This window comes from Elgaria multicarinata, chromosome 15 (assembly GCF_023053635.1).
Source record: "Elgaria multicarinata webbii isolate HBS135686 ecotype San Diego chromosome 15, rElgMul1.1.pri, whole genome shotgun sequence".
Taxonomy (NCBI): domain Eukaryota; kingdom Metazoa; phylum Chordata; class Lepidosauria; order Squamata; family Anguidae; genus Elgaria; species Elgaria multicarinata.
This window is the reverse complement of record NC_086185.1, coordinates 22,955,728-23,024,884: the sequence shown is the minus strand read 5'-3', so window position 1 is coordinate 23,024,884 and position 69,157 is coordinate 22,955,728. Positions and strand designations below refer to the sequence as shown.

At 51.1% G+C, this 69,157-nt stretch overlaps 3 protein-coding genes across 4 annotated transcripts; 2 read left to right on the top strand and 1 right to left on the bottom strand.

Annotated features, from left to right (window-relative positions):
* Nucleotides 1–33,469: 33,469 nt before the first annotated feature.
* Nucleotides 33,470–39,293, bottom strand: DNAAF6 (dynein axonemal assembly factor 6). Its single transcript, XM_063141693.1, has 6 exons — nt 39,034–39,293; nt 37,869–37,938; nt 36,313–36,418; nt 35,065–35,161; nt 34,290–34,375; nt 33,470–34,038 (listed from the first exon to the last, which is right to left on the bottom strand). Exons 1-6 carry the CDS (start codon nt 39,277–39,279, stop codon nt 33,909–33,911), a joined length of 735 nt encoding a protein of 244 aa, XP_062997763.1. The 5' UTR covers nt 39,280–39,293; the 3' UTR covers nt 33,470–33,908.
* A 158-nt stretch (nt 39,294–39,451) lies between these two features.
* Nucleotides 39,452–52,718, top strand: NUP62CL (nucleoporin 62 C-terminal like). 2 transcript variants are annotated; one of them, XM_063141772.1, is made up of 13 exons: nt 39,452–39,549; nt 40,646–40,973; nt 42,043–42,434; nt 43,783–43,881; nt 44,702–44,845; nt 45,457–45,567; nt 46,619–46,721; nt 46,957–47,101; nt 47,504–47,553; nt 49,524–49,658; nt 50,369–50,480; nt 51,336–51,402; nt 52,558–52,718. In XM_063141772.1, the coding sequence occupies exons 2-13, from the start codon at nt 40,660–40,662 to the stop codon at nt 52,647–52,649; spliced, it is 1,764 nt and encodes a 587-aa protein (XP_062997842.1). In that variant the 5' UTR covers nt 39,452–39,549; nt 40,646–40,659; the 3' UTR covers nt 52,650–52,718. The 2 variants fall into 2 exon arrangements, with proteins under 2 accessions (XP_062997842.1, XP_062997841.1); XM_063141771.1 differs by having other exon boundaries at nt 42,043–42,455.
* A 1,606-nt stretch (nt 52,719–54,324) lies between these two features.
* RBM41 (RNA binding motif protein 41) lies at nt 54,325–64,601 on the top strand. The gene is made up of 7 exons (XM_063141560.1): nt 54,325–54,355; nt 57,994–58,107; nt 58,980–59,172; nt 60,681–60,885; nt 61,599–61,921; nt 63,190–63,337; nt 63,557–64,601. The coding sequence occupies exons 1-7, from the start codon at nt 54,348–54,350 to the stop codon at nt 63,706–63,708; spliced, it is 1,143 nt and encodes a 380-aa protein (XP_062997630.1). The 5' UTR covers nt 54,325–54,347; the 3' UTR covers nt 63,709–64,601.
* The last annotated feature ends 4,556 nt before the right edge of the window (nt 64,602–69,157 follow it).

The following is a 69,157-nucleotide window of genomic DNA, read 5'->3' as shown; positions in this document are numbered from 1 at the left end:
CCCGAAGGCCCACCTTCCCCAGGGGCCGTGATGCTCCAGGTATGAGTGAACGAGGAGAGAACTCAGGGCTCCCCGGCAAGATGGCTGCCACCTGCTCTCAGGCTCCACCTTTGGCGGACGGGCAGACAGAGCGCTGGGTCTGGTGGTTGGCAAAGGACGCCGCCCCTTCTTCAGCTCAGCCGGCTGAGGCCTGCCACCACCTTCTGCTGCTCAGGCCCTCCAAATCTGCCTTGCAGCGTCGGAGCCACGGCTCCACTCCCCAGTATCCTGCTCCCGGCACCCGCCAGCTAATGTCTCTGGAGAGCTCTCGAGTTTATTTATTTATTTATTTTATTACATTTATATACCGCCCCACAGCCGAAGCTCTCTGGGCGGTTTACAACAATTAAAAATGGTAAACATTAAAAGTATACAAAATTTAAAAACCATCAAAAACATTAAAAACAGTATAAAAACAACAGTATCCATTTAAAAACAACAGTTCTGGGGTCCGTTAGAAAACAAACTTAGCGTTGTTAAATGCTGTTAAAATGCCTGGGAGAAGAGAAAAGTCTTGACCTGGCGGCCGAAAAGATAACAACGTTGGTGCCAGGCGAGCCTCATCAGGGAGATCATTCCACAGTCAGAGGGCCACCACCGAAAAGGCCCTCTCCCTTGTTGCCATCCTCCGAGCTTCCCTCGGAGTAGGCACTCGGAGGAGGACCTTAGATGTTGAGCGCAGTGTATGGGTAGGTTCGTGTCGGGAGAGGCCAGGTATTGCGGTCCCAAGCCATGTAGACTGGTATAGATTGCCTCTCTCCCTACACCACAGCAGAGATGGGTAGTTGTGCAGGAAAGCGAGAAGAGGCTTCCCTGCCTCTGAGCACCGAGGTCCCAATGAACGGCGAAAGGGCCAGAACCTCCCCCCAACCTCCATCCATCCCCATTGCAGCGGGGTGGTGGGGGAGGAGGGCTTGGGTCAGTGCGGTTCCCCAGCCCCGCGGCTCCGAGCAGGCTGGCAGCTGCTGGTCTGCGCTGCACACGGGCAAGGACCGATGCTGTTGGACTACACCTCCCATCATCTCTGACCATTGGCTGGGAGATGGGAGTTGGAGTCCTCCGGGGGTGGCTGTTCCTCGTCCCGTGTGCTCAGCCCCCACCCCCTTTCGTCTCTACTGGCGGGGTCCGGGACGGGGAAGGCACGGCTGGGGGTTCTGGCCTCAGGTGCCCGAAGGCCCGGCCTGGCGCTGGGCGCTCTGGACCAGGGCGGGGAGGGCAGAGGGATCTGGAGGCGGAAGCGTCCCAGCAGCCGCAGGACACCGCCCTCGCCCTGCCGGCTCGTTTGGGTTCCTTCCCGGACGTGGGTGACTCCCCCCCCCTCTACCCCCATGGAACGGCCGTGTGAATTTGGGCTGATCCGGTGTGTGTGTGTGTGTGTGTGTGTGTGTGTGTGTGTGTGTGAACCCTCCACGCCCGCAAAGACGCTGCCTTCAAGCCGGCACTGCTCGATCCCCGCGTGGCGTTTTCCACGCTCTGGGAGAGCTGCGCGCCCCCCCCCCCCCCAGCTCCCGGGACAACACGGCTCGTCGATCGTGGCGGGGGCCGAGCCAGCGTGCCCGCGGACAAGAGGCAGAGCCTCGCCTCCGGCCGCCCTTCGGACACCGGCAGCTTCCAGGCCAAGAATGCAACCAACGGACCCGGACTTTCCGCCCCGCGCACGCTCCAAGCTCGCTCGCTGCAGACGGGAGACGGGCTAGGGCAGGCGAAAGGGCTGAAAGTCAAACCGCCGCTGACGCTGGTTTCCACCCAGCAACTGGACTTCTGGCGCTCTCTCCCTCCTTCCCCCCCCCTGCTCTTTGGCCCGGGTAGCCACGGATGCCTCCTGCCCATGGAGCGCAACACTTTGCGCATCTGAGCTTCCCAGCACACTCTGGCCTATGAATATTTCGGCCACAAAAATGTCTGCCTGTAAGGAGCCAGAAGAATCTCTGTGGTGTTTTGCTGCAACCGCCCCTACCTCTTTGGAAGGTTGGGTTCTTAATTGTCATTATTTCTCACCACCTACGTTGTTGTTGTTGTTGTTGTTGTTGTTGTCACTTACCACCACTATCCCGACTATAAGTGGCCCTAAGGCTCCTGGATCTCCCTGCTTAAGTCTCCTTCTCACTGTTGGCTGGGCATCTTTCATGGGAAAATGACGCACTCATAATTCATCATCCGTTGCTTATAATTAGTGTGGATGGATCAAGCCAGGTGTGTGTGTGAGAGAGAGAGTGAGAGAGAGAGAGAGACTGTGAGACCCACTTCCCTTTGTGCAGCAAAAGAAAAGGAGAGGCAGAGCCCATGGAGCAGGCCAGGTTGCCCAGGGAGTGAGGGACACAGCCCGAGACAGAAAACACTGGACTCTCAAGAGCTCCATCACACCTACTTTTTTTCCTGGTATGCATCTGTGATTTCCACCTCTGTTTCATTAGCGCGTCAAGTGCTGGTCACTTTCACGTGCATGCGTGGTTGCGCTATTTTGCCTTGTTTACCTTTCCAGCTGCGTCTGCTCACTCTTCCTGGTATCATCGCCCCACCCTGCCCCTTCTCCTTCCCCCTCCAGTTCATTGGTTCTTGTGGCTGATGGACATTCTGATGGACGTGGGCGCCTCCCCACCCCCACTCTGGTTTCCTTCTCTAAAGTTTAGCAATTTAGCATTTCATCAGCTGGGCACCTCATACAGCAGGCAAAAAGAAAAAAAAGAGGGAAGTTGAAACAGGTGGATGATAGAGCAATGAGAATGGGGTTGGAGCAGCGAAAGTCCATTTGGTCCCAACTCGGCGCGCTGGAAAAGAACCGCCCCCGCCCTCCTCTTTCGTCAGCAAGACTGCCCTTCAATGCACATGTCCCCAAGAAGGGACATTCTGTGACACAGCACGAGGGTGGCAATACATGGGGACGGAAGGATACAGCACTTTCCCCGCCCTAAAAAAGCATGGAAAACAGAGAGGAAGAGGTGAGATGTCTGCAGGATAGAGAGATAGTGACATGTGAAGGTTGCGGACCGACAAGGCAGGACAACAGTGTGATAAAATGCTGGTGTGACGGAGCTCTCAGAGATCTGGATGATCCTTCCAGCCCAGACTCAGCACAGCAATGAAACTAGGTAGAGAGTCTTGCCATGTTCCATTCACAAAGAGTCTGTCTCTCAGTCTCTCTCGTTTGCACACTAAGCTGATGCATTTAATTCATCCTGTTTCTATGGGGCTGTATATGCCACACCGTTTGGGAAGAGGAGATGGAACCAACCCTGTTTTCACAGAGGAAATGGACAATTTTCGCAGTGGGAGGAAATAAGCAATGCCCACACACCCCAACCTCACGATCTGTGGTGGTGGTGAAGTACTAAAAGTTATTCATAAATCTTTGGGAACCTAATGGGTGAGCAGTGAGAGGACTTCGTTTGCTAATGGCAAGTTATGGAGGATGGTTAAAACCGAAAAGGGGCAGCAAAGAGTTCCAGAAGGAACTCTCCAAACTGGGAGAACAGGCATAAAATGACGAGTGTGGTGCAAGTGTAAAGCGATGCATGTTTCGGGAGGAGTGGATGCTAACTTCACATATATGCTGAAGGGATCTGAGCTAGTCCCAGTAGCTGGTTGCTTGTGACTACTGGCCATGTTGGATAATTCAGTAAAAATGTCAACACAGCAGCAGTGGAACAGACAAATGTCGAGTGCTTTGTGAGAGCAAATACATTAGGGTGACCCTATGAAAAGGAGGACAGGGCTCCTGTATTTTTAACAGTTGTATTGAAAAGGGAGTTTCAGCAGGTGTCCTTTGTATATATGGAGAACTTGGTGAAATTCCCTCTTCATCACACCAGTTAAAGCTGCAGGTGCCCTGCCCTCTTTTAAGTCTGGTCGCTCTAGTATAGCTCCTGCACCTTTAACTGTAGTGATGAAGATGGAATTTCATCAGGTTCTCCATAGATACAAATGACACCTGTTGAAATTCCCTTTTCTATGCAGCTGTTAAGATACAGGAGCCCTGTCCTCCTTTTCATAGGGTCACCCTAAAATACATGGTTTGGGCATTTGGAGCTCTGAACCCAACTTCTGCCTTGTACACAGGTTTTGGGGCAAATTATTTCTTCTAGGTGCTGGTGGCAGCCATTTTGTAATTAGCACATCATCATCATCATCATCTTTCTTACCTGCCTCTCCATTTTGGTCGAGGTGGGGAACAACAGTAAGTATAAAATACATAAAATACTGATTAAAAACATAGTATACATTGTTAAAACATCCTAAAAAAAGCATCCTAACAGCATCCTAATGGCAGCCATTTTGTGTTGGTGCCCATGATGGTGTGTCCAATGTCAAAATGTGCCCACAAATCCAAAAGGCTGGGGGGAACCTGGCTTTCAATGCTCAATGCCCTAGCTGGGGCACATGGGGCCACCAACCACATTGCTGCCTTCATTCAGAGCTCCTGATTAGGCCTTGTGCAGGCCTAATCCCTTGTCCAGGTGAAAGGGTTCACACCGGAGCAGGGCGGCAGTGACTGCTGCCACGGCTTATGGACATCCTAGCCCCAGGCGGGCCCTGTTGGCTGCCGGCATTGATGAGTCCTCAGCTAAACCTGCAGCAGCTTTGCGTAAGCAGTGCTAAATCAAAATGAGATTCATGCCCTGGCAGGGAAAATATTGAGCGGGTGGCAACCAAGCACAGCGAAAACACCCAATCTCAATTTCCTTCCGGCATGGCCCACCCTCAGCAATGCTGAGGGGAGATTGATGGCCTCGAGGTGGTGGGGGTCAGAGAAGTAATAACAGCTGTTGGCAGGGAGGGGAGCAAGGGCAGGAGCAGAGCACTGCAAGGAAGGGTAAAATTAATCAATGATCAGGCAGGTGCCCAGATAAGAAAGAAGAAGAAACCCAGAGGCCATTAGACAGATGCTCCGTGTGGAGGATGAGAGAGAGAGAGAGAGGCGCCTCTACCGGCTGCTGCAAAGGAAGAGCCCTCTGTCTGCCTGACATGGAAATCCAGCCACACCTGCCTCCGGTTCAGCCCCAGCTCCAAATCCACCTTTTCTGGGAAGCCTTTAGCTGAACTGCTCCATCCTCATTTTCATTGTTACAAAGTACAGTGCCCAGCACAGGGCATGGATATAGCAGACCTGGTCAGGGCCTGCCACTGGGTGGCAGAATACCTGCTTTACATGCAAGAAGTCCTGGATGCAGTAAGCCTATATGCACCAGTAGCTGGGGAACATGGGTGGCAGGGTGCTATTGCACCGTGTCCTGCCTGTGGGTCCCTGGTCAACAGCTGGTTGTCCTCTGTGTGAACCAAGTGCTGGACTAGATGGACCCTTGGTCTGATCCAGCAGGGCTTTCTTTTTGTGTTCTCATGTTATCATAGAATCATAGAATAGCAGAGTTGGAAAGGGCCTACAAGGCCATCGAGTCCAACCCCCTGCTCAATGCAGGAACCCACCCTAAAGCATCCCTGACAGATGGTTGTCCAGCTGCCTCTTGAATGCCTCTAGTGTGGGAGGCATCTCCTCAACAGGGTGGTGACACAAATCAAGGGAGAAGTAGACTTTTAACCAGGCTCCAAACCAGCTCTTTAGGGGCCCGTCCATCCCGGGGCTCTTTTCTTTGCACCGTCAGCTGTGCAAATTGTGATCTGGTCTGAGGATGGCTAGGAAGCCCATACAATCATCCCAAGCAGGACCACAAGTTGACACAGCTGGAGGCTGGACTGAAGAGAATTGTGCAGTGGGGTGGCCTACACTTTCTCTTCCCTTGCCCAGAGAGGGAGGCTACCAACTTCTTGGGGAGCAGCAATGCATAGAAGCCAATCAACAAAAGTCTTTGCCAAGAAGAAAAGTATTCAGGTTCCAAAACAATGCCATGCCATTCTCAGGGTTGCCATAGTAGCACCATCAGTTTTTCTCCTGCCTGTCACAGCTTCTTGGAAGCTCTCCACTTGGTTGAACGTGTGTGTGTGTGTGTGTGTGTGTGTGTGTGTGTGTGTGTCGCTTGTAGCATCCTGACCATGAAAGCAAACAAGGTTCTAGGCTCTTGTTTCCTGCTTGTCTCTCAGCCCACAGATCTCAGTGTCTTTGCTGCAGAAACAACACCGGCCTAGACGGCCAGGCCCTGGAAAGAAGCCACCTTAGATGGATGTCAGCTCCTGAGCTCCCGGTGGTGATCACCTTTGCCTTGATGCCACCAATGCACCCCACCCCACCCTGGGAAAGAGCCCCTCGTAGGCTGCTGGTTTTGGGCAGGAAGAGCAAGGAAGCCACAAGGGCTACAACATTCCTGAAATGGGGAATGGGGTAGGTATCCTCTTCTTCTTCCCCATCATTTGTAGAACAGAGTGAGAGAGAGCCACGAAGACCGCTACAGCCTAAGAATGGGCCTGCAATTGTGCAGCTGCTTGTGTCCCCCAGTCTCTGCGCTGGCTAAGAAAGACTCTGTCGTTATGCTGTTGCCTTTTCTTGGAGGAAGCCCAGAAGTAGCACTAATTGGCTTTGGCTTCTGTTGGAGGGAGAGAGAGAGAGAGAGAGAGAGAGAGAGAGAGAGAGAGAGAGAGAGAGAGAGCACTTATTTACAGATACACTAGAAGAGTGTAGGTGGAGGCAAGCAACACCCCTCACCCCATGTGTACTAAATGGCAGCAGCAGCAGATATTGGGTCTCCCAAGAGAGGTACCCTGCACCCTAAGGTGCCTCAAGTCTAGGGCGACCCTATGAAAAGGAGGTCAGGGCACCTGTATCTTTGACAGTTGTATTGAAAAAGGAATTTATTTATTTATTTATTTATTTATTTATTTATTTTCTATGCCGCCCAATAGCCGAAGCTCTCTGGGCGGTTCACAAAAAATTAAACCGTGAAGAGCATAATAAAACAACCAACAATTTAAAAACACAAATACAAAACACAATATAAAAAGCACGACCAGGATAAAACCACACAGCAAAAATTGATATAGGTTAAAATATGAGATTAAAACAGCAGAGTTTAAATTTAAGTTAAATTTGGTGTTAAAATACTGAGAAAATAAAAAAGGTCTTCAGCTGGTGACGAAAGACCTATAATTTCAGCAGGTGTCATTTGTGTGTATGGAGAACCTGGTGAAATTCCCTCTTCATCACCACAGTTAAAGCTGCAGGAACTATACAAGAGTGAGCAGATTTAAAAGAGGGCAGGGCTCCTGCAGCTTTAACTCCGGCTATTGGGCGGTATAGAAATGTAATAAATAAATAAATAAACTGTTGTGATGAAGAGGAAATTTCACCAGGTTCCTCATATATATAAATGACACCTGCTGGAATTCCTTTTGCAATACAACTGTTAAAGGTACAGGAGCCTTGTCCTCCTTTTCATAGGGTCACCCTACTCAGGTCCATTGCTGGCTTTGAAAGAGGATTAGACAAATTCCTGGTGAGTGGGGGGGTGAGGAGAGTTTGTCCATTACAGGAATAGACAAGTCCGTCCGGGGGTCCTCAGATGGCCACACTATTTCCAGCCTAGCTAGGGAGAAATGAGCAAGTAGGCTCTTGAGCTCCAGAAGGTCATGCAAAAGCAAGCTGAGCGATGAATCCCCTGCCCCGACAGCCTCCTTCCCCTGGGACAGAACTGCAGGCGGATGACGTGAGAGGCACTCTTGCGGTCCCTGTGGCACCGCCTGCATTGCCCCAGAGCTGCCCCCCTCCTTCAGTTCTTTTCATTTGCTGTCACCCACAGAGGAGCTCCTTAATGAGAAAACAGGCCACTCCTCCCAGAGCCCCAGAAATAATCACCAAAGAAGGGGAAAAGGCAGATAAAATTAGAAAGTTCCATTAAGAAAAGCAAATTACTGCGGAGTGAAAATACCACTTCAAAGAACCACCTCCAGATGAGGCCTTGGGCCATTCCCCTTGTCTGCAAAGAAGATGTGTCATGGGTTGCTGCTGGGGGTGCTTCTGGATTGCGCACAATCAACGTGGCTCAAAGCGAGCTTTTAAATCCCATCCCCAAATCACCTTTGGGGCCAAGAGAGATCTGACTAGCCAGTCTACCTCTCTGCTTGGGATTTCTAGTCAGAATCATCATCGTCATCATCATCATCATCATCCCACCTTTCCCCCAAAACTGTACGCTCCCAGCTTCTTTCCTCAGCAATTTATGTATGTATTGCATTTCTTATACAATCAAATAGCCAAAGCTGTCTGGGTGGTTCACAACCATGAAACCCATAAAATACAACATGCTAAAATTAGGGTGACCATATGAAAAGGAGGACAGGGCTCCTGTATCTTTAACAGTTGCAGGACACGGAATAACAGGCTGAATTTACAGGAAGCCAGATTCCGGCTGGACATCAGGAAAAACTTTTTGACTGTTAGAGTAGTATGGCAATGGAACCAATTACCTAGGGAGGTTGTGGGCTCTTCCACACTAGAGGCATTCAAGAGGCAGCTGGACAGCCATCCGTCAGGTATGCTTTAGGGTGGATTCCTGCATTGAGCGAGGGGTTGGACTCAATGGCCTTTTAGGCCCCTTCCAACTCTACTGTTCTATGATTCTATGATAGAAAAGGGAATTTCAGCAGGTATCATTTGTATGTATGGAGAACCTGATGAAATTCCCTCTTCATCACCACAGTTAAAGCTGCAGGAGCTATACTAGAGTGATCAGATTTAAGAGAGGGCAGGGCTCCTGCAGCTTTAACTGTTGTGATGAAGAGGGAATTTCTCCAGGTTCCCCATATATACAAATGACACCTGCTGAAATTCCCTTTTCAATACAACTGTTAAAGATACAGGAGCCCTGTCCTCCTTTTCATATGGTCACCCTACTAAAATACAATGTAAAAGTTTAAAAGTACAGTATAAAACAAAAATAAAAAGCAAAATAAGCAGTGCAAAGATTTTAAACACAGTAACAGATTTAAAACAAGCGAAAATGCCAACTAAGCCTTCTGGAGGGGGGTGGGGTAGTTCACTGCTGGCCCACACTGCTGGAGGGGCGTGTGTGGGAGCATTAGCAGTAGCAATGTTAGAGTAGCCTTTTTTCTTTCTTTCTCTTTTGCAGAGGCCAGGTGCCAGGGACAGGTTGACCTGACAGCTGTTTTGCCATCTGCGTCCTTTGCATCAGCCAGATTGGCTCTTTGCAGCCAGAACTCGTGGGCTCTTTTTGCGACAGAGCCAAGGACTGCTTGGTGCAGCTCTCTGCACTGGTGATATCACAGCAACCAGCAACATCTACATTCACAAGGGAGGCTGAATGTGTCCTCTTACTGTGGCTAAGGAGACCGCCTTCAGTCTGGCCGTCTGAGGCATTGCACACAAGCAGGGCTGGCGCTGCCATAGAGGCCAGTCAGGTGGTCGCCTAGAGCACCAAGGTAAGGGGGGCACCGAACGCCACACCCAGAAGTCGACGTCCCACTCCTGGCCGAGTGAGGGCTGCTTCCGGGCGTGCCTTTCCGAAGCCGCCCTTCTGCCCCAAAGCCAAGCTGGGACACTGGGGGTGGGGTGGGGCGAACGGACGGCTCCACGTTCGCCCCCCCACCCCAGCGTCCCGGCTTGGCTTGCACTGGCCCACCCAGCCAAAGCCAAGCCGGGACACTGGGTGTGTGTGTATGAATGGACGGCTCCACGTTCTGGCGTCCGGGCACACCGGATGTCAGAACACGGAGCCGCCCGCCCCACCGCAGCGTCCCGCCCAGCCGAAGCCAAGCCGGGACGATTTCAGCCAAGGGAAAGGTAACGCGGCCTTCATCCCCGCCTGTCTCCGCCTACCTGGGGTGGGGTGGGGTACGCTGGTGGGTGGGTGGGGGGTGAAAGCAGCTCACCTTGTCTAGGGCGCAAAAAAAGCCTGACACCGGCCCTGCGCACAAGTGAACCCCAAATGGGTATTCCTTTGTTGGGCATTCCATTTCAATGACAGCCTGGTTTGAGCCTCCTGTGTGAAAACGCCTGCGCTGGCCAGGGCAGGGGAGACAGGCTTGCAGTTGACTCTGTGGTTGCTTGCATGGGAGGGTCCTCCATGGGCAGAAAGATGTGGAGCTGTACATGTCTTGACCCCACGGCATTCATGGAGCAACACCTCCCCTGCTGAGGTGTTTCTGATCCTGGCAGGGCAGGGGGCGCTTTGCTCTCCCTCTCTCCCTCTGTGTGTCTCAAACCTACCATGGCCACCTCTCTGCCCTGCCCTGGGCCTGGGCAACACTCTTGCCAGCCCCTGACTGTCCAGGGGAAGTGTGTGTGCCGAAGGCAGGCCCTCTTCAGCGCTACCTGCCCAAACAACTCCAAAGCCGTGTTGGGCCACAGATGTCAAATGAGACTCGGCATTTGTCAGCCAGCAGCCCTGGCTTCAGAAGGCAGCAGAGGAAGCTGCTCTTCCAGATGCTCATTTTGTTCTTTGCAGCGATGAATTAAACATATTTTAATATCAGAAATGAAAGATCAAGGGGCAGCGGCAATAATTCCCTGCCTCTCATTTTCCATATTAAGCTGGCACATACCCGGGGCAAGAGAAGTCTTCAGAGCTTGGGTGGATGGTGATTTATGTGCAGACGCTGCTACTCCCTCCCCTCTCTCCTTTCTTCCCTCTCTCCCTCTGCTTTATTAGTCCAGGATCCTGCGCTGTGCTACCCAAGGAGCAAGAAGGGACACAGCTGCAGCGTCCGCTCGGCAAACCTGTTTTAAAGGCAGGTCTTGGCAGTGGGCAGGCGGGGTGGGAGACATACACACTGCACCCAGCACCTCTGAGGATGCCAGATTGGAACTGTGTGCCAGGGACGCAGCGGTGCTCAGTGCGACCTCCTGGCAGTCTGGAGGCTACCCAGAGCTGCCTCTTCAGCCTTTCCCGGTTCCCTGCCTGCCTGTTGGCGAGGAGGGTGGGAGGTCACCTCTGGCTTCTCTCTCCTGCCTGGCGCTCTAGCAGCATGTATGGATTTGCAAGCTCCATCGCTCAACCGCAGAGCTCCTGCTTTTCAATAGGGGTGGGCACGGACCCCCCCCCGACCCTCTTCGCGCCTGATCCGCTAATTGCAGATCGGGCCTGCTCCGCCCCGCCTCGATCCCCCTAGGGGCCACTCCGCTCCGCTGCGGAGCTCCGGCTCCGAATTGGAGCTCCACAGTGGCGGGGAGTGGCACCAGGTAAGGCCCCCCTCCCTCCTCCCCCTTACCTGTGTCCGTCCTGGCCCATCGCAGCTTTACTAGAGCCCGCGGCTCAACCAGGAACTGTAGGCCCCGATTGCGGCCTACACTTCCTGGTTGAGCCGCGGGCTCTAGTGAAGCTGGGGTGGGCTGGGACGGACACAGGTAAGACCCCCCCTCCCCCTTGCCGCCTTACCTGGCTCTGCCGCCGTCGCCGCACGGGCGGCGGCGACGGCAGGGCCAGGTAACCCCCCCTCCCTTCTCTCCCTTACCTGCATCCGTCCACGGTCCCGCGGCTGCTTCAACTGAGCCCGAAGACTAGGCCGCAACTGCGGCCTAGTCTTCCTGGTTGAGTCCTCGGGCTCAGTTGAAGCAGCTGCAGGACCGTGGATGGATGCAGGTAAGACCCCCCTCCCCCTTGACCCCTTACCTGGCTCTGCCGCCGTCGCCGCATGGGCAGCAGTGACAGCGGCAGGGCCAAGTAAAAACTCCTTACCTTTTTTGCGGAGCTCCGGATTGAGGCGAAGGATCCGCCTTCACCTCGATCCGCTCCGCAACGCTCCGCGGCTCCCCCAATCCTCTTCGCCTCCGCCTTAATGGGAGGCGAAGCCCCCCGATCCGCTTCTGCTTCTCCGGTCCGAGGAGAAGCGGAGCACATCCCTACTTTTCAATGCAGGCCCAGGTTCAATCCCCAACGTATGCACACAGGTCTCCAGTCTAAAACCAGCAATTTGGCGTAAACGAGGGGAGCACAACCTTTTTCGCCGGGAGAACCAAATCTGGGGCCTGCTGATGGCTGCACAGACAAATGTAGTTCATATGGATTTTCACATTTTCCCAACGGGCATGCAAACTGTAACTCAGTTCTTTGCATGTCTACTCAGAAGTAAGCACCGGTGCGCCAGGTTTCGGGCATGCAAAGCACAGCAATCCAGATTGGGGTGGCGGTGGTGGAGAGACTTCCTTCTGGCTAAGCCCGTACCTTTAAAGGTCTTTAAAGAGCAGGGCACGTAAAGTTTAAATCCCTTTACATTTTTTTTCTTATCTCTGGTTAATAATCGGAGATAAGAAGGGGTTTTTCACTGCTTTGAGCTGAAGAAAGCCTCCTTTTTTCTCCTCCAGGGATCCTAATCTGTCTTGCTGTCCAAGTACTGCTCTTTGCATTATCATTTCTCTGCAGCCCAGGCAATGTGTTGGAACACAGGAGAAAGCGGACGGGGACTGGACAGCCCCCAGCTGAGGGCTGCTTGTGCAATCCCGTGGGCCATGGGTTGAGCACCTCTGGTGTAGACAATGTGAAGCCAAAGGTCTGACTAGGTACAAGGCAGCATTATTATTATTATTATTATTATTAGTAGTAGTAGTAGTAGTAGTAGTAGTATCCCTAATGCCTAATGCTGGGCCTCAAGGCGGCCTTACAAAGTTTAGAACATACATTGGGGGGAAAGAAAAAACAAACAAACACAAACGTTTAAAATACACAACAAAATTATAAGACATTAACATAGATGGAGGGCCAGACTATTCTCCAAAGGCCTGCTGGAACAAACAAGTTTTAGCCTGCTTCCGAAAGCCCATCAAGGAGGGAGCCAGCCAAGCTTCCCCAGGAAGAGAGTTCCAGAGCACCGGAGCAGCCACTGAGAAGGCCCTCTTCTCCCATGTTCCCACCAGGCGCGCCTGTGAAGATGGCGGGACTGAAAGAAGGGCTTCTCCAGAAGTTCTCAAAGCACGGGCAGGCTCATAAGGGAGAATACGGTCTTTCAAATAACCTGGACCTGAGCCATATAGGGCTTTATAGGTCATAACCAGCACTTTGAATTGTGCCTGGAAACAGACTGGAAGCCAGTGGAGCTGTTTTAACTGGGGAGTCGTGTGCTCCCTGTAACCAGCCCCGGTCAGCAATCTGGCTGCAGCTCTTTGAACCAGCTGGAGTTTCCGAACACTCTTCAAAGGCAGCCCCACGTAGAGCGCGTTACAGTAATCCAATTGGGATGTAACTAAGGCATGTGTCACCGTGGCCAGGTCCGCCATCTCTAGGAACGGGCGCAGCTGGCGTACCCACGCCACGTAGCATCCTTCGTTCACGGACATGGTATGTGGCGTGACTCGCTTGAGACCTCGCACAGCGTTGGAGGTGGAAGGCTGCAGAACCCCTTAGTCCTGACCAGCTCTTCAGCTCTTTCTGCTAGACCATCCTGCCTTGCACTGCCACTGACCAGCTCCCTGCCTCCCCTCGTCTCCACTGTCCCAGCAAGCTCAGCACGGCAGCAGCTTCCCATTCCTCCGTTGCCAGCCCTAGCTCCTCCTGTGTCCGGCTGCCTCTGCCTTCCCCGGGGGTCTCTTTTGGTGCTGGGGCTGGACCCAGGTCCCAGCGGGATCGGCTTCTGGGGACCACCTCTCGTTGGCAGTTGGGAAAGTGAGAGTTGCTGCCAGGAGTGCTCCGGAGACTCTCCCAGGAAGGGACGTGCCCGGCTGCTGCCCTGGCGAACTTCCAGCTCCATAATTGCATTCTGCCCACCTGAACGATCTCACTGCTGTGCACCCCGGGAGTCACTGTGGGAGGGCACTTTGGAAAAATGGTTTTGCTTTTTAATTAATGTTATCCATTCCCCCTGCAGTTGCAATCATCAGCTGCATCCCTCTTCGTCTGAATTGGTTCCACCGGGTTGCTTATGCAGTGGCCGGGCTGCCAGAGGACGGGATATTCCAGGGCAGGTGAGTGGCATCTGCTTCTCTCTCCGCCCCCACTACTTCAAGGTTTCCTTGCTGGGGTGCCAGGGAGCCGCCTTGCCATTTGTCTCTGGTGTGTCACTCTCATTAGGGAAGTTGCTGCTCCTGTGATCAGAAGCGACTCTGAAGCAGGCGGAGAATATCGTTGGCTTGATGAATCACCAAATGTGCCTGTATGACACCCTCCAACCCAGCAGAAGAGAGCAATTGCCTGGAATAAAATCCTGCTGATTCTTGAGCAAGCAACTGATCGGATTTCCTCAAGCAAGCAACTTCTCTCCCCACCCCCGCCTCCACCCAGTCACCTGACAGACCTCACTCAGTGGTCAAAAGTGCTCATGTGAAACAACATGAAGGCAAGTGGCAAAAATTCCTTCTCTGGGCAAAGTCTTTGGGCACATGGTGGCCAGTAGGGCTGTGCACCGCTTTGGATCCGAATCCTGAATCTGAAGTGAATCGGGGTGATTCAGACCTCCCTAAAACAGACCTGAAGTGAATCGAGGGAGGTCCAAATTGCTCCAAACTGAATTGGATTGGTCCAAATTGATTCAGACCGATTCAGAGATTCGGACCCTTTCCCAAGCACATATAGACATGAAAATTGGCAACATGGTAAGACGTCAGTAGGGCTTCATCTCTGCCAAGTTTGAAGCATATCGGTTCATCCCCTGACTTTTAGGATTTTTTTAAAAAAATTGAGGTTTTAATTTAGGTTGCCAGTTCCCGCTGCTCTCTTGCAAGCTATGAATTTGAGCACTGTCCTGCAGTGGAAAAGTTGGGAAAGGCCCTCTCTAACATCTGGGTGATCTGTCCCAGCAGAGGACAGTGCTAGATGCCCTCCAGCAGCTCCACTTCTTCTCACAGGTGCATCTGTGCCCCACACCCCTCCTCCCTCCCAATCCCCTTTGCCTTTTGTGTCATGCTTTTTTACATTGTAAGCCTGTGGGCAGGGATTGTCTTAAGAAATATTTTTGTAAGCCGCCTTGAGAGCCTTTTTGGTTACAGGATGGGATAAAAGTGCTTAAATAAATAAAAAAGGGTTCTAATGGGAGTGCCACCTGGCGGCTGCTTGCCATAACGACGCATTCACACTGGAATTCACAAGATGTGGTGATGGCCACCAATTTGGATGGCTTTAAAGGGGGACTGGACAAATTCCTGGAGGAGGATATTAATGGGTACTAGTCCTGGTGGCTATATGCTATCTCCAGTATCAGAGGCAGTATGTATGCCAGTTGCTGGGGAACATGGGTGGGAGAGTGCTGTTGCACCGTGTCCTGCTTGTGGGTCCCTGGTCAACAGCTAATTGGCTGCTGCGTGAACAGAATGCTAAACTAGGTCAGATCCTGCACGGCTCTTCTTATGTTTATTTATTTATTTATTTACAATATTATTTATATACCACTCAAATATCTAACACAGATTCCAGGGCAGTGAACATAGGTATAAACAGTAAAAGAAAGAAGATTTTAAAAGCAAATTAGAATTGTTCAATTTTTTAAAAAAAGGAACCAGAAAAACAGTGGCTAGTCAGTTGAGGAAGGCTTCTTGAAACAGAGTTGTTTTCAGGAGGTGCCAGAAGCAGCCTATACTAGTATTGGCGCTTGCCTGACCTCCAGGGGCAGAGAGTTCCACAGAGAAGGGGCCACCACACTAAAGGCTCTTCTCCTGGTGGATTCTAATACAGCCATGGGTCCACACGGAACCACCAGGTTGACCTCAGTGATCGGGCAGGTTGGTAAAGGAGAAGGCACGCTCTCAGGTATCCTGGTCCCAAGTTGTTAAGGGCTTTGTACACTATTATAGGGTGACCATATTTGGGAAACCAAAAAAGACGACACCTATTGTGTGTGTGGGGAAGCAGCTTTCTGAGTCCTGCTGAAAGTACGTTATTCCCCCGCCACCTTAAAGAACCCGATTGGAGTGGAGGAGGGGAAAGGGTTTCATTCTGCACCACCACCATCCACTCCAATGGGGGCCTTTTCTATAATGTCCATGAATGACCCAATTTCCCCTTTAAGACCTCAATTGGAGCTCAGGGTGGGGGAATGATGTGCCTCAAGAAAGCATGTCATTCCCTCCTGCTATGCTAATGGCAGCCTTAAAGGGGAAGGTGTGTCATTCCAGGACATTATTGAAAATTATAGAAAATCCCCCGACACCATGGAAAGAACAAAAACCAGGACAAATCCGGGGAAATCCTGACAGTTGGTCACCCTACACTATTACCAAAACCTTAAACCTTGCCCAGTAGCAATTCCCTCAGTAAAGGAAAAGAGGCAGCTCCTGGCAACACCTGATTTCTTATGACTGGCTGCATTACTGAGATTGCAGAAGAGCCTTCATAGATCAGGATGTGCATTTGCAGCACAAACTTCTTCTTGTTGTTGTTATGTACTGCCTTATTAGCTAAGAAGTCACCATGACAGTGCTTCTTCACTGGCTTTCTCTTCTGGATGGTAGGATGTTAACAGGGAGGCTCAAAGGAGATGGAAGCCTCATGTATGAAAACACCCTCTGTCTTTCTAGCACCCTTTGGCCCACCACAGGGTCTCTCAAACAGTTCTGCCCATGCAAACAGAGTAACCGGTCAGCACTTCAACCATTAAACCTGCTCTGGCAATCTTGGCCGGTCGGTAGTTTCTCATTTGTGTTCCGATCCATGTTAGCAGCATGTGTGGAAAAGCCCTGAAGTTAGGGTGACCATATGACCGTATTTGCCCGGGTTTTTTTGATTGCAAATCTGGGAGGGGGAGGGGAAATCCGGATTTCCCCCCCAAAGACCAGCTCTAATGGAAATTAACAAAAATGCTTATAACTCTGTCATTTTTTAAGATAAAGACATGAAACTTGGCACAATGGTAGCTCTTAGGAAGGGCTTTAGTCATACCAAATTTGAAACAGATCCGTTCATCCATTGATTTTTAGGAATTTTTTAAAAATTGAGGTTTTAAAATTATTATTTTTTAAATCGTCATTTTTAAAGATAAAGAGATGAAACTTTGTACCGTGATAGGATTTAGGTAGAGCTTTAGCCACACCAAATTTGAAACAGATCCGTTCATCCATTGATTTTTTTAGGATTTTTTTAAAAAATGAGGTTTTAAAATTATTATTTTTTTAAACTGTCATTTTTAAAGATAAAGAGCTGAAAGTTGGCACCATGATAGCTTTTAGGTAGAGCTTTAGCCATACGAAATTTGAAACAGATCTGGGGCCCGTAGCAAACCCTGTTAACAACGACAGCAGCTTGCAATGAGTGAAGATACAGTCAGAAAAGATATTTGAGGGAAGGGGAGAATGTAACAGAGGATAGCAAAAGCTTCAAAGTACAGCAAAACCTACAAAAGTAGGAGTGAGTGAAGTTAATTTCAGATACACTGAATCTCTCACTTGTTCTTTATTTCAGTGATTTTAACATTAAGATGTTATGTAGAACAGATTTGTCTTAAATGTGTGCTGTAAAATCAGACATGTGACCAAGGCTATGTTCGGGTGGACACGCCCCCTTGGTACTGGACAAGCCATGTTGTCCTCCCTTTTGGTTTCCAAAATATGGTCACCCTACCTGAAGTTGTCTCACCACGCAGCTCTTTGCAGGGAGTGAAACAGCGATGGGGTGGGGGGTGGGGTCTCAGCTGCTGCTGCTGTTCCTCTTCTGTCTTCTGGCTCCTTCCATAGCACGCCTACCCGGTCCCCAGCCATCCACACCCCGCATGAGCTCTCTAAGGAGCAGGCAACGGAACGTCCTCCCCAACTGTTCCATAAGGGATGCCATCCCGGGCTCTTTCTCTTCAAATTAGCCACACTTCTTAGAAGAAATATACCCCACAGGGCTTACAGGAATCTTCGTTGTGCCTGTCAAAGCTGAACTTTATTAAAGGTTGTAAAATGTTCTCTTCTTTATTGCTGGGCTGCTGATTTGCCAAATCACAGCAGTGTCTTCCTTGCGCAGTTAGACTGTGGAGAGGCTCATACGGGCCCATCGTTTGATGAAGATGGATGTTTGAATTGAAGTTCTGTGCATCAATGCCCACTAGCTGACAGGCTGGAAAGTAAGTGGATCCCTCGTGCGGCCATGGCTTTATATATGTGCTCTGCCATGCTTGAAGATGATGTGACTGCTGCCCCCTGATCTTGTTTCAGACTAGCTGCACTGCCTACTTTTCCCTACCAGGGGTGTGTGTGTGTGTGTGTGTGTTTTGGGATCTCCTAATGGGATTTCATCTAATTTTTGGAACTTTTTGCAATAAAACAGGTAGACTCAATGGCAGCGGAGGAGGGCACAGCTGCTAACAGTAGATTCTGACCCTTTTCAGACAACATGCTTAGCCACGGGGTTTAAGCATTTTGAGCTAAACATTATGGCTTAGTGTGTTGTGTGAACCATTCCTAACCGTGGTGACTACAGAACCACACTTCAAACACTCTTACTAACCATTTGCTGCAAACCATGGCCTAACCATGGCTAGCGTGTTGTCTAAGGCCCTTTCTACACCATACCGGTGTAGAGGGAGGGAGGGGGAGGATCTCGCGATACTCTGATCGCAAGTTCCTCCCCCCTTAGTACACATGCAGGCGCGACATTCCGGGAGGAAGGAGGGTATCGCACCTGCCATTTCCCCACAAAAAATATTTTTTAAAGGAGATGAGCACATGTGCGCTCCAATTAAAACATAAGCAAAAAACACACACCTGACCCCGCTCCCTACCCCACCCTCACTTTCTCCCAGCCTGGTTCCTTCCCTCTACTGATCCCTGCTACTCACGGGAGGAAAAGAAGAAGCCGGGACAGGCGGACACATGTCCCGTGGTTTTGGGATGATCCCAAGACTGCGGGAAGAATTGGATTTTCCCAGGGATTATTTATCCCTGGGAAAACCCGTTCTTATCCCTCCTTCCTCCTGGGAGACCCTGTGCGTCATTTGGACGCACAGGGACTCGGCCGTGACCAGCCTGGATTTTCGGGCTGGTGCAGAAACAGCCTCTGTCAGGATAAAAGGTGGAGTCAGGGGTAGCAGGTGGAGCACCTCAACACACAAACCCCCTCTTTGAAACCAGAGTTCTCAACTCCGATAAGAACCCATTTCACAGAGAGGCAAACTGAGGTAGAAAGGCAAGAAGGTGGAGGCTGGTTTGAATGCGGCAACGTACATAATCATTTGAGCCACAGATTCAAAATTGCCGTGTAACCAGATCCTAGAAAAGGCATCTTATAAAGGAATGGAGCTCATTAAACTCAGCAGGACTTACTTCTGAGTAGACAAACAAAAGACTGCTCTGTCTGCATATCCCATCTATGCCTTTCTTACACACACACTCCCCCTGAACCTCGGTATATAGAGTCTGGGTGTGGGAGAAGTTCTGTGGCTGTGAGGAAAGAAGGAGAAAGAGGAGTTTAGTAGTAGTAGTAGTAGTAATAGTTGTTACTGAAGCCGTGGAACTAACCAGGAGCACCACCTCTGTGCCTGGCTGCAGGCCCACCCAGGTCTCCCATCTGTCTCTAATTTCTGCAGATTTTTGCAACACTCAGAATTAGTAAATTCACCGGAATAACTTTATTGCATAGGAAAGCACATTCCTACCTGGGCAAACAGTCGAAGTTGATATCAAATTCAGTACCTAGAGACACTTCTTTAAATGGAAAATGGGTACCATAAATCTAAACTTAATAGAAAGGCCAGGCTGGGAATGGTACTGATCTATTTCCAAGAGTCCATCCAATCCAATCTGTATAAGAATGCAGTAGTGTAAGGCTTATTACTCAAGATCTATAAGACCGATTTTGCTCATTTTTGTTTTAAACTGAAGCTTGAGAAGGCTTGGAATGTAGCCCTATGGAATGCTATGCCTTTGAGTACTGTATTTTTTTGAAGGGGGATACAAATCACAGGTGAGGGCAGGTGCCCTCACGTGCCTCAGGGTTGGGCTGTGGGCAGCAGTTAGGGTGACCCTATGAAAAGGAGGACCGGGCTCCTGTATCTTTAAGAGTTGTATTGAAAAGGGAATTTCAGCAGGTGTCCTTTGTAGGCATGCAGTACATGGTGAGATTCCCTCCTCATCACCACAGTTAAAGCTGCAGGAGCTATGCTAGAGTAACCAGATACAAAAGAGGGCAGGGCTCTAGCTATGCTAGAGTAACCAGATACAAAAGAGGGAGTTTCACCAGGTGCTGCATGCATACAAATAGACACCTGCTGAAATTCCCTTTTCAATACAACTCTTAAAGATACAGGAGCCCGGTCCTCCTTTTCATAGGGTCACCCTAGCAGAAGTATGAGGTGAGCCAGAAACTGACCATGCCCTTTGCTTCTGGGCTTGCTGGATGGGCTATTTAGCTACTGGGGCAGACTTAAATGAACCCTCAGCCTGGCCAGGCGGAGCTCTTCCCATGTCCTTGACTGATCTCATCCCTGTGCAGCAATTCATACAGAGGCAGATTTCTCCAGCCACCTGCGGACTTCCTACAGCAATGCCCAGGAACCCTGCAAGCTCTGTCTCTGCCACAGACACGGGTGCTATACAATACACTGGACACGGGTTTGAAAGACGCAAGGAACATTCTGCTTCTCCATCTCTCGCTGCTGTGGGTTTGACATGTCCTAGTAACATGAGCCTCTGGTGGCCTCCTCTTCTCTTCATCTTTCTTGAAGGAATGATGAGCCAAGATGGGATGGGAAGACGTGTGTTTGAGTTTGGGTTTTCTGAGCCCACTGCAGCTGCCCGAGTACTTTACCAGGGAGGTGACCCTTCAGTGGGAGCTGTTTGAAGAAGCCATGGATGCACCCGGTGTCCTTGGAAACAGGAGCAGGTGATGCAGGTTGAGCGTAAGCGCCATGGCGGCAAGCATGTAGCTACAGCACCCTTCCTGCTGAGATCAGGGCCGGACTATTTTGTGCCCTAGGCAAGGTGAGCTACTTGCACCCCACCCAAAAAATCGCCAACTTCAATTTTTAAGAACAGATGTTTTGCAGAAAAAATAAAAAGCATAAAACTCGAACTTATGATTTTTCTTAAAACAGCTAATTTGTATAAAACTGTGACCCTTAAAGGTCAGTACTGCGCCCCTCTGAGCTCTGCGCCCTAGGCGGCTGCCTAGTTGGCCTAGTGGTAGCGCTGGCCCTGGCTGAGATCACGCATGTCTGGATGCCCCTCCCCTCCCCTCCCCTCCCCTCCCCTCCCCTCCCCTCCCCTCCCCTCCCTGAACATTTCTAGTCATCTGAGCAGAGCTTAAACGCCTTAGCAAAAGGTTTCTTTTAAGCCCAGTGCCTGTATGCCCCGGACTCGCCTGTCTCTAATTAGAATTAACTTTCTCCCTCCGCTTTGTTAATCTCTTATTGTTTTTCGCCGTCTTCCCTTTTATATTAATCTTTTGTCTTTAATTTGCCTGCCTGAGCTTGTCCCCTTGGGCAGCTCTAATTAAACAAAAATCTATTTATTTATTTTTAAATAGAAGCAACAGAGATGAGACATTAATTGCTTACTCGAAGAGGCTGCAGAATTGGACCTCTCTGGCTTGCCAAACTTCCTCCTCCGGAGGCGGCAGAGGCCTTGAAGGGCTCTTGCATTCTCTGACCGTGTCCTCCCATTGCTTTGTCCCGTGAGCACCAAAACCCAGGCTGGGGAGGGGGTTGTGCGTGCCCCCCACCCCAAGTAGCAGGACGTGCCATGCACAGTACCAATGTGGCTCCTTCTCAGACTACAATAATAAATGGGCACCATCGGTTCTGCCGTGCCGCAGATCACTGGATTCCAGGGAAGAGATTTCTTCCAATGTTATTAAATATTGGCTTTAAAGGGATCCATTTAGCATATGTTCCTATACTGAAGACCCGCCGGCAATTAGATGGAAGCCCAGCTATGCCAATGGTATACCAGATGCATTGCTGCCATGACAGATACGCCGATGGAACGTTCCAGTGGTGAAGGTACACCAGTGGAATGGCCAACAGCTGGAGTCCTGGGCAGACATGGGCCGCACCTGCCGTCTCGCAGGCCCCTTCAGTCCTCGGCCAGCTCCTCATTGATAGCACAATATGCAACCAGCTCCAGGCCTGGTCTGTTCAGTCCTCCTGATTGGCTCAGGTGTGCCTTGGCAGGGGCTCCCCCCCTTTCCTAGTGGGGATCATACCCTAGAGTTAAGCCAGGACCTCAGGCATGAAAAATGTGAGCTGTTCTCCCTGGCTAAGGCTGCTCCTGCCTCCCCTGGGCTCCTGACATCTATGACTGGGTCAAGGGGAAGGCAGGGGTCCCACAATGTATCTGTCTGTTCAGTGGCTGAGCACTTCGGGCACTGCTCAGTGGTATTTGCAGCAGGGGGGTTGAGACCTGGGAGCCCCCCTTTCCTTTAAACTTTCTCCTCCCAGGCATGCAAAAGGTGAGTGGGGGCATTTACCCCCTTCCCTTCTTCCGTGTCCTTTGGGGTGAGTCGGTGCGTGTCCGTGGCTGAACTTGGGGACCCTCCTGGCTCATCATCAAGAAGGTTTTCCTCCTTGGGTGGGTCTCAGACCTTTTTCCCAACAGGACTTCGTGTTCTGTCTGCAGGCTTCCTGCCCAGGTAGCTATGCGGAGCTGTGTCATGTGGGCTCTCCTTCTTTCCCTTCGTAGTTTCTCCTTCCTTCCCTGCCCTGGAACAGTGACTGTGAGGAGCAGAAGGGGACCTGGGCGGGGGGGGGATGCCTAGTGACATAGGAGTTATACCAAGTCTGATCCCCGGTTGGTCCATCTATCCTGGTACTGTCGACACTGACTGGCAGCAGCAACTCTCCCTCCTGGGTTTTAGACAGGATTCCTGCCTGCCTGGAGCTGCTGCCTGGGATCGAACTTGGGAGCTTCTGTTTGCAAAACAGGGGCGCTACCTCTGAGCCACAGCCCCGTTCCTTAATTTGCATTAGTGGGGCTATTTCTGGATGAGCCACCGGGGCTGATGGGGAGGGGGCAGTCCAGGGTCATTTGTGTGCTCCGTGTGTTGTGCTGCAGGGGCTGTGCTGGTGTGTGTGTGTGTGTGTCATCGTCCCCCCCCCATTATTGTGAGTTCATTGGCTCCCTGGGCGTGGGTGTCACGACTAGTGCAGCCCCTGGTTGGCGGGCTGTGGGTGCTTTTTCCAGCGGTGCAGGGCCTTTTCCAGCCATTGGTGTGTTTCCTGGTTAGGTGGGCTTCTCTCTCTGCAACCCAGCATCCTCTGGTATCGATGCAAACTGAGTGCGGAGAACAGTTCTGATCAATACATGTGGCATTGTAGATTACCCTGGCTAATCCCAGTATGTCATATTATGCATTTCAGAATATTATTATGAAATAATAATGCAATTGCTTGAAAATATTATCTTCAGGATATTAAAAGCATAAGTCATTTGCCTTAAATTTTGAATGTTTTTTCTCCTAATGGTTTCTCTTAATGTGCCTTCTGCTTTCTGTGCCTTGAGGGCACGGTGTGGCCGCACAGACCTATGTCTGGCTGGGACCACAGTGACTAGGAAGTTGCTTAAAGCATCAAACGAAAACACTCTCACACTCTCATCCAGTTTTGGATGCTTTGAAACAAGCAAAGGGACAAGCCAGCAAGTACGTGCGGACTGCAGGCTTTCAGGGCCATGTCTTCCCAGCTCCCCCCATCCTGACTCCCTTCTCCTGATTCAGCATTAGTGTCACCCCAAATGGCTCATTCGTCATCCCAAATTAGCCATTATTAAAGCCATCCATTTGTGCGGGGCTGCCGCTGAAATGAATTGTGTTATTACTCCAGTTACCACAACGAATGGCCCAGCATCAAAGCCATTTTGAATGTGCAGCAAGAAAGCAATCAATTATTTTGTTCTGCTACCTGGCCGGCTGGCTGAGCGATTGCTAGAGCCTTTCCCTGCAAGCAAACACTGTGTTGGGAGATGTTTCACTCTGGCCGTGTCTACACCAGCCCGATAGTCCAGGCTGGTCACGGCGGAGTCCCTGTGCAGCTAAATGACGTACAGGGACTCCCGGGGGCAGGGGAACGGGCAAGGGTTTTCCCAGGGATAAAACCCCCCAGGGAAAACCTGATTCTTCCCACGGTCCCAGGATCATCCCGAGACAGCAGGAGCTGTGAGTGCCTGTCTTGGCTTCTCCCCTCCTCCCCTTGAGTAGCGGGCGGTCAGTAGAGGGAAAGAGCTGAGCCCTGAGGAATGCAGGGACATTGGAAGGGGGGGGGCTTTTCTTTAAAAAAAACTTCATTTTTGCTGGAGCACACGTGCACTCCAGCTCTTCTTTTTTTTTTTTAAAAAAAAAAAAGGTGGCTGCAACGGGCACAACGTCCGAGATGTTGCACGGCCGTTTGGACGCAGGGCGACGATACCATAGAATCATAGAGTAGCAGAGTTGGAAGGGGCCTACAAGGCCATCGAGTCCAACCCCCTGCTCAATGCAGGAATCCACCCTAAAGCATCCCTGACAGATGGTTATCCAGCTGCCTCTTGAAGGCCTCTAGTGTGGGAGAGGCCACCACCTCACCAGGCAACTGATTCCATTGTCGTACTGCTCTAACAGTCAGGAAGTTTTTCCTGATGTCCAGCCGGAATCTGGCTTCCTTTAACTTGAGCCTGTTATTCCGTGTCCTGCACTCTGGGAAGATCGAGAAGCAGGTGAGTCCGGGATCATCTCCCCTGTGTCCCTCTACACCCTTTAGGTGTAGAAAAAGGGCCTCTTTCTCTCCTAGTTACACACACACAAACACACACACACACACACACACACACAGCTCCTGAGATAGTGCTCCCCATGGACAACCGCTTACGGGTGCCAAGGAAGTCATGTGCAGCCCGGCCGTTATGATGTTGTGAGGGATCCCAGAGTGTACCTGCGACAGGAAGATGCCTCAGAGGACTGACGGTCTGTCCAGCCTGGTGCTGGGGAACGACTTCTTGTGGCCCTTCAACGCATTGTGTTTTGAGGTGCCGAGGACTTTAGCATGGAACCGTGCTTGGGGCAGCACCATGATTTAGCCAAGCTCCGTTCCCAAAAACTGACCCGGCCCTGCCTAAAAGGAATAGCAGTTCCTTCCTTGTTCTCTTTCTGGTTTTGTTCAATCCTCTCCCATGTCCTCAGGCACTTTGCTCTTCTAGCCCTGTTCAAGCCAGCCAACCCCCACTTCCTCCTCCTCCTCTGTCTCCCTCTCCCTCTCTCTCTCTTTCTGTGCATTTATGAAGAATACATACCGTAGGGTTTTTTTAATCCACTATGGGGGAGTCTACACCAGCCGTTTATTGCAGGATTGTATCGCAGTCATCACTAACGGGGCGCATGACATTCACCTGCTCCTGCAGCGATCTCTGCTCCACCTCTCACTTTTACCGGAATATCCCTGACTGCTTTCCTCACGTTTTTTCTGGCTCTCTCACTTCCATTGCAAAGAACGTTTGCAGTGTGCCCCCCACCCCCGGCTTTGCGAGGTCATTGCTCTACGCCCCAAGTTCCGGGCGTTAGCGAACAGCCAATCAGCTGTGAGAGATGTGTGCGTGAGTATTGGCATGTTTCATTGCCGACTGTCTTTCCCCCCGTTTAACAGGATGGGGGGTGTTCTACCGGTTCTGGATGGGATTGCACTCACCCTGAAGGAGCAGGTTCGTAGCTTGGGGGTTCTTTTAGATCCATCATTGTCACTTGAGGCTCAGGTGACCTCAGTGGCACGGAGTGCCTTCTATAAACTCTAGTTGGTGGCCCAGCTATGCCCCTATCTAGACAGGGATAACCTGGCTTCAGTTGTCCATGCTCTGGTAACCCCCAAGTTAGATTACTGCAATGCACTCTACGTAGGGCTGCCTTTGAAGACGGTTCGGAAGCTGCAGCTCATGCAAAATGCAGCGGCCAGATTGATTTCAGGAACCAGAAGGTTCGACCATACAACACCTGCTCTGGTATGCTTGCACTGGCTGCCTGTATGTTTCCGAGCCCAATTCAAGGTGCTGGTTTTGACCTATAAAGCCTTACACGGCTTGGGACAACAATACCTGATGGAACGCCTCTCCCGACGTGAATATACCCGGTCACTACGTTCAACATCTAAGGTCCTCCTCTGGGTGCCTACTCCGAGAGAGGCTTGGAGGGTGGCAACGAGGAACAGGGCCTTTTCGGTGGTGGCCCCCAGACTATGGAATGATCTCCCTGACGAGGCTCGCCTGGCACCAACGCTTCTATCTTTCCGGCGCCAGGTTAAGACTTTCCTCTTTGCCCAGGCATATGGCGGCACATCTTAATCACCCACATGTTTATTTTTTTTAAAACGGTTTTTAATGCTTTATGTGTGTGTGTTCTGTGTTTTAGAATTTTAAATTTTGTATACTCGTTTTTATCTTAATTTTAGAATTTCTGTAAACCGCCTAGAGAGCCCTGGCTATGGGAGCGGTATATAAGTGCAATAAATAAATAAATAAATAATACAAACATGTCTCTGCACAGAAGCGCATATTCAAAGGAGTTCCTATCCCCCCATGTGTTGATGTGCTCCTGAGTCATTAAAAACAACCACTCTGCCCCATAGCCATCTGCCTAACCCCGCCCACTTCTACAGAGACACATGTGGTAGTGCCATAACAGGGCACATGTGCTCCCGCTTGCGGTAAAGATCAGTCGCGTATGCCCCGGGAGTGCCGATCATGGAGGGGGGAACGTTCGGAAGCATCCCTCTTCCGTAACGAAAGGGCTGGAGGTGTAGATTAGCCCTGTGTGCACTCAGGCACTTCTAGGTGTCGGTTCCTTGTGTCTGAATACGCATTTATTAAAGAGAGAGCCTTCTCTGTGTTGGCAGCCCAGCTTTGAAACGCCTTCCTAAGGGAAAAATGATTGGCGCTAACGTTGATTTCTTTTCAGCATCGGATCAATCCTCTCTGCCCAGGCATCTTACATTAATTTTATTTAAATTAATTTGCTGGTTGAATAGGTTTTTGCCTCTTCTTTTGTAATTTTCTCGCAGTGAAATTGTCTTTCTGTAATGTAACGTCGGCTGCCCCGGGATCCCTTGTGGTTTATACATTTAAAAAATATGTGTGACGTGATCCTCCTCTTTCAAGCATTTGCAGATGGGGAATGAAAAAGGCAGGCACCCTACGGCACCCTTTCCACGTGTCCTCAGCTCTTGAGCTTGGAAGCCAAGGGAAGGTGAGCCGTGCGGTGGGTCCCTGCGAGCCTCCTGCCCAGGAAGGAAGAGGCCTGGCCACACCAAAGGACTCCGCCAGCAGTGGCATTGCTGCTCTTAACTCTCCGGACCTGGAGGGGAGGGAGCAGGCAGCATCGCTTCTCGCCAAGGCTGACTGAGTTTTCCTTCACCACCACCCTCCTTCTCTGCTCCACATTTAAAATAATTTCATTTGCCTCTAGGGTGAACATGAAAGCTGCTTCTGCTTCTGAACACTTATTTGCGGCCTAATCTTCCTCTTAGTCAGTGTTACCGGCTTTTTAAATGGGCTGTGATATTGAAATGACGTGAAGTGAGGAGATTTAGCAGGAGGTGGGAGACCTCCGGAAGAGGGCGAGAAGAACAGAAAAACTGCGGGGGGGGGAGTGATGGAGATCAAAAGAGACCAGGAAGCGGGGAGGGGGGGGAAGCACCAGGAGAGCCACCTCCTTCAGGACTGACGTATGCAGGATTGGGGCCTGACCTGGTGAGCTTTTTTCTCTCTCCAGTTAATAAACCCAAGAGCCAATATGGGGTGGTCTGGAGGTCCCCTGGGTACCCTTGGACTGGTGCCTCTCTTTAACCCATTTCAGAGGGATGTTGGAAGGATCTTATACAAGAATAGGGTAGAGTAAGTCTTATTACTAGAAATCTATCAGACCGATTTTGCTCATTTTTGTTTTAAACTGAAGCTCGAGCTGCGCAGACGTGCAGAGTTTTTTTTGGAGAAGTTCAGAAAAGGTCATAGCTTGAGCTTTAATAGCAATTCATTTCCTCCGTGCCAAACAGGCAGGGCAGGGCCGCACCTGCGCCAGCAAGATGATGGGCAGCCCTACTGGGCCAATCAGTGTTGCCGACCGGGGTGTGCAAGGGTGGGCGGGGCTGTACTGCATGCAAATTTCAGGGTGGGGATTTACGATGCATGAACCACCTTTGCGTTGTTCATGAGCCAATCTGTAGTGAGGGGCAAAAAAAAAAAAAAAACCCAAGCGGGGAAGGAGCGGGCCTCGTGTCAGTAAGCTCTGTGAAGGATGGAAAGGTTGGATCCAAGGGAGTGTGGGTATATTGCATTTTCCCAGCACTCAGCCCACAGAATGCCTCACCCTATGGGACACCTCCATTCCCAACAGTAGGAGCAAGGGATGTAGGCAGAGGTGTCAGGGGCACCTCTTGGATAGTGAGTGACCCAGAGGGGCTGGAAAAGAACCTCCCACCCAGCAAGAGGCTAATTCATGCTGAGGGGCATTGCGTGCACATGCTACACGGAGGGGTGTGGAGGAACTACTGCTAGCTACAGAAATCCAATTCGAATTTAAATTGCGGGGACAGCGGAGCTCTCAGAGACTGGGAGCAGAGTCTCTTGCCGGGGAGAGGCGTCTGTCGGAGGAGCTGCTGCAGCAGTCCATAAAAGACGGGTGTCTCTGGAGGGATGGGCAGATTAAGACGGCTTCCAACCGGCACCCCAGTTCCCTCAGTGGCGTGACATTCCAAGGGCAGTGCTCACCAAGTCCGCCTTCCTTCCTTTGCAGAAGGGATCACTGGAGACTGAAGGCGTTTCTGCGATATTTGCGTTTGCTGACAAATGTACAAGTTGAGCACAGGTGTGTGTGTGTGTGTGTGGACGTGGGGAACAGCACAAACACTTCTACAGGGAGCAGTTCCACTGCCCACCAGCCCACAAAGCTAGCTGGCTCTCTCCGTGCCTGCCTCGCACACAGTCTGACTTTTCTTCTTCTAAAAATGCTTCTTCTACACACCGCAAACATCCCCCCCTTGCACCACAGCAACTGGAGAGGGGTAGGGTGGATAGAGGAGGGGAGTGGTCTTGGCCGAAACCTCTCTCCCTTTCTCCAGCTTTTTCCTAGGCATTGGGGGCTACTTCCCTGCAATTTCTCTAACAACAGGTGTGGTTGGAAACTTGGCCGGCTGACAAGGAAGGATGTTTAAGCATCCCTGCGCACCGCCTCCTCCCCGTCCAGACCCGGATTCCTTCACAACAAGCAGACAATAACCCTGTAACATTATCGAAGAGCCTGTGGAATAAATAATCCAGAGCAGACAACGTCCACATGCGCTCACCCATCCCGCTGCAGGCTGAAGCCTTTCCACTTCGGCCTGCAGCGGGATGGGTGAGCGCATGTGGACGTTGTCTGCTCTGGATTCTTCACGGAGATGTGACGATCATCGATCATGGTGATTTAGGAGTTGGGCTGGGCTCAGGGAAATGTCAGGAAAAGGGCTAGAAATGACCACACTCATGCCCAACGATCTTCCATCATGGTGAAGGTCACAGCCGATGGGATTTGAAAGCGTTCTTCCATATACGCACACACCGCGATCACACTTTCCCCTCCCCACACCAAGGAGAGAGGGAATGGGTCGGCCACTGAAGGAGGGGGAGTCAGAGGCACCCCTCAAGGGACTGAATTTGACTCAAGCTACCCATCCCTTAGATGCAAAAGGCGGTTTCTGTTCCCTTTGGGGTGTAGCTGCACGCTCACGGCACTGGCTGGGCGCCATGGCAGATTTGCACATGCCCTCACCATGCCTGGGTGGAGGAGGAGTGCAGGATCCATTCAGTGGCGCTGGGCTCCTCGCTCCTGGGCCTCGGAAGGAGCGTGCCGAAGTTCTGCCAGGCAGCGGTGAGCCTAATTGACAACCTCTTTTGAGACTGAAGGAGGATGTTTCAACCCTGGAGGCCTGATACTGCTTTGCGGAGCAAACCCAGAGAGAGGAAGTGCTGCTAATGGAGTAATTAAACTGAAATAATTCAATTGATATTTTAATTTCTTTTGGAACATTAAACTTTCATGGGGGTGATGTTTGTTTTAGTGCAGGAATAGAGATTGGCAGAGCAGCTCTTAATCTGTCAATCAGAACATGAGGCTGAGGGCAAAAGCCTTTCTCTGCCGTTTGCCCCTGCTCCCGAAAACTGTTCCTGAAGCTGGAGGTTCTGTTGAGCTGTAGTAGCTAATAAGAAGAGCCTGACTAATGGCTATTCCTACTCTTCCTTTTTCCAGAGGAGTGTTCTCCCTCTCCCCCTCTCCTGTCACCACTGATGCCAGCTGAACAGTTTTGCCATGGGGTTTGCATAAGCAAAAAATGGTGGCTTCTGGGAAAAACTGAAATAAATCCACAAACTTACACACCAAATTGACAAAAACTGATCTGTCCCAGAGCTGTGGCAGGCCCTGATTGAAGTCCTTCCCAGCAAGGGATGAGCTGGCACAGGTCAGGGTGCTAAGGCAGCACACCCTGAGGCATAATGCCCTCCTCAGGGCTCCGCTAGCAAGAGGTGGGTCCAAACTAGCCTCTAGATGCACCCCTTCCAATTTCTTGCAGGTGGATGGATCTTAGAGCTTTGGCCTGAGTCAGTAGCTCTCTGCAGAGGCCACCAGTGAGGAAGGAAGCAGCAGCCAGGCACATCTCCATCGTGCCTGGGTCCAGCTCCAGCTGAGAGCCCCTTCCCTCCTGCTGTCAACTGCCTCTGCAGAGGCCACCCGTGAGGGAGGAAGCAGCAGCCAGGCACCTCTCCATCATGCCTGGGTCCAGCTCCAGCTGAGAGCCCCCTCCCTCCTGCTGTCAACTGTAACTGCTGAACTTCGCAACTAAGATTGTAGTGCCTGAATTTGCTTTCCTTTTCCCCCTCCTCCTCCTCCTCCTCCCTCCCAATCCCCTTTCCTTTTGTGTCATGTCTTTTAGATTGTAAGCCTGTGGGCAGGGACTGTCAAGAAATACTTTTGTAAGCCGCCGTGAGAGCCTTTTTTGGCTGAATGGTGGCATAAAAATCCTTAGATAAATAAATAGTGGGCTTGAATAGCTGCCTGCACTTGCTTGTCCTCCCAAACCTCTTGTCTTCTCCTCTATTCTGCTCAGAAAGCCAGCTCATGCTCTCCCCCTTCCCATGTGCCTAGGGTGCAGAGCGTTGGACTGAGGGCTCAATCCTCTGGCCCTTTCTCTTGCCCAGCCAATCCTGCCCACTCTTCTTTCCCGGAATGGAATCTGAGAACGTTCTGCTTGAAAATGCACCCCCAGTTGTGAACGGTGCCGTTCAAACTGCGTTTTGCAGACTGAAGCTGCGGCCATGTAAGAACGTTTGGAGAAACGGCGGCCATGTGCAGCCATCTCACACTTGCCGCTTAGCCGGCTGTGCACCGTTGCTTCTGTGCCAGGGGCACCAGGAAGAGACAGCAGCTGGAGGGAGCCTCCATTCTCAAGGAGGATTGGGCTGCAGGGCCGGGGGGGGGGATGCATAAGCCCTCCTCACACGAGTGGACTGCTGTAGCACAGAAGGCATCTGTTTCAAACAAAAGTGAGCCCGCCCAGCAGTGAATCCTTCAAGTGACCTTCTGTGTTCTTCACTTCCTAACGAAGGTACTTAATTGGCCCTCTCAGCTCCACTTTCTCATCAGCCCATGCTGACCTTTGCTTCCTTTCACGCCGACCACACTGTTTCTTTTCTGCCACTTATTTTCCACGAAGCACATCACCCCCCTCCAGTTTCTGTCCATCACATCCTCCTCTAGGAAGAGGCGCCTCCCAGGGCTTGCCTTGGATTTGATCAGGGCTTTTAAACATAAAAGATGCAAACTTAGCAAGCCAATAATTATCTCCCGAGTGGTGCTCCACTCTGGACCGTGACGGCCCTCAAGCCCCTGTAGGGTCAGAGTTCCCACCGCTCCTGACCAGCAGTGTTTCCTGCCAGTGTGAACCCCCAAACGAACTGGAGAGAGATACCACACAAGCCCAGAGCATTTCATAAGCTGCTTTATCGGTGGGCTGATTTCACTAACTTATCTCTGAAGGGCTTAATGAAACGGGAGACTCTGTCCATTTCTCTGGGCAAAGCCGTACGCAACCTGTGAATCAATTAACAGCCTTTCTTCCCGCAGGAGAACGCTCAGGCAATCGGCCTAGACAGGTATATATTTCCTGTGCATCCCCAACAAAGGTCCTGGAGAGCCCGGCAGCAGGCAACATTTCTAAACAACTTGTCTGACCGTTAAAGGAGCTAATTTCACCGGTTCTGTACATTCCGTCCCTGGAGAGGCCTCAAAAGCGATGCCAGCACGTTGCAGTGGCTATAACCAGCAGCCTCCTCCTCACGCTGCCTGCCTGTAGCCACTTCTCTGGCCCAGAGCCTCTCATTCCTTAGCTGCTGCTGCTATCGCCTGCTGTTCATATTTCTAGGTAACCCCGAAGGGCTAGAACAGAGCAAGACGAGACACGCAAATGGGGATCTGAGCCCTCAAACTCAGTGGTGGGCCAGGCAACTCTCCCTCTGGTCCCAGCCCAGGGCTGGGGGGGGGGGGGGAAGCAAGGGAAAGGGGTCCACAGTACCTCTTGTCTAGCTATCCTCAGTCCCAGAACACTGGCTGGGGGTAAAAAGTGGCCTAATCTGGCCTCATTTAGGGGGTCAGCAGTCAGCTCCAAGCCTTTTGCTGAGCAGTGTAGTGAGCCTCCTGCCCACCTCCCTCACTGCCTGCACCAGCTCCATCATGTTGGCTGTCACACAGTCCCCTTTAGTCAGCTGCACGGCCTGTTCTCCAAGACGATGGCAGGCTGCACACAGCAGTTGGAAATGCTGCCAAAAAAAGGAGAAGAAAAAAAGAGGTGGGGGGGAGGGACCAAGGCAGCAGGGCGGGTGTGGCTGACTTCTCGACATAAATACAAACAGTAGCAATGGAAGCTGATACTGCCAGTCCTGAATACTTAATAAAAACTCCATTCCCTGGTGCTTTGGCACTTGAGCCACCAGTAGAGCGAGCACTTGTCCCTTGGAAACGCAGCAGCAGCAGCAGGCACACGCACACTCCGCTGCTGCTCCCACAACCCTGGACTTTCTTTCCTCTCTGGGGAAAGATCTTCTGAAAAACAAGCGGATGCCTAGGAACATTTGCAGGAATGCCACCCCTTGGGGATCATCTTTCCTGCGTGCCATGATTTGACCTGCTTCCACCCTGCCAAGGAGCACCCTCCAACCCAGGTTAACTCCTCTCCCGCATGCCTCATTCCGTTCCTTAATTTATCTCCTTGGGAACACGTCGCCCTTCTAAGCACGTTGTGGTTAGCTAGCAGTGTCAGGATTCCTGCACCAGATGCAGCTGGCTTAACCATACAAAGGCTCTTTTGCCATTCGGCACTCAGATCAGACCTGGCAGCAACAGTTGAGTTTCTGGCCACTTTTGTCCTTTTCTTTCTCTGCACAATGGTCGTTTCCTGCTTTCATCTGAGCTCTGAGGTGCATTTGAAGGACCATGGCACTTTCTTTGTCTTCTCTCACAACAGGGAAGTTTCTTAAACTGGTCTATCTAACCCAAGAGAAATGACCAGTGGGGATAACCTGCTTTCTGAATAACACCATCAGGTTTACTTAGTGGCCTGGAAAATGGGCAGACAGCAAAAGGAAGGAAAACCTTACATTCCTGCTTATATGTGATGATTTTCTCAAAAGAATATTGCTGCACACACTTTCAGGGAAGGGTAAAACCAGTTTAATTATCCATAACATAGAGACCAAATCGTCAGAAACAAGCAGGTCCGTCTACAAACCTGCAAGTCCTCTCTTACCTCCTTTGCTGCTCCCTCTGTTCGGAAGCGCACACCTGGTCCCACTGCTGCTGCTGCAGGCCGAGGTAGGTATAAAGCCGCGTTGAAAGCAGCAACGGAGCTTAAGGAAATCGTTCAAGAGGCTGAGGGCCTGCCCAGCAAGATTTTCATCCCAGAGTCCAGGAGAGAGGGAGCAAGGCTGCCCAGATCCCTCCAGTACATGCCCGGATCCTTCCAGCACAGTATGGGATGATCCACAAAGCACTGCAGCAGCTGGAAACAGATGTGGCAAGCCCCCACCCCTCCTGCTCAGTTGCCAAACTGAGGAATCTCAGCCTCTTGATAGGATGGACGGTCTCCCTTTCTCTTCAGGCAAAGTTGATAAAATCAAGCTCCCGTTTCATCCTCAAAGTGACTTCCAAGGTGCCCTTTTCAGCGAGAAAAAGGGCCTTCCCGTTTTTGCTGTCCACAGGATGGGGCAGGGGCAAGAGGAGCTTCCTGGAAAACAGACGATTTCAAGTGGGACTCAAAAGTGCACTGCCGAGTGTACTGCCCCCACCAGCCCTAAAGCAGGACAGTGGAAGTCACGGGCACGGGCGAAATCCGCCTTGCCACCCAGGAACCCTTATGTCTCCAGATGGCCTTGCAAGCTCCCTTAATTTGAGTGGGGAACCCTTGGGTGTTCAGGGGTTTTTGCACAAACTGCCGGATCGGGGGATATTCTTAAGACAAAAATTGCCACAACTTACTTCTGGGGGCTCCGAAGATCAAGAACCTTTTCCCGGATATCGAGGGTAATGTCTGAAGCCTTTGTGTCAGGGAGTTTGATTTTAATCTAAAATGAAAAACAGACGAGGTCCATGGGAAGTTTGGTTGTCTTGCAGGAATTCTGAATGGACCCTTTTAGTGTCAGAAGATCACTCATCCTGGGCTGAAGGATGGCCCTATAGGATCTTGCAATAGGTTCTGGCCAGAGTTGCCTACGACCCACTGCCCTTCCTTTGGAGCGGCAGCGAGAGGCGCCCCTCTACTGCCCTCCTGACACCCGCCCTCTGCAGCAATGTTCCAAGCCGGAATGTCCTGGTATTACTGACTTATTGATTTATTACATTTCTATACCACCCAATAGCCAAAGCTCTCTTTGGCACGGCCTTTGCTAAAGGTCAGGAGCAGCCTTGGCCAAAAATGGAATAAGAATCCTGATTCCAACCTGACTATGAGCTCGCAAGGGGAGCATTGGCTGGTTTTCAGCCTTCCCCTACACAGAGCAATCAAATGGTTACAAAACCACACCAGAGGTAGTGGGGGTGGAGGGGGGGGCAGGGGAAGGTCATCTCAAGGAGGACGTATTTATAGCACCCCACATCTTTGAGGAGGGCAGCATCAACAGGAGCCCATGAGATATTTGTGGCTATGAATAAGCTGATATTCAGGGCTATGTGGGTCCCACTGGGAAATGGCCCAAAGAAGCAAGGATCTGGCAGCTGGGAGGAAGCCAGTGACGAGGGAGAGCCTGCTTCTTACCAGCATGTCCTCACAGCAGGCGGTGGAGGGATCCTTCCTGCTCATCCCCAGGAACACATCCTCAGCACCCACCTGCTGCTTGAACAGAATTTCATACCTGTAAAAGACATGAGTCAGCAAACTTGGATGCCAACAGGGGAGCCGGTCACATTTAGTGGGCGGGGGCTCTGAGGACCACCTCCTTTTCTCAGCTCCTGTAGATCATTTTGCAATCCGGCAGCCTCCATGTTCCCACAGGTGCAAGCTCCACTGCCTCCAGTCCCTGCTGAGCCATCGCAATGCCAGAAAGCAACGGGAGGAAGGTGGAGCTGAGGCCGCCCTCCCTCTGGGAAGACTTCTCGCAAGTAGGCTGCCAAGCAATTATTTGGCAAGGCACTGCTAGCTTTATACCTCTGGTCCTCCTCACCCCATGCGTAATACCTTCGAGGAGCCTGGGCATCACAGCGCTTTTCTAACCAATTTTAATTATTTTCCATTTGGCAACCATTGATTTTTCTCCCCCTCCAAGCTAATTTGTCTAATTCAGAATGCAGCAACTTCAAGAACTGCCTGTTCTCTTTCTGCTGATTTTTACAAATGAGAAAACATGACTGACTATTGTATTTCGAGCGTGTAATGTGCCTATATAATTGAGCAAAACAAATTGAGTTATTTCTCCAAATCACTGGAAGGGCTGTGCAGAAACCAGAACTTTTGTCTACAGATTGGTAGCCGTTCTTGTCTGTATGTTTTCTTCGTAGAAAACATAATTGAGGGCGGTTTATGAGCCTGACAGGTATTAATCAAAGGAATAAAAACATGAAGTATTTCTGGGGCAGCATGCAGAGTGGGTGGGCCTTTGGCAAATCTATTGTCAAGAATGGGTTTCATTCGCTTCTCCATCATGTGGCAACTCTTGGGAAGTGACGACCGTTTGTCCAACGCAAACTAATGTACAATCATAGAATAGTAGAGTTGGAAAGGGCCTATAAGGCCATCAAAACCAACCCCCTGTTCAATGCAGGAATCCACCCTAAAGCATCCCTGACAGATGGTTATCACTCATGCGATAACTGCAGTTTCCAGTTGTTAAGTATCACACACAAAACTGGTAACAGGAATCAGTCGCCAGAAGGCAAACACAGAGCACTGACTCTGAGGGAGCTTTTTTGGAAGAGGGAGACAAGTTGGGGGGGGGGCTCCATGAGAAACTTTCCTGGAGGGGCGACACGGGCTCCCAACCTAGGCTCACAGCTTGGAAATGCTTACTCGGGCTGCTCCCTGGTGTCCCAGGCATCGTCATATTCAGACCCCTCTGGCACCTCCTCTGTGCTCCAGATCTCCTTGCCGTCTCCAGATTTTACTTGAGTGGTTGCTGGAGGGAAGGAAAGCGTATCACAGAACAACCCACCCAATTAAGCAAGGGAAGGGGGAAACACAACTGCAAAGTTTTACTCCCATGACTCTTCCTTGTCTCCTCCCGAGCCTCTTTTACCCAAACCGTATTGTTTGAACACTCCCCTTCCCCCAATAACAGAGCCTCCCCCCTCTTCCCTATGCACAGGTCTATTTTTTGTTGGCAAAAGTCAGACACTCCACGGCAACCACTTCCACTGCTGGCCAAACACTCCTCAGGGCTTTTGCCTTGCGGGATCACAGCCTGGAGGAAGGGAACAGAACAAGCTCTTCCCCCTCTCCACCAGGGCATCTCCAACCCAGTGTCTTCTAGATGTGTTGGACTACAACTTCAATAATCCCCCCTTCTCCAAAGGCAAATGGGTATGAAGATCACAAGGCCTGAGCACTCAAGTGGCGTCACTCCCTCTTCTCTTAGAGCCTCGTAAATACTTCCTGTGCCATTAGGTTCAAGGATAATGGGTTCAAGCTGCTGACTATTGTTCATTGCTATTGTTCTTTCTATCAGCAGTTCCTCCTACTAAACATACTAGTTCCCCCCCACAAACACACCTCGTTTCACTCAGATCATACTCCCAGTGTTCCTCTATGGCATAGGTATCCTCTGCACACCTGACACTGATGTAACAAGTGAAGGTGTTCATAACATGGCAGCTGAGGCCATCTGGGACATTGCCAATGCCCAAGGCCTAGGAGCCTTGCTGGGGGGTGGTTTGAATGCACACGATAGGTACGATCAGACTTCAGCTGGCCTTTGGATGGGACTCTGAGGAGCATGCAGGGAACGGGACAGGCTCAGAGCCAGTGGCTGAGTTCAGATGACACACTAATCAACTGGGGGTTAGGTAGTAGGAACAGAATGGGAAACAACCGTTGATTAGTGTGTTGTCCGAACTCAGCCAATGGCTCCTCCTCACTCAGGTTCCCTGGACTGCAGGAGCGAACAAGCCTCTCAGGGTGCTGCTGCCAGGTCTGAGGCACTCAGTTGGCAGAGGGAGGCATGCTTGGTGGCTAGTTGGCAGGGCTGGCCTCGCTGGCAAAATGGGGAGCTGGTCAGATGAGTTGCTAAAGGGAAGAGGAGTCCTGAAGACTAGTTGATCTATGCAGAAGTTAGGCTCTTGGCCCATGCAGGCCACTTGGTGGCGTGATTGCTGAGCTTTGGCAAAGCTTCCAGGGGCTGCCTGTGGGCCATTTTGTGCTGCTTGGGGATTTGTCAAGTGGTATGTTTCCCACATTCCTGCCAAGCTGAGCGCACAATGGATATGTTGACAGCATCTCTCCTGTTCCAAGTGTAAGTAGAGTATAAGACAACTCTACCTTATTCCTTCACCGTTCAGCAAGACTCCGTCCTTGTCCCCCAAAGGAGACAGGTTGGGGCTACTTTTGCGATATGTGGCTGTCTGACTTACCCGTCGGCCCTGCTGCCTTTGAAGGCCCAATGTTCCCTGGCCCCGTGTTGCTCACTGAGGAAGACAATGCCTGTAAGGAGAGCACAAACAGTTCTATGGCGGCTTGTGTGATTTGTTAACATGCACTAAAGGAACACTTGTTCCCTACAAAACAGAGGTCAGGATTCTAGCCTGAAACTCTGGAGAGGCGTCTCTGCCAGTCAATGTCGACAAAACTGGGCTAGATGGACCAAGGGACTGACTCAGGCCTAGTCTACACCAAGCAGGATATTTCACTATGAAAGCGGTATTTAAAAGGCAGGAGCCACACTACTGCTTTATAGTGGATTGCACTGACAACTGTTGGGGGCCATTGACACTTACCATATACCACTATATCCTGCTTGGTGTGGCTCCTGCCTTTTATATACCACTTCCACAGTGCAGTATCCTGCTTGGTGTAGATTAGGCCTCAGTATAAGGCAGGCTTCTACAGTTTATGTGTTCTTGGATTTGTTTTTGGTCTGTTTTCCCAGTCATATAGCAGTGCTGGCAGCAATGGAGAAAGAGGGATCTGAATGAGGCTTGCTGATGTCAGGAGTGGAGAGTACAGGATGGGGTGGAATTTGGCAGCAGTCAGAGAGGGGGCAGGCACAGCTCATGCACCCCTGCTTTGAAAGGATTCCCAGATGGGTGGCTCCAAATCAGCCACCGTCTAAAGTGGGGTGGCTAGGTGGGGCATCTGGGGGGCAAATTTCAGTGGGGTTGAAGGCAAAAGAGGTGAGGCAGAAAGCAAGGATCCCCCAGCCCGCCCACCCACCTCTCGGTTCATTGCTGGTCCATTTGCCTCTCCTTGCCTAGGAACAGACTGTGGGGCAAGCAGAGCCCAGGGCGGCTGAAGGAAAGGGCCCTCTAGCCCAGGATGGCACACGCGGGCTGGCAGTAGCCCTCTCCTCTCCCCACTGTCTCAGGGCGAGGCTTGGACCCGGGGGGGGAGGGCTGGGGCACGCAGGCCACAGGTTCTGCTCTTGCTGCAGCCGCCCAGAGGGCTGATGATGGGCACCACAGAGAGAGGCAGGGAGTGAGGGAGAAGCGTGTGTGTGGGAGGGGGGCTTGTGGGCAACAGGGCGCCCCACTTCTCCCTCCCGGGAGGTGCCCGAGGGTCCCTGCGGGAGGAGGGCCTGACCCCGAGCTCTCCATCGCCGTCCTCATCGTCGCCGTCTCCCGGTGGGGTGCGAAGCATATCGGCCAGCGCCAGCAAGGAGGCCGCTGGGCAGGGATCGAGACCCGCGGAGGCCATCGCGGGGCGGGGTGTGTGTGTGTTTGTGTGTGTGTTGTTTTTGCCGCGGCTCTTCCTCCTCCTCCTCCTCCTCCTCCTCGTCGCCGTCGTGGTCTTCGAGGGACCGGGACGAGGCGTCTCCCGTGTTGCCATGGCAACCGCCGCGCGCCCGCTGCCTGCTCAAGAACCTTCGAGAAGGAGGAACCGGCGCGCCGATTGGTGGAGGAAGAGGCCTGATGTCACTGGCGTGCGCCGCCGCCGCCTTTCGACCCCGCGGAGTCGGCGCGCGCTTGGTGGCGTCATAAGGGCGCGCGGCGAAGGGAGGGCTATCCAAGTGGTGCGGCGGCTGCTGCTGCGCGGAAAGGAAAGCAAAGGAGGGGAAGACAGACAGACCGGAGCCTCCGCCGGCGCGAGGGTCTCAAGGTAGGGCCTGGCGGGGCGGACTCCGAGGCCCTCCGAGAAGGAGCGCCGCTTCGCCACAGCCACGGTTCACGTGGTTATTAATGTAGGGTGACCCTATGAAAAGGAGGACAGGGCTCCTGTATCTTTAACAGTTGCATAGAAAAGGGATTTTCGGCAAGTGTCGTTTGTATATATGGGGAACCTGGTGAAATTCCCTCTTCATCACCACAGTTAAAGGTGCAGGAGCTATACTTTGACCAGATTTAAAAGAGGGCAGGGCACCTGCAGCTTTAACTGTTGTAAGGAAGAGGAAATTTCACCAGGTTCCCCATATATACAAACGACACTTGCTGAAATTCCCTTTTCAATACAACTGTTAAAGATACAGGAGCCCTGTCCTCCTTTTCACATGGTCACCCTAATTAATGCTACTTACTATTACAACTACTGCTACTACAATACTATTGCTGATGCCTCTTCTTTTCTGGCTTCACGTAAAAAATAAAAATACAACGGATTTCACCCCCAAACACCCACAAATCCGGATTATGAGAATGGTCCAAAGTGCCAGCCTTAAAAGCAGCATCAGGCTGTGAAGGGTTCTTCGTGTGGATGATGTCCTGCAAAGTGTGTTGCTTTGGCTTCTTGACGCTTCAGTTACGCACATAAATTGTATTGTATATAGCCATAGGCCTTTACAATATGTGGAAATATGAAAAGAAAGAGACCTTTCCCAATACAAAACTTTGATACAAGTAAAAATTACTATAAAACTCAACAAGTCCTTTAAAACCGGACTGTGTTTTAAAGGTCCGGTTTAAAGAATGCTGTCCACTCAAGAATGCTGTCCACTCAAATCTAAAAAGATGAAATTAATAATAAATCATAATTATTAATGTGGCGAGGCTGCAACTTCTTGGTTGCCAAAGCAAATTGGTCTGCCAAGTATGTAGTAGATGGTTATTGGCTGGGAATTACATTATTCTTTCCTGAGGTGTTTGATCTGACTACAATTGGATAATAGATGACAAAAATACCTTCAGTTGAGTTTTCCAGTTCACATGAAAGTGCTAAACCTCTGGAGGTAACAAGGTGGGGTTTTGCTTTTCTCTTGCAGGACCAGAAATCACTATGAGTCAGTTCAATTTTGGTGCCACGGGAGGTGCTGCTGGAGGAGGCTTCAGCTTTGGGACTCCAAAGACAGCAGCCAGCACAGCCCCCACAGGGTTCTCCTTCTCTTCAGCCACTCCAGGAGGAGGCGGTGGCGGCGGTGGCGGCTTCAGTTTTGGGACACCTGCTCAAAACCCTGCAAGCACCCAGCCTACCGGCCTGTTCTCCTTTGCTACTCCAACAACATCAGCACAGACCTCTGGATTCAGCTTTGGAACACCTGCCACACCTGCTACGTCCGTAGCCGTTCCTGCTGGGAATGTCTTCACACTGGGGTAAGGGCAGCGTGGCAGAACCAGTTGTGTCACAACATTACTTTAATTAGCCAGTGGGTAATGGGAAGTGTAGCCCTACAGAGCCACTTTCAGCCCAAGCGGAAAATTGCAAATTGCTTTTCAGAGAAGCTCTTGGAGGGCTGCTTTCCAGTGCTGGGCAGGGCAAAAATACAAGCGTATTTTAACTTAAAGCTGCTTTTTTTTTATCATGAAATTTTATTTTGAAATAAGGTTAATAAAATAACGGCAACAAAAAAGAAGAAGTATATAATAAATCAAAGTCACTAAAGGAACAAAGAAATTCACTAATTATTAATCTAAGCTATAACTGATATTTTTATGGAACATCTATATTATTATTATTATTATTATTATTATTATTATTACATTTGTATCCTGCCTTTTGCCCAATGCTGGGCCTCAAGGCGGCCTTACAAAGTTTAAAACATACATTGGGGGTGGGGGAAACATAAACATTTAAAATACACAACAAAATTATAAGACATTAACATAGATGGAGGGCCAGATTATTCTCCAAAGGCCTGCTGGAACAAAAAAGTTTTAGCCTGCTTCCGAAAGCCCATCAAGGAGGGAGCCAGCCTAGCTTCCCCGGGAAGATATGAATTCTACAACATATAAAAGGAGTGTGAGCAAGGGTGTGCCATTTTATGCATCCATATTAATCAGAAAAAATATATAGGAAACTGTACTTTGTTGAAACTTCATCACAAGTTTGAAGTATCTCAACATAGCAAAGTTTTAGGAGAGGCGTTGTCGTCTTTTAGAATGTGTGTGTCGGGGAGGTGTAGCTGTGCAAAAGCTGGGAAGTCACCCAATAATTGGTAGTCGGAGGGAGAGGGTTGGGGCCAGGAGAAAGGGTGTGTGAACTCTGGAGGGCTGGATTGGGCCCACAGGCCTGTGCTTCTACATCCCTGGCATACAAGATGAACTGATTGGGAAGAGTAAGGAAACAAAAGAGAAATGCCAATGCAGGCGAACGTGAGAGGCTCTGAATCTCAACAGAGAGCCAGTAATCACTCCAAACTCATTCTTGTTCTGCTTTGTTTAGTGGAAATGCGCCCAAGTTGAACTTGGGTAGCACCAGCACAACGCAAGCTCCTGCCATGATGGGTGGCTTTGGCCTTGGCAACAGCGGTGGGCTGGGCAGCTCCGTCCCAAGCAGCATGCCCACCGGCCAGTCAGCGGCTCCTTCGGGCTTTGTGTTTGGCGCCACCACGGCTACCCAGCCTGCCACGACTGGAGGCTTCAGCTTCGGAACTGGGGCCCCAGCCCAGAGCGGGGCCCCCAACTTCAGCCTCGGCTCAATGGGGAACGCAACGCAACAAGCCGCGCCGACCGGGTTGACGTTCGGCATCGCTCCGGCTCCAGCCAGCACGGCTACAACCACGGCAGCCATGTCGCAGCCCGCTACGGCTTTCAGCCTCGGGACTCAATCCACAGGTGGGAGGCCGCTTCTTGCACGTAAGCACTTTCAGCAATGCTTTAAGACCGATGTCAAGTTGAGTGACACTGACCCAGTTCCCCGCGCATGAGTGGGAGTGAGGGAGCAAGTGCGCGGCCTCCTGTGTGCCCCTCGCATCCTCTTTTAATCAGTAAGTTACAATCAGCCGAGTCAGGTTGTTCAGGAGTGCTGGCTTGTTTAGGGGTGAAAAAAACCCGCGGTTAACCCAACAACAGATCATGGATTAACTGCTGGGGATATTTAGCCCTGAACAAACGAATGCTCTAGCTCAGAACCTACACTCTGGGATGATCATGGGATGTTGATCAAAAGCAGAAGTGAGGAGGACTTGGGAGCAGTGTGCTTGCTCATACACAATTTGCCACACGTGCAAATTGGCTCATTTATTTATTTATTTAAGGATTTTTATGCCGCCATTCGGCCAAAAAAGGCTCTCACGGCGGCTTACAAAAGTATTTCTTGACAGTCTCTGCCCACAGGCTTACAATCTAAAAGACATGACACAAAAGGAAAGGGGATTGGGAGGGAGGAGGAGGAGGGGGGAAAGGAAAGCAAATTCAGGCACTACAATCTTAGTTTGAAAGTTCAGCAGTTACAGTTGACAATTTAGAGTATTTTTATCCCGCACCTCAGCCAAAAGGCTCTCGGAACGGCTTACAATGTATCAATAAAGAAGGCAGTCCCTACCCTCAGGCTTACATTCTAAAAAAAAAGACATGACACACAAGGAAAAGTGGATGGGGAGGGAAGAGGGAGAAAATAAAAAGAAATTAAGGAGACTATTTAGGCTGGTGGGAAGGCCCTGCTCCGTCCTCTCATCTCCCAATGGAGGGGCAAACCAACAGCTCCTTCTTCCCCACAAGGTGAAGATGTTAGCCCTGTGTGTGTGTGAGGGGGTCCAACTGAAGCAGGCTCTGATGGTCCCTGCCTGCTCCAGTCTCCCTCGCATCTTCTTCCCCACAGGGTAAAAATAGCAGTTAGCCCTGGGGGCAGGGGGGGTCCAACTGAAGCAGGCTCTGATGGTCCCTGCCTGCTCCAGTCTCCCTTGTGTCTTCTTCCCCATTTTATGAGCCATATGTACACAGAAGCTCATGTGCAAATGTTTTTCCCCCCATCTGGATGCAATAGGATTGGTCTGTCTTGAAACTACTGTAAGATAAATGCGTGTAGGTGAAGGGCTGTAGCATGCTGAGAGGGTCCCTTTGCTCCAGAATGAAGCAACTACGTGTCGCACAGAGGATTGGCCAACGGGAAAGGGAATAGAATATGTTGAAGCAGCAGTTGATAGAGGGGTATCTCTTTTACTCGTCTCAATTCTTATTTCAGGTACTGGCTTTGGCTTGTTAACTTCAGCAGCGGCCACTTCAGCCCCTACAGGGACACTGACCCAGGGGCCTTCCCTGCCCTTTGGAGCTAAACTCGGAGGTAGGTTGGTCAGAAAAAAGTGAGGCTTTCTAAAGGGTGAGGTGACAGGGTGGGGCAAGGCACAGCATCTGGGCTGGGGCTCCTTCATATCCTATTGGCCTTACCACCTGCCACTATCCCCTGAAGCAGAACCCACACGCCTGGCCTTTCCCATCACTTGTCATCAATTTCAAGCTCCAATTCCTCTCTGCCCTCTCTTCTTGCTCGTCTCTATGGTCCCCTTTTGCTACTCTCCCCTATGTTCTTCTGGTCTTCCAACTCCTATGCCTTGGGTTGTGGCTTCATCTCGCCACCACTTCCTTCAATCATTTCTTTGGCAATTATCGCCTGAACCATGACGCGGCCTATCCTTTCCCCCCTCTTTTACAAGGCTTTCTGCTGCTACTTGAGTTCTCCGCTATCCCAGCTCCTTCGCGAAGCTTTGCTCTCTCCGTGCGCTTGGGTCTTGGGCATCTTAGATCAGAATGTTTGCGGAGGGGTAGCCTGCTGCTCAACTTTGCACAGAATTTAACACACTGAAACTGCAGCAGCAGCAGAAGTAACTTCTATTATTAGGCTGGTAGAGGGGATGCTACAGGATTTCTAGCTGCTTTTGGTTTAATAGCAAAACTGGGCTCCAGCGTCGTTCGATTTGAATATGTGCAAGTTACGCACGAATAAGAGTCGGAAGGCAGGAGGTGCCAAGAGGCAAAGCATCTTCCTCAACTTGATACCTGATGCATGCAGGATGTGTGTGTGTGTCTGTGCCCAGAAGAGGTTCATCTGGTTCTCTTCCTGGGAGCCCCCCTCTCTAAATCCCCTTCTCCCCATCATTCAACAGGTACAACTGCCCCTTCTGCGTTGCCTGCCATGCCTGCCACGACGTCAACTGTGAATTCTCTCCTTGGCCTGTCTGGGCCTACGCTGTTTGCATCCATTGCAAGCTCTTCAGCCCCAGTCTCCTCTACTGCTAGTGGCCTCTCGCGTAAGTGGGGGGGGCGCAGCTAGTGGAGGTGACTCCATTAATACCCTAATCCTGGAGTTTGAGGAAAGCAGGAGCATGGAACGAGGGGACCTGGGCGGTTGTGGCTCCCGCTGCTGTTAACTTTGGCCACATGTTCCCTTGGGTCGGGGTTTTGCATAAATAAATAAATAAATTGGAACCCTTTTAGACTTTTGCAGCCAAGTCACTTAAGAGGGCCTGCCTTTCAACATCTCCTTTGGGCAAGGAGTCTCGTGCGGCGCAGAGTGGTAAGCGGCAGTTACTGTAGCCGAAACGCTCCCCACGGCCTGAGTTCGATCCCAGCGGAAGCCGGTTCTCAGGCAGCCGGCTCAGGTCGACTCAGCCTTCCATCCTCCCGAGGTCGGTAAAATGAGTACCCAGCTAGCTGGGGGAAAGGTAACTGCGACTGGGGAAGGCAATGGCAAACCACCCCGCTACAAAATCTGCCACGAAAATGTCAGTGAAAGCAGGCATCCCTCTAGGAGTCAGCAATGACTCAAGTGCTTTGCACGAGAGTTTCCTTTCCTTTCCTTTCCTTGGGCAAGAGTCAGCAGTGTCACTCAGGAGCCTTTGTCATTTGCTTTCTCTTGCAGTTGGTGTCACCTCAACTGGGACAGCCCCTGCCGCATCTTTGGGGTTTGGCTCAAAAGTCCCTGGAATGACGGCAGCAGCAGCAGCAGCAGCTGCCGCCCCCACAACAACCAGTAAGGATCAGAAGGCAAAATGGGATGGGAGGAGGGAGAGAGGTGGCCACTTGGGCTGACCGGCTTTTTGGAGTACTGTGGACTTGTGACTTGCCCTCCAACACTGATGATTTAAAACCGCTGTCAAAGCACAGTGTGTGTGTGTGTGTGTGTGTGTGTGTGTGTGTGTGTGTGTGTGTGTGTGGTTTCTTAGTACTTTGCCTGAAGCTGAAAGGGGAAGGTGCTAGTCAACGCTATTTAGGGAAAGTCCCGCAACCTAAGTGCCCGGACTCTCAGCTTAAACAGACATGGTGTAGTGGGACGCATAGCAGGGCCTGCAATCTTGGAAGATGTGGTCAGGCAGGATCATAAGGAAGGAGGCGGGTCTTCAGATTGCCTGGTCTTAAACTATATAGGGCTTCTTAGGTGAGAATCAGCCCTTTGAATTGTGCCCAGAACAGGAAGTCCATGCAGATGAAACAAGGAGTCTGCTTTGCCGCCAGCCCTTGCCCCAGTACCTGCTAGCTCGAGACCTGGCTGGCAGAGGGAGGTGCTGCCCCAGGGCACTCAGCAGAATTATTATTTATTTATTTATTTATTTATTTATTTATTTATATAGCACCATCAGTGTACATGGTGCTGTACGGAGTAAAACAGTAAATCGCAAGACCCTGCCGCATAGGCTTACAATCTAATAGAATCATAGTAAAGTAATAAGGAGGGGAAGAGAATGTAAACAGGCACTGGGTAGGGTAAACAGGCACAGGGTAGGGTAAAACTAACAGTATAAAGTCCAGACAACATCAAGCCTCATTGCTCTTCCTGTGGCACAGTGGGGGCCTTGCCTGGACATGTGGAGGCTTCCTGCCCTTAAAGAGAAAGGCTGAGATTCCAGGATTGTACTGAGGCTGGATGTGGCAGATGGAGACTCAGGTCTGTGCTGGGTAGCCTTTAGAGTCCCTCCCTCTCCCTTGTCAGGCATAGCTGAGCTTCAGCCTGGGGACAACTCTAAGTCCTTGGCTGCTGTTGGCTTTCCAGGCCAGTTCCTGATGGAAGACCATCTTCTCTCTAGGTGTCGCTGCCGCGCCCAGTACGGGATTCATCCTGAACCTGAAGCCCCTGGCCACAACCGGTACCGTGGCTGCCACATCCACGGTGTCCACTACCACAGTCACGTACGTTCTGTGTGTCTGTCTGGGTGAGCTCGCCCTGTGGTGGGTGAGCCATGGATTTGAGGGAGCAGCAGAGGGAATCTTCTGTGTTAAGAGAGGGAGTCCCAATGGGGTCCGAAGAGGCTGTGCCCCCTTGGACCAAAGGAGGTGGTGGTGGTGAGCGGTGGGGGCCCTTTCTCCCCGCCCCACACCCACCACACCCACCATGCCTGGTATCCTCCTTCCCTCTGCTTCACAGGGCTCCCCCAGTGATGACCTATTCCCAGCTGGAGACCCTGATTAACAAGTGGAGCCTGGAACTGGAGGACCAAGAGAAGCATTTCCTACAACAGGCCACCCAAGTCAACGCCTGGGACAGGACGGTGATCGAGAATGGGGAGAAGGTACAGCAGGGCGGGCGGGCGGGCGAGGGAGCATTTTGTCCTCCAATTTCTTCCCTGGGGCTTGCCTATTTGGGGGTGGGAGGGCAGCAGCTACAACTCATTGGGGTAAAAGTACGCAAGCTGCTCAGTGACACAGATCTCCGTGTGTAGTCATTGCTCAAGTCATACAGAGTTAACAGTAAGCCCAAATACAAGTGCACTACAGGAAGCTTCTGTGCTGTGCCAAAATGGCCCATCTCCTGCCTCAGCTGCTTCCACTCAAGTGGTTCCTTTAGCCAGCTTTGTTACAATGTCGCTGCTGCTAACATCACTGCCTGAATGATGTTCCCTTTTATCTTCATTCCACACCATGAGAAAGATGGTCCTAAAAATGAGCCAATAAACCCTGTTACTGTCTTACAGATCATGTCTCTGCACAGAGAAGTGGAGAAGGTGAAGTTGGATCAGAAGAGGTATGAAGAGAAGGGTACTACAAGGAAGCCTTAAAATGTTAATAATTAGTAGGTGGTGTTGTAACTGACAGAAGTATTATCAGCCCTTCTCCCCAGTTTGTGCCTCTCCTTCACTGCTGAACAGCAAGGGGGTTATGGGGGATCATGGGGGAGGGGAGGGAGAAAAGGGGGATATTCCTCCATCCACTGGTATGAAGCTCCTGTCCAATTCTCCCCACAAAAACTCCTTGACTTTAAAAAGTTCTCCCCCACAGAAAAAGTCTCCTTCATGAAAGCTTTTCCTCTAACAAGAGGACTGGACAGGATTAACTAGTACTAGCTGTACCCGGCGTAACACACCGTTGTAGCATATCTTAAAGTGTATTAATTAAATATCATCGCAGGGGCACGGGCTGCTTGGAGGCCACCGATACAGCACTATCTGGCAGACCTGGGGGGCAGGAAGGTCGGGGGAGGGGGAGCAGGTGTCCTCCTCTCCCCGGGGTTCCTGTCAGCCTTGGGCCGCCCACCCAGCTCGCGTGAGATTAGGCTGGGGCTCACAGCAGGCGAGCAGCCTCCCACCAAGGCCCCCGGCTGTGTCTCGTTCATGCTTCGGACCATGGCGCTGCCCCCTTTGTGGGGTGGGGTGGGGAGCAGAAAGGGGAGTAGGATTACCTTGGAAAGCCCGGAAGAGTCGGGCGAGGGGCTTAGCAACCTGTTTCAGCTGACGTTACACGTTGTTACTGTTGCTTAGCAACCTGTATCAGCTGAAGCCTGTACGGAAACATTCCTAAGCGTTTTATATATATAGATTCTGATAACGTGGTCTGAGACTGGTTGGGCCCACATGAGTCAGATTTCTCCCCTCTTCCCTTCAGAAAGCCCAGACCCCTGCTGGGGTGGGTGGGAGGGTCCGCTTAGCCTTTCTTTGGGGCTTGTGGGATTTCTGTGCTCTCTGGTGGAAACATCCTCCACTGGACTGCCTCCCTTGTCAGTGGCCTGGCTAACCTGTGAAAAGAGGCCGACCCTGGTTGCAGTTGCAATCGAGCAGTCTCTATGGTGGTGTTGTGGGGAGGTTGTGGGCTCTCCCACACTAAGACATTCAAGAGGCAGCTGGACAACCATCTGTCAGGGATGCTTTATGGTGGATTCCTGCATTGAGCAGGGCGTTGGACTCGATGGCCTTGTAGGCCCCTTCCAACTCTGCTATTCTATGATTCTATGAGTCTGGTGGGAGAAGACCTCAGGGTGCAGTGGGAGATGGATTTTTCAACGACTTTTTAGGCACAGCTCAAAGTGCTGCCTTTGATCTCTGGAGTCCTTTGCAGCTTCTACTCAATGTGCTACTCAATGTGTCTGTGTGTGGAGAGTTGGCTGCGGTTTTTGTGGTCAGACATGCATATTGCTCAATTCTGGCATTGAAAAGCATGCAGAGCACACCGAGTGGGGTCTTATATCTACCTCCAGAAGGCCACGGTTGGCCTCTTTTCACAAATTAACCAACCCCCTGACGAGGGAGGTATACCAGTAGTCAAGGATAAAAATCCACTTTGGTTGTAAGGCAACTCTGTTTTATTGAGCGTAATACAGCTGTATGGAGAGACTCCTGCAGACCAAGAACTTCTCCCCTGGCAGTGTGAAAAGCATATATATTTATACACAGTAGCATCTCAACCAGTAGGCAGTTGGCAAAATTCTAAAGCAAGACAAAGACAGATCAAAGAAAACTTTGTCATTATACCTTATCAACAGATGACCCATAACTCTTCTAGCAATGTCAGATTGACCTGGGTGGTCAGTCCTCCTTATCAAGCTGGCTTATTTGTCTTATATCAAAAGGTCTTGACAGTTAGAAATTCCAATTAAGCATTTCCTTCCAATTAAGCCGTTTCTGCATTACAGCACATTCAGGCACATACATCACTCCAATGCCATCGTGCAGCTCACTTGCTTCCAGCAACACGTTGCCTGCTTCCTTTCTTCCTCTGCAGGTTGGACCAAGAACTAGATTTTATTTTGTCCCAGCAAAAGGAACTGGAAGACTTGTTGGTCCCTCTGGAGGAATCTGTGAAGGAACAAGGTGGGACCATCTACATGCAGCATGCAGACGAGGAGCGGGAGAAGACGTAAGCAGTTGCCTGGCTTGAATGGGACAAGGGTGGTGACGAGGGAGGGAGAGAGGGGGCCCTTCTCGCCTGGGCTGGGCATGCCCCCCACCCCTTTCCAATTGGCTTGAATGGGACAAGGGTGGTGACGAGGGAGGGAGGGAGAGAGGGGGCCCTTCTCGCCTGGGCTGGGCATGCCCCCCCACCCCTTTCCAATTGACAGCATTCTGTTAACAAACTCTGGGTGCCACGTGCTGATAGCTATATGCTGCTGATAGCCCAGGAAGATTTCTTGGTTCGGAATGTGCTGTTCTGAGGTTCCAGAGAGCAAAGCTTTCCCATCAGATTTTGATGACTGATGGGAGTTGGGTTTGGGATCTGGGAGGGGTGGGTGTTGCACCTGCACTTGTGCAGGGAAGGCTTTTGTGGGCCGCTCTGCTTACGCTGGAACACCAATTCTGAACTGTACCTGGTGTCTTCTGTAGGCAATTCTCAGTCCGTTATGCTGGATATTAGTATGATGTTCCCACCTCTGATTCAGCGTGGAACCTGTCTTGCTTCCAAGTTCCACTTTGACTTCCACCTGCTCTCTCCCCTTAACGTCCTCCTCCAGTTCTGTGGGAGACGAGTGGCGGTTGCGCAACCCCCTTTCAACTGGGTTGGGACCTTGGATGGGTGGGATTGCCATTCCTTGACTGGCATGCATTGGCCACGTGTATCCCATGCTGTAGATACAAGCTGGCCGAGAACATTGATGCCCAGCTGAAGCGCATGGCGCAAGACCTGAAAGATATCATTGAGCACTTGAATACTTCCGGCGGGCCAGCTGACACGAGCGACCCTGTGAGTACAAACTGCTAGATGCACAGTGCCTCTTGAGGGCGCTGTGCCTTTCTCCTCCCCTCTCCAGCTTCCTCCTGGGAGGCAGCTCTTCCCCGCAATGCCGTCCTTCAGCACAACAGACGTGTCTGGCATCAGGAGTTTGCTTCTGCACAGCTAGCCTGCTCTGTTCTCAACAGAAGGGAGGCAGGCAGACAGGTGTGGAGGGTATTAGCAGCTCCAGGTGATGGTCTGGCCGTGCTCCCACCCTTCTCCTAAAGCCAGGCACCCCCTGCAGCTGTGTGGGGCTTCAACTACCCGAGGATTTGCAAAGCTGCTGACTTGTTTGGTCTCATGAACTTGAGGAAGGAGCCCTGTCTGCTTTCTGCTGGCCACACACTCAGTCTTCGCTCGTGTCAGAAAGGGGGAGGGATTGTAGTGCTCCCTGCACCTAGGCAGATCTATCCATTCACCTCCCTTGCCTTCCAGTGACATGCTTGTCTCGCAGGCTCTCCACAGCCCTCTCAACTGTTGAATCAAGAAGTGTCATTCTTCTTCTGGTGGTCCCAAACAGGAGGCAAGGCACCACGGCAAGCCTGCCTGGGCTAGCCTGACACTCTGGCTTCCTAGGGCCTGGTGTCAAGCAAAGTTTGTGGCTGCCTACCTGGAGGCAAGCAAAGGCATCCTTTTTTAAAGCTCCCAGTAGTTCTGCTTTGCTCCTATTTTTGATGGTACCGTTTCTTCATAGTTCGATTCTTCTTTAGAGTATCCAGACCTGGCAACCTGAAACAGTTGGCTCTTGGCCTGGTCTTTGCAGGAAGCCAGTTGTGCCTGGCCAGGTGTAGCAACTCATCACAACCATCTCCCTTTCTCTCTCAGCTTCAGCAGATCTGCAAAATCCTGAATGCACACATGGACTCTCTTCAGTGGATCGATCAGAATTCAGGTATTCAGCGCTGTGTGTTGTTCCTAGAAAGCTGTGGTCTCTCCCTTGATACCTAAGCTCAGCAACCTTGAAGGAGGCTGGATAGAGAGAGAATAATTCCCCAAAGGCTGTCCTGTGAGCTTTGTGGCTGTGGAGTGGTTTGTACCTAGGGCCAGCTGTACCTGGATGAAAAATTGTAGGTTTCCCTTGCAAGCTCTGAGGCATCAAGACGGGATGACGGCTTGGTGAGGGTGCGGGTTGAAGCCGAAGCCGCAGCAGCACCTGTGAAGAAGGATTCCTTGCCTTGGGCTTGGCAGCCATCCTTTCATGGGACCCAATCACCAGCGTTGCATGAGCAGGGGCGAAATCTACTCTCCAGTTGTAGGAGCCTGCCAGGTGTTTGTGGGTGATAAGTGCATCTCCAGCTAGAAGGAATTGGACACTTGGGGGTGCTATTGGTAGGGGTGGGGGCAAGACACAGCAGCGTAGGTCTTGATTCTGGCCCGGCCTGCTCTGGGCTTCAGTTCCCTGCTGTGGAACTGGGCTTCCATAGAGGGAGCCTTACTCTCCACCTGGATGTTGGTGGCGGAGTGCGCATCTGTTGCGCTGCAGAAGCGGCCCCAAGTACAGGTGTGTTTCTCTGCCAGGCTTTTTCTTGCCAGAGCTGTGTGTGTGATGTCAGTATTTTCAGGTTTTAACCAATTTTATTATTTTCTACAAAGAAATAGTGGGGGGAAAGACAAGCAAAGAGAGAAAGCATAACAGAACACCACATACTTAACTAACAATATAATACACTACATACACATATACAAAACATATAAGGCCATATTCCATTTGAAGCAATCTTTATGTCAGACATATAGGCTGTCAATAAGTTCACTTTAGCCAGCCCAGTGTTATGTAAAGACCACAGATTATATATAAAAACCACAAACAAATACATCATTCTTTTGCAACTCTTGTATATACTCTGTCAGAGGTTTCCAGCCCAATACGAACGAGGTTGTTGATTTTTCTCTTACCTTGGCCAGCTCCAAACCTTAAGCAACCATTCCTCCGTTGATGGTACTTGTGTCTTTTTCCAGTATTGCGCATAAAGTAGTCTGGCAGCTGTCGTCATGTACAAAAACATGCTGCCAGTATTTTCAGGCCCTTTGTGTTTTTTGCCGTCAGCGTTGCTGCAGAGGAAAGTCGAGGAAGTGACGAAGGTGTGCGAGAGCCGGCGCAAAGAACAGGAGCGCAACTTCCGGATTACGTTTGACTGAGGCTGGACCCGCCTCACGTCCTTCCCAACCCTAAAAATAAATAAATGAATAAATATGTCGATGTGCAAATATGTGCTCATAGTTGTAATGTAATGCCTCCTTTTCTCTAGTAAAATAAAGGATTTTTTTTTCCTATCCAGAACTGCCCCTCCGAGTCTGTGTTCAGATAGGACTGTTGTCCCTCTCTTGGGTCACATGAGCTAAGCCTCCTTATCTGTTAACCAGAGTAATAATGGGTGCTTAAACAGGCAGCCCTGCTCCAGGTTTGGACCCAGTGATACAATAATAATAATAATAATAATAATAATAATAATAATAATAAAATAATTCTTACCTGCCTCTCCATTTTGATCGAGGCGGGGAACAACAGCCTGAGTTGGGGTGCAGTGTGTATACTGTTGCTGAGGAGGACCCTCGCTGCTTCTGCTGCATGCCTCAAACCCGTACTGCCCCCATGCAAAGGCATCGGGGAGGAAGTCTGGATGCCATTTCACCCCATCTCTTTGAGCAGAGATTTCCATAAGTCTGGCTTGCCCAGTTCTGTCTATTAGCAGTAGAGCAAAGCCAGGCTGGGGGCTACGGCTGGGCAGGGTCTCTTCACTCCTGGTTGCTTACGGAGGACAACAGCAGAGAGGGTCTCTCCCTCCTTTCTCCCCTGCCTCTCTGCCCCGTTGCTTGGAGTCCAGGGGCAGAGGTTGGTGGCTTTGCTTATAATGCACCAGCATGTGTGGACTGGAGCCTCCTACCTCACCGGAACTGGAGTCTCTGAAGCGCACGAGGCAGTGGCCTGGTTCAGACAACACGCTAAACCATGCGTTCCTTTAGCCATTTTGTGGTTAAGCAGCATGGTTTAGCGTATTCTCTGAACCAGGTCTCTTTTTATTTAAAACATTTATTTATTTAAAACATATCTCGCCCTATATCATTAAGATCTCAGAGCGGCGTGCAGATAAAAACATACAGTATAAAACAAATATGCACAGTTAAAAACAAACCATGATCCCAGTTAAAACAATATATAATTTAAAAGCAGTTAAAACAATGTGCCAGTGAGTTTAACCATCAAAGGCTTTGTTTTTCCTTGCGACAAGCATTCTCGCGCAACGACCACCTGTTGGCTGTGACAGGGTGTGGGTGCATTATGGGATGGAGGCTGGTTTCTTCCCCTGTCCCACTTTGCTCCCCTCTCCGGGTAGTGTAGGCAGGCCTGCCCCACAAATATTTGCATTTGTGCTTTTTATTATTTATTTATTTATTTATTTATTTATTTATTTATTTATATAGCACCATCAATGTACATGGTGCTGTACAGAGTAAAACAGTAAATAGCAAGACTCTGCCGCATAGGCTTACAATCTAACCTGTTGGTTGTTTTATTATGGTTTTAATTTTTGTGAACCGCCCAGAGAGCTTCGGCTATTGGGCAGTATAAAAATGTAATAAAATAAATAAATAAACAAATAAATAAATAAATATCGAAGCCAGCGGGGCTTCTTTCCCCGGGAGAGGCGAACGGACCCTGCACCCGCCCCACGTCTGTCCGGGAGGCAGCTTGCGCGGGGACAGGCTGCAAAGCCAGGCGCCTCCCTCAGCACTACATCTCCCGGCAGCCCCCGCGTCGGCGCCCGCCCACCCCTGCCGCGCAGCGCATGCTGGGAGCTGTAGTCCGGCGAGGAGGAGGAGGAGGCTTCAGCAGCCATGCGGAGGTGAGGAAGGTCGCAGCGGCATCTATGCTGCAGGAGCCGCGCAGGGGCAGCCCGGAGATCCGCCCTGGCTAGTCGGGACTCTGCCTGGGACCGGCAGCCCCTCGCATCGTCCCCGGGCGGCTCCTGGAGCGATGCCGGGCAGGGGGAGCAGGCGACCCCGGGAAGCTCCTTCGGACCCCCTGCAAAGGGCCTCGCGGAGGAGGGTATCGGGACAGGTCCTTGGATCCGGATCAGGCCCCGGGAGCCCCCCAGTGCAGCAGCAGCTCCGCCCGTGTCCCCCGCACCTGGCACACATCCGGCGTGCGGTCCTGGGGGGAGCCCAGAGGCCTCGGGGCTAGTAGTAGCCATTGATAGTAGCCTCCTCCTCCTCCTCCATAAATGTAGGGTGACCCTATGGAAAAGGAGGACAGGGCTCCTGTATCTTTAACAGTTGCATAGAAAAGGGGATTTCAGCAGGTGTCATTTGTATATGTGGAGAACCTGGTGAAATTCCCTCTTCATCACAACATTTAAAGTGCAGGAGCTCTACTAGAGTGACCAGATTTAAAAGAGGGCAGGGCACCTGCAGCTTTAACTGTTGTGATGAAGAGGGAATTTCACCAGGTTCTCCATATATACAAATGACACCTGCTGAAATTTCCTTTTCAATACAACTGTTAAAGATACCTCCTTTTCATAGGGTCACCCTATATAAATGTTTCTCACCTGCCCAAGGGTCTCTACTTCCCTTGCTCGGCTTCGTCCATTTTCTTCCGCTGCCCCTTACGCCTGGAACGCTCTTCCAGAACATTTGAGAACTACAAGTTCAATCGCAGCTTTTAAAGCTCAGCTAAAAACTTTTCTTTTTCCTAAAGCTTTTAAAACTTGATTTTGTTCTGACTTTATACTGCTAGTTTTACCCTACCCTGTGCCTGTTTGGTGTATTCTCTTCCCCTCCTTATTGTTTTATTATGATTTTATTAGAATGTAAGCCTATGCGGCAGGGTCTTGCTATTTACTGTTTTACTCTGTACAGCACCATGTACATTGATGGTGCTATATAAATAATAATAATAATAATAATAATAATAATAATAATAATAATAAAAAATGTGTCCAACCCCCTTTTAAAGCCATCCAAATTGGTGGCCCACACTACATCTTGTGGTAGTGAGTTCCATAGTTTAACTAAGCATGGTGGTAAGAAGCCCTTTCTTTGATCTATCCTGAATCTCCCACCCATCAGCTTCAGGGGATGACCCCACTGGGTTCTAGTATTATGGGAGAGGGAGGAAACTGTCTCCCTTTCCACATTCTCCACACCGTGCCGCATTTTGCACACCTCTTACCATGTCTCCCCTTGCATGCTTTTTCCCCAAGCTAAACAATCCCAGCTGTTGTAACCTTCCGTCATAGAGAAGGTCTCTTCAGCCCTTTGATCATTTTCGTTGCCCATTTCTGCACCTTTTCCAGCTGTATAATACACTTTTTTTTTTTTTTTGGTATGGTAACCAGAACTAAAAACGATTTATTGATTCCATTTTTATACCGCTCAATAGCCAAAGCTCTCTTCGCCTAATGGTATTCCAAATGTGGTCACACCCTAGACTTGTATAAGGGGAGTATGTCCTTGGCAGTTTCTATTTTTGATGCCTTACCTAATGACACCTGGCATGGCATTTGCCTTGTCCCCCAGCTGCCAAACACACAATCAGCATTTTGGAATGAGGGGGAGATAGTACATCTTGTTGACTTCTCAGACAAATGGGTAGGAATAAAACCTTTCTATCTCGACGAGGGTCGCTCCTATGAAAAGATTGTTAATGATTTTTGTAGCAAATTTTATGCTCTTTAATTTTGTACTGAGACATCTTTTCTATGAGATTACACATAAAAGAGTTATTGTGCGAAAACTGGATTTTGGCCGCCATTTTCCAAGATGGCAGACATTATGATGATTTCCTGAGATGCCCCTATATCCCATTTTAATCTACATGGTTGTAAATGCCACCATACCAAATTTCACACTTGTATCACAATGTGCACGATTTGGCCAGAAATTGTCGTTAAGCCTCTCTACTGCTTTGTCAGACATCAGCAGTTCAGACCCCATACATTTACAACGCAATTTAGGATTTTTTTAGGCATACACTGCCCTTCCGAAAGTCCATGGCCATGCCAGGAGGGTTGTTTATGCACTCTTACATGCCTTCCCCAACTGGTGCTTTCAAATTGGACTTCAACTCTCCTAATTCCAGCTATTATGACCCTAAACAGCTTAGGGCTAGGCTATCTGAAGGAACGCCTCCTCCCATATGTACCTGCTTGGACCCTAAGGTCATCCTCAGGAGTCCTTCTCCGTGAGCCCCTGCCAAACGAAGTGAGGCAGATGGCTACCAGGAGGAGGGCCTTCTCTGCTGTGGCACCCCGGCTGTGGAATGAGCTCCCTAAGGAGGTTCGCCTGGCACCTACATTATATGCTTTTAGACGCCAGGTGAAGACCTTTTTATTCTCCCAGCATTTTAACAGTCTATAAATAAATTTTAACTTGGTGTTTTAAATGTGTAATTTTGCATTGCTGCTGTTTTTATCTGGTTGAGCTTTTATATTGTATTTTATGTTATGGTTTTATACTGTTGTTTTACACTTTGGTTTTAATTTTTGTGAACCGCCCAGAGAGCTCCGGCTATTGGGCAGTATAGAAATTAAATAAATAAATAAATAAATTGTGTCTCTGTGTACGTTTCAACTATATTTTAATATCAGGTCTTTGCCCCAAAGCAGTCCATACATTTTAAAATTAAATTACGATAAATACAAGTATCACTGAGTAAGCACCATTCGGCACAAACCTATTGTTATTAATTTATTATGTTTCTATACCACCCCAGAGTCGAAGCTGTCTGGGCAGTTTACAAAAGCTTAGAGCATTAAAAATTATATATAAAATTTAAAACCGTAAAAGCATACAACAGGCAATCAGCCAAAACTAAAAAAACAACAACCCAGGTCTGGGAACAATTAAAATCTTATCACATGCTGCTAAATACCTGGGGAAAAAGAGAAAAGTCTTGACCTGGTTCCAGAAAAAGCAATGTTGGTGCCAGGCGGGCCTTGTGGGGAAAATAATTCCATAATTGGGGGGCTACCACAGAGAAGGCCCTCTCCCTTGTTGCCATCTTCTGAGCATCCCTCAAAGTCGGTACCTGGAGGAGGACCTTAGAAGTTGAGCATAGCGTACGGGTCGGTTTGTGTTGGGAGAGACGGGATTACTCGTGTCTCCTTTTAGTAATCCAAAAGGGATTACTTTGGGAGTAAACAAGTGTGGAATGGCCCTGTATATGAACCAGCAGGGGATCTACTGCACGCCGGCAAAGCAAGACTTCGGTTGCATCTAAACCTGCTGCGACGGCTTTTAAAGTAACCATCTTAGGATGGAGGCAGGGGTGGGCACCCTGGTGCCTTAACTCCTGAGGAGGTGCAGCTGAGCCACCTCCCTGCCACAGGCTGAAGAGGCTCCTTCCTGTGCTTCACCCCAGGTCTCCCATCAGAGCCCCCTGGAAGCTGGCCAACAGGACCCGGGGGGGGGGGCATGGCCATTCTGGAGGCCTGACCACAGCTGCCTTCCTAGCTCTCCTTTTTGCTCTCGCCTTTGGCAGGGTCAGCAGCAGCCTCAGCAGCGATGATCTCCTGGAGGATCTGGAGACAGAAGGAGAGAGGCAGCTGAAGAGCCTCCTGCACCATCAGCTTGACACGTCCGTCTCCATCGAGCAGTGAGTGTTTGTTTCTTATTTATTCATTCACAGTATTTTTATCTCGCTCCCCGGGCAAAGGAGGCTCCTGGAGCAGCTTACCTGCAGTCAGCCAAACACGACAGTCCCACCCGCCCCCTCCCCTCCGCCTCCTGCAGGCTTACAATCTAAAAAGACACAACACGCAAGGAAAAGGAGTGAGGGTGGAAGAGGGGAAAAGTAATCCATCTTTCAGCTGGGCTGGTGGAATGGCCGCGCTGTGTTTCTTCGCGTAAAGCGCTGCAACAAAGTGCTGTGGCGCAGGAGCTTTGAATGCCCTAAAGCACCATATAGCTGCTTTTTGATGCCAGCTGCCTTGGGGATCCCTGGAATGAAGGGCGTTTAGAAAAGTTCTTCACGCGTAATCCTAGGAAGCCAAGAAGACGCTGCCTTGTACAGAGTCAGCCGCGGGTCCGTCTAGTCATCCCAGAGTGCAGGACACGGAATAAAGGGCTCAAGTTACAGGAAGCCAGATTCCGGGTGGACATCAGGAAAAACTCCCTGACTGTTAGAGCAGTACGACAATGGAACTAATGACCTAGGGAGGTTGTGGGCTCTCCCACACTAGAGGCCTTCAAGAGGCAGCTGGGCAACCATCTGTCAGGGATGCTTTAGGGCGGATTCCTGCATTGAGCAGGGGGTAGGACTCGATGGCCTTAGAGGCCCCTTCCAACTCTGCTATTCTGTGATTCTAGTCCAGTATGACTGGTGCTGACTGGCAGCCATGGCTCTCCAGGGTTTCGGGCCGGAGCCTTTCCACGTTCCCCCTGGGGACAGGGGTTCTCTGGCCTGAGGCTTTGCTTCCGTTCTCACGGGCTGCCCCTCTCCTGATGCTGTGTTGCGTTGCATTGCAGATGTGTGTCCAAGCGGCGCTGCTTTGCCCCTGCGGCTGTATACAAGCCCTTTGGGGAGGAGGCCGCCGGGACTCGCAGCTTGCCGCAGTTCCAGGCTCTGCAGGAGAGCAGCAAAGAGACAGCCTCCCTCCGGGAGCTGGGCCTCTCGGATGCCGAGATCCATCTCTGGAAGAACCGGGCCTTGGCAGAGAAGGTAAGCAAGGAAGTCCGCCATACTATTTTGCGATTTGACACAGGACGCTCTCTTGGTCTCAGGCCGGCAAGCCAGGCTTGGCGTGCTGTGTGCCGGGGAGCCCAAAGCCTGCCGAATTTGAGCCCTGCAATGCTTGGAGATGGGGAGGGCTGGGAGCGTGTGTCTGTGTGTTGGGGCCAGAACTTTTCCTTGGGAATTCTGTTTGTGCTCAGAAACACAGCTCACAATGCAGGTCTTACTTAGCAGAGTAAGTTTATTAGCTTCAGACTTCTTAACAGTTCTGTGTCATTGTGCAGAGTGACAAAAGCTATACACATGTACACGTATACACAGTTTTTATCTATATTACATACAGCTGTGATTAGGCTAACCCAGCCTCAAGGATCTTTAGTATATTCATATCATTAACACCATGATATCTTGGAGAATCCTGGCAAGGTTCCCAGTACAGCTTCTATCTCAAGGTAATTGCTCACAGATAGTCTTTCTCTGTTTAGCCTTGAGATAGCCACACACACAATTTTAATGACTACGCAAGCCTTTTACTTTCTTATGCTTAACAGTGTGTGTGTGCACATGGGAGGGGGGTAAGGATGCTCTCTACCGCACTGGAGTTTTTCTCTTCTGCCCCAAGGGCAGCCTGTGAGCCTTGGGTAGATGCTTCCCACATCAAGGGTGGCTGGGGATTTGGGGAGACCTGAGCCAGATTCCGCATCTCCGCACAGCTCAGCGCCTGGCTCTGCATAGCAGTCTAAGCGGAGAGGCGGATCCCGCTGCACCAGAAGAAAAGATCCTGCGTTTGCTTCAACTTCTAGGGGCTGATATGAACCCCAGTGGCAGAGAATACTATTATGGTCCGTGGTTGGAAAACGCTGGTAGGAAGGGTGCCTGTGTTTCAGGTCTGGAGGCCCAGTGCTGTAGTTTGAATGGCCTCAGTCCAGTAGGGTGACCCTGTGAAAAGGAGGATCTTTAACAGTTGCATAGAAAAGGGAATTTCAGCAGGTGTCATTTGTGTATATGGAGAACCTGGTGAAATTCCCTCTTCATCACAACAGTTAAAGCTGCAGGAGCTTTACTAGAGTGACCAGATGTAAAAGAGGGCCTGCAGCTTTAACGGTTGTGCTGAAGAGGGAATTTCACCAGGTTCTCCATATATACTTGCTGAAATTCCCTTTTCTAGGCAACTGTTAAAGAGACAGGAGCCCTGTCCTCCTTTTCATGGGGTCACCCTACAGTCCAGTGCAAGACCCTGCCTGCGGTCCTGGGCCCATGGATTAGAGGCATGGTCAAGCAGGCACAGAAAGGCACACACACCCCATCCCAAGGGGCGAAAGCTCATCTTCTGGGTCAGCATAATAGAAATTGTAGTAGGGCCTTTCACTTCACGTAGCCCAAACCTTGCTCAGTCCACAGCGGCTGGGGCACGCTCTCCACTTTCGGAAAGGAGGAGGGCGGCTCGCGCTCAGCAGGCAGCTGATTCGTAGTCGGTTGCCGTGGGTTTCTTCCAGGGTTCCGGCCTTGGAGCTGCACCCGAGGCAACCCAGGACAGGATCCAAGCCATCCAAGAGAAGATTGCCGAGCGCCAGCGCATCCTCTGCCTGCCACAGCGCTTTGCAGGCAGCAAACAGCTGAGCCGGCGCGAGATGGAGATCGAGAAGGCGCTCTTCCAGGGCACGGATCGCCACTCCTTCCTGAGGATGCTCTATCACCAAGGTGGGAGGTCCCTGTCGGTCTTTGGGGCGCCCCTGGGATCATCAGTGTGAGGGTGGTGGAAGTTAACTGGCAATCTGCGCACCCTCCAGCTTCTCTGCAGCGGGGCCCATTGTTTAGGGTGACCATTTGGAAAGGAGGACTGTATCTTTAACAGTTGTATTGAAAAAGGAATTTCAGCAGGTATCATTTGTATGCATGCAGCACCTGGTGAAATTCCCTCTTCATCACAACAGTTAAAAGATGCAGGAGCTATACTGTGACCAGTATAGGCCAGGATCTCTTCTCGATCCTCCCAGAGTGCAGGACACAGAATAACGGGCTCAAGTTAAAGGAAGCCAGATTCCAGCTGGACATCAGGAAAAACTTCCTGACTGTTAGAGCAGTGCGACGGTGGAATCAGTTCCCTAGGGAGGTTGTGGGCTCTCCCACACTAGAGGCCTTCAAGAGGCAGCTGGACAAGCATCTGTCGGGGATGCTTTAGGGTGGATTCCTGCACTGAGCAGGGGGTTGGACTCGATGGCCTTGTAGGCCCCTTCCAACTCTGCTATTCTATGATTCTATGATCTTTTAACTGTTGTGATGAAGAGGGAATTTCACCAGGTTCCCCATATATACAAATGACACCTGCAGAAATTCCCTTTTCAATACAACTGTTAAAGATACAGGCTGCCTTTTCATAGGGTCACCCTACCATTGTTTTCCTTGCCACTTAGACGACGCTGCGCCAAAGGCAGCCCACGAGAGGGACCCGATGGCTCACCTGGAAACCGTTTATCAAGAGCTGCTGAGCCCAGAGATGCCGGCGTCCTACCTGTCTCCTGAAGGTGACCCTGGCTCACCATGCTCTGTGGCCCCTAGCGGCAGCAGCTCCCCAGCAGCTCAGGGCTCGGCCCATCAGCCTCCTTCGGGGCCTGTGATGGTGACGGAGCCGGTGGAGTTTGTCCCGGAAGAGGAGATTCACGAGAACCGCCTCTCGGAGGAAGAGATCCGCAAGATCCCCAGGTTTTCCTCCTACAGCCCCGGGGAGCCAAGCGAGGTAACTCCTCTCCCCCTCCCGGTTCGTAGGCTGGGCTTCAGGGCCGCTGATACTCCAGGATGGGCCCCTGGGAAGGATGGTTGCCTCCGGACCCCCCAGGGGGAGAGTTGCCTGTTGGATGTGCCCAGATCCTCTTGCGCAACTGCAGCTGCCCTGCTCTGCGGCCTGGAGGGCCAGCACATTTGCACACAGACCCAGTGGGAGATGTGGGGCCTGGGCTGTTTCTCCAGAATCCGGGCAATGGTGAGATTGTGGCTGTATTATTATTATTATTATTATTTATTTATTTATTTATTTATTTATTTATATAGCACCATCAATGTACATGGTGCTGTACAGAGTAAAACAGTAAATAGCAAGACCCTGCCGCATAGGCTTACATTCTAATAAAATCATAATAAAACAATAAGGAGGGGAAGAGAATGCAAACAGGCACAGGGTAGGGTAAAACTAACAGTATAAAGTCAGAACAAAATCAAGTTTTAAAAGCTTTAGGAAAAAGAAAAGTTTTTAGTTGAGCTTTAAAAGCTGTGGTTGAACTTGTAGTTCTCAAATGTTCTGGAAGAGCGTTCCAGGCGTAAGGGGCAGCAGAAGAAAATGGACGGAGCCGAGCAAGGGAAGTAGAGGCCCTTGGGCAGGCGAGAAACATGGCATCAGAGGAGCGAAGAGCATGAGCGGGGCGATAGTGTGAGATGAGAGAGGAGAGATAGGAAGGAGCTAGACCGTGAAAAGCTTTGTAGGTCAACAGGAGAAGTTTATATTGGATTCTGAAGTGAATTGGAAGCCAATGAAGAGATTTCAGAAGTGGAGTCCAGGGGGAGGCTCCGCCATGCCTGCCCCACTGACGTGAATGGCCCACCATGGTCATTCTTTCCTTTCAGCAGGGCTTGCACAGAACGGGCCACTGCCTGGTGCCTACGGCCTCCTTTTGTGAGCAGCAGAGGTGGCCTGAGGCTGCTCACCGTCAGTGCATCTGAGCCCAGATGGGCAGCTCCGAGTGTTAGCTCAGCTCTAGGATCAGGGCCTTTCCTCCACCTGGTCCCAAAGCTTTACCACTTGCGCTGCCTTACAGCCCAGGAGCCCAGCGACGCTCACCCCTGGCTCTCGCATGCGCGCAGACGCTCGTGCACAAGGCTTTGGGGAGGGAAGCTTTTCTCTGGGGAGCCTGTGAATGAGCCCTTGGTGTGGGTTGTGGGGCAGGCCAGCGTGGGGCTGCTCTCTCTCTGGAAGGCCCCGGTGACAGCTGGTGTTTTTGGCTGTGAAATCAGGTGCTGTACTTGAAGAACCTCAGCCGGCGCGTGACCGTGCAGGACCTGCTGGCCTTGTTTGCCAGGTTCCAGGAGCAGGACGGCCCCCGGATCCGCTTCCGCCTGCTGAGCGGGCGCATGAGAGGCCAAGCCTTCCTCACCTTTCCCTGTGAGTAGCCAGCCCCCCACCCCATCCCACCCCACCCTGGGATTCTTGCGCCTGTCTTCCAAGCTGGGCCAACTCTTGGCTTCCTGCCCCTGCTGTACTGGGGGCCAGGGGGAAGGGGTGTAAACTCCTGTCTTTGCCCCCTTCTGCTCTGGACCCTTACGGGTACCTCCTCCCCCATTGCCCACCCAGCGCTGAGTCCGCATCGCTGTTTGGTTCCAGGCATCTCGATGGCTCAGGCAGCCCTGAAACTGGCCAACGGGTTCAACTTGCTGGGGAAGCCGCTTGTGATCGAGTTCGGGAGAAGCAAGATGCCGGCCGCTGGACCCGGCGCCGAGCCCGCAGCAGGTCCTGGGACCTCCGAAGCGTTGTAGGCAGCAAACGGCCTTCAGGACCTCACACGGATCTACAGGGCGACTCCACCGTCCTTGTCCTGTAGGAGCCAGACTTGGGGAAGACCCTGTCACCTGCTGGGGACAGAAATCTGGGCGCAAAGGGAGCCATGCCTTGAAGCCAGAGAAGGAAGGAGAGTTAGGAGTTGTTTTCGGAGGCAGATCCCCCCACCCCTGGGTGAAAGGGTAAAGAGGAAGAAACAACTCTCCTGCTAGATTGTGCTGGCCAGTAATAACCGCTCCTGCAGGGAGGGTTTGTTTTCAATGGATTTGCAAGAAGAGATGTGGAGGCCACCCTGGTCGCCACCCTCCCTCCTGAGCCCTGGGGCTGCTTATCCCTCTGCTCTGTGGATGATGGTTGTCGGTGTCTCTTGACCACAACCTCTTCATGCAGCTCGCTTGCTGGATGCTGTGTTGTTTACATCCCTTCAAGATAATCCCCCCCACACACCCACACACCCAGTGTTTTGAGCAATGTATTTCTCAAAAACCTCATGTTTCCCTCCCCTGCAGATCTCAATTTCCAACGTTGCCTCTTTGCAAAGCGATCATAGCCATCCCTTGCAGCCCCACTCAATCCCAGAACCAGTTTTGTAAGGCAGGGGGGTTCCAGACATAGAGGGAGGGTCTTGACTCTGCCTTGCCCGCGTGGCTGGGCCGTGGCAGGGGTGTGCCACCAATGCCTTCCCACCAAACGGCCTTCGCATTTTGAAGGGGTCGTTTTCGTATTGCCTGATGAATGTCCTCCAAGGCCTTTTTGGGTATTTGTACACATCTCTGGGGCATCTCTCTCTCTGAGTGTGGAGTTCCAGCTCAGGGCACCTGCTTTAAATGGAACACATCAGAAATGTAAAAATAAACCTGACTGAGGCTAATCACAGGGCTTGATGTCAGTATGCAAGAGAGCGGGGAACTCAAAAACTCCAAGGTGTTTGGGGGGAGGGCGCTTTTTCCTGACTATTTTTCGCCTCCATGGGCATTAAATTCCCCTTTTGACTAATTAAGGCTCAAGGATTTTGGCTGATGAACTCCCGCTAGTTCAGGACGAGATAGTTGACAGACGCTTGGTGCCCGCTGGGTCAGAGGCACGTGAAATATAATATGGGAGGGGGGGGGTTGTCCTGGTTTTTGGTTCCATTGAAGAATCCCTGTTGAAATGGGATTTGTTCCGAGTGATGAGATTGAAATCCTTTTCCGTAGCCTGTTTTGAGCAGTTTGAGGAATTTCCGAATGAAGCCATTTGCCGCTGCTGGAGTGAGGGATGCAGGAAGCGGGTGCCTTACCCTGGGTCAGGCCCAGAATCCATCTAGCCAGCCTGGCCTGCACCATCGGCTCTCCTGGTTCTTGGACAGCTGTCTTTTCCAAACCGTCCTGGAAAAACTGTTGGGAATGAACCTGGGGCCTTCTGCATGCCAGGCAGGGGCTCTTCCGTAGAGATCCAGCCCCTCCCCGAGATCCGTGAGATGAGCGTTAGTGGGATGCATCCTGGTTGCTCTCTGGCCGGAATGCTCCCAAAGCAAAACAGCGAAGCAGCCCCCTGCTTTCCTCCCAATCTTGGGGTGCTGGGGGTGGGGGGGCATGCAATTCCCATGCCACTGCTGGGGCAATCCTACCTTAGCAGCTTCAAGAGGAAGCTTGGTAGCTCACCTAAGGGTGGTGGGTTGCTCTTTCCACATGGAAGCCGGAGGGTGCTCAAAAGCGATGCCCTTTGCCCCCCCCTCTACCCAGAGTCATAGAATCATAGAATAGTTATTTATTTATTTATTTATTTATTTATTTATTTATTTATTACTTTTTTATACCGCCCAATAGCCGAAGCTCTCTGGGCGGTTCACAAAAATTAAAACCATAGAGTTGGAAGAGGCCTACAAAGCCATCGAGTCCGACCTCCTGCTCAATGCAGGAATACACCCTAAAGCATACCTGTCCAACTGTCTCTTGAAGGCCTCTAGTGTAGGAGAGCCCACAACCGCCCTAGATAACTGGTTCCATTGTCGTACTGCTCTAACAGGAAGTTTTTCCTGATGTCCAGCCGGAATCTGGCTTCCTTTATCTTGAGCCCGTTATTCCGTGTCCTGCACTCTGGGATGATTGAGAAGAGATCCGGGCCCTCCTCTGTGTGACAACCTTTTAAGTATTTGAAGAGTGCTGTCATGTCTCCCCTCAGCCTTCTCTTCTCCAGGCTAAACATGCCCAGTTCTTTCAGTCCCTCTTCATAGGGCTTTGTTTCCAGACCCCTGATCATCCTGGCTGCCCTCCTCTGAACACGCTCCAGCTTGTCTGCGTCCTCCTTGAAGTGTGGTGCCCAGAACTGGACGCAAGGCCTCCTGTGGCTCAGAGGCAGAGGGCCCGGGGCCTCCTGACCCCTCTGCAGGAGGGTCTGCCTGCTGCTTGCTAAATGAGCCGCCCTCTAGAGGTGCGGCCTTATCCCTGGGCAAGGCCCCTTTCTCAAGTCTGCCACTCTGGCCGCATCCTGGAGGTCCTTTCCTGGCCAGGCGTCCTCTGCTGAGCCAGGGCCCTGGATCTCCCCAAAGACTTTCATGGAGGAAGACAGCTCTGGTGGGCTTGTGATTTTGCTTCCTAGGCTGAGCGCAGCCTACGCAAGCTTTTTGGCCAGCACTGGCCCAAGTTGCCAGAAGCTGGCTGGCCATCCCCCCGCCACCCATCTCCCTTCACAGGCCGGGCCCCCTGCCTCAAACAGATGTTTCCCAGGCGTGTGAGTGGGCAGGCAGGCAGGCGGCTAGAAGAGCTGAGCCAGAAATCTGATTAAAGCAGGACTTGGCTGGCTGGGCCGTCCTCCACTTTCCTTTTTTAACTTCAGAGCTTCCGAGAGGGAACGGCGAGTGCGCTCTGATTAAGGGATTGCCGGGTTGTCTGGTTTAATTACAGCTCCTGCCTGTGACTCTGCTATCCTCTGCTGAACCCTCGGTGGTGGCTCAGGACAGCGGCGAAGGGTTTGGGGAAGGTTAGGGCTGCGAGGGCGAGTGATGCCGGGAGCCATTTCCTCCTTGCACCCAGATCTTGGCTAGAATCAGTCCGGTGTGTTGTGGAGAAGTGTCAGGGCTGGTTTTGCAATCGGTTTGAAACAAGGTGCCTTTCCTGTCCGGACGGTGCCCGGGGAGCAGAGCACGGAGCCTCAAGGAGTGTATATATGGACGGGATTTGTGCCAAGGTGTGCAGAAAGCGGTGCCCAGTGCCAAGCACACCAGTCCCCACAGAACTCTTGACCCGGGGGGCAGAAAAGCGCAGCGAGACGACGCGGGAGGCCGCGTGTTCACTCCGCACTTGCAGCATCAGACCTCTCCTTTCCCGCGTGCGTTGCTCCAAAATGCTGGCCGTGCCCCACCCCCACCAAAGAACTATCCAAGAGTGGCAGTCCAGTGCGAATGGGTGGAGAAATGGGCGGTGCAAACGGGCAGGTGTTACTGGGCAAACGGGCAGTCCCAAGCAGCTGACATCACAACGCCCTGCTCTCAAAATGACACCCATCTCCCGCAATTCCACCTGCTGACCGATGGCTGAAATCCGCCGTAATCCAGGAGCAAAAAGGAAAGTTCCAGCGACCCCACAAAGCTGCAGTTTTTCAGGTCATAAAATTCGGTGTGGGCGTGGATTGGCGGCTACGTCATGTAGGCGAAATGCCACCCCTGTGCATTTACAGTGGGACAAACAAGTTGTATAGACAAGACCCGGAGCGAAGTGGGGGATTCCCTTCCCACCCTCAGCCCCCTGAAGATTGAGGACTCTGTGGAAGGGGCTTTTGCATAGTACCTGCCATGGGATGTGCCCCGTCTGCTCCACTCTGCTCACTGCTATTATCACTGGGGAGGCGCTTCTATTCAGGGGTATTCCTTGGATCCCACCTTATGCAGGCGCCTGTGCCAGACGCACACAGATGCAAACGGACAGTTTTGTGCCAAACGCCAAATTATTTATCGACTTCGCTCCTAGCTAGCCTTTCTGACTCTGGCTGGAGGGAACAAGGGGGAAACACACCTGGAGTCACTTCCGTGACCCGTTCTAGGTGCAGCAGGCCTTTTATGGATAAGCTCTAGCCGCTTCAAGGGGGTCTACTCTGAAAAAGCGTTTTGCTAGGGGCACCTCTATAGAAACATCTCCTTTGGGAACCTGGTTTGCAGTACCGAAGTCTTTCCACTGGGTGGCATTCTTGGCTCACCTTGGCTGTGAGCACCTTTGGGCCTTTCAGGTGAAAAAAAAGTCCCTTCCTCCTATCCCCGCATCATCGTGGGGTAGAACTAGCCTGGCTCCCAAACAATACCCTTGCTGCACCTTTTGTGAAAAGCGTGGCCATGTGGCTGAAGTGGCGAGGGGACTGAGTGAGAGACAACCTGGAGGATGGAGCAAACAGTTTAAAATTGCTGGGCGGGTGGGGGTGGCAGGCAGGCAGTGGAGGGACTTGGAGTTCCTCCCCAGAGCAAATGTGCTGCGCTCACTCAGGCAACTTGGGATGGCGGTTTGAGCGTTGCTAGCCAGTGGCGAGCGATGATTGCTAGGGGCGTGACGTTACTGGCTTTGACCAATCAGGGCTGCACAGTGGACTGCCAATGACTGGGAGTGCTGAACGGTGCCAGTGAGGTGATGGAGTGTCATTTTGGGACCACCACTGTTTCTGCTGGGATAAAGAGAGGGCCCTGCTCCGTCTGTCTCCTTCTCACTTGCCAGGCTGAAAGCAGCAACGTGAAGCTTCTAGCTGCTGTTGCCACATGCCCAGTCCCCTCTCCCTGACACTAGCCCCGGCCTTTGCATCCCCAGCTACCTAGAACCCCTGGGAGGGGGGCGTTCTAAAAGACCGTGGCATTTCCCCACCTTCCAGAGAGCCTGCTTCCCACAGCTAGCAGGGCCTGCATCACCCAGATGGATGCTCAGCACGGCCAGTTTGCACTTCCTCCTCCAGTTCATTGTGGGGAGAGATTGACTCAGCAGGAGAGAAGGCCCTTCTGCATTAGGGTTGCGAATGTGATGTAGTGGCAAAAGTGGCAGACTGGGAGTCGGGAGATCCGGGTTCTAGTCCCCACTCAGCCATGGAAACCCACTGGGCAGCTTTGGGCCAGTCACAGCCTCTCAGCCCAACCTACTTCGCAGGATTGTTGTTGTGAGGATAAAAATTATTTATTTAATTACATTTATATACCGCCCCATAGCTGAAGCTCTCTGTGCGGTTTACAGAAGTTAAAAACAAGTATACAAAATTTAAAACCATCAAGAACATAAAAACAACAATATCCTTTTAAAACAATTATTCTGGGGGCAATTAAAAAACAAACAACTCAGCATATGTTGTTAACTGCCTGCGAAAAGAGAGTCTTAACTTGGCACCGAAAAGATAACAATGTTGGCGCCAGGCGAGCCTCGTCGGGGAGATCATTCCATAATTGGGGGGCCACCACTGAAAAGGCCCTCTCCCTTGTTG

Bases quoted from the DNA above. Each gene is read 5' to 3' on its own strand.
- DNAAF6 (XM_063141693.1), bottom strand. From the start codon at position 39,279: ATGGCAACACGGGAGACGCCTCGTCCCGGTCCCTCGAAGACCACGACG. The intron at 37,939-39,033 runs GTCAGGCCCTCC...CTCTCCTTACAG, and splicing joins ACGGCGATGGAGAGCTCGGG to GCATTGTCTTCCTCAGTGAG. The intron at 34,376-35,064 runs GTAAGAAGCAGG...TTTTCATTTTAG, and splicing joins CCTGCTGTGAGGACATGCTG to ATTAAAATCAAACTCCCTGA.
- RBM41 (XM_063141560.1), top strand. The intron at 58,108-58,979 runs GTGAGTGTTTGT...GTTGCATTGCAG, and splicing joins ACGTCCGTCTCCATCGAGCA to ATGTGTGTCCAAGCGGCGCT. The intron at 59,173-60,680 runs GTAAGCAAGGAA...GGTTTCTTCCAG, and splicing joins ACCGGGCCTTGGCAGAGAAG to GGTTCCGGCCTTGGAGCTGC.
- NUP62CL (XM_063141771.1), top strand. From the start codon at position 40,660: ATGAGTCAGTTCAATTTTGGTGCCACGGGAGGTGCTGCTGGAGGAGGC. The intron at 40,974-42,042 runs GTAAGGGCAGCG...TGCTTTGTTTAG, and splicing joins GGGAATGTCTTCACACTGGG to TGGAAATGCGCCCAAGTTGA. The intron at 45,568-46,618 runs GTAAGGATCAGA...TCTTCTCTCTAG, and splicing joins TGCCGCCCCCACAACAACCA to GTGTCGCTGCCGCGCCCAGT.